This window comes from Xyrauchen texanus, chromosome 41, assembly GCF_025860055.1.
Source record: "Xyrauchen texanus isolate HMW12.3.18 chromosome 41, RBS_HiC_50CHRs, whole genome shotgun sequence".
In the NCBI taxonomy this organism is placed as follows: domain Eukaryota; kingdom Metazoa; phylum Chordata; class Actinopteri; order Cypriniformes; family Catostomidae; genus Xyrauchen; species Xyrauchen texanus.
This window is the reverse complement of record NC_068316.1, coordinates 6,892,538-6,964,626: the sequence shown is the minus strand read 5'-3', so window position 1 is coordinate 6,964,626 and position 72,089 is coordinate 6,892,538. Positions and strand designations below refer to the sequence as shown.

Below are 72,089 nucleotides of genomic sequence, written 5' to 3'. Positions count from 1 at the left end.
CCAAAATAGATAAATTAGGCAGGTCTGATTGTATCCCAGACCCGAGGACAGTGACAAAAATTCTAGGGCATATCCCCATACAGATTTTTCCTCCTGCCTTACCCTGCACAGCCTCTTGGCATGCTCTGCATGCTGGTGAACAGGCAAACCAGTTTGAGGGAAAAAAAAACTCTGCTAGGTCCATTCTGGCCAGTTCGTACTGACAGAGAATGCAGAGGCAGGACCCAAACACAGAGTTGAAAAATAAAAGGGAATTTATTAAATAATACAAGGGCAAAAACACAAACCAGAAACACCCACGAGGGGGAAAAAACAAACATAAGCTACCCCATAGGAGAAAAAGGTTATCCAGGGCTGGGGCAGGACATACCATACTGGGTAGGGATGAACATGACAGGAAACTAGACCGACCGACAGCCTGGAATAAACAAACAAACAAACACACACACAGGACCTACTGGAAAACATGACTGAAAACAAGACGAACTGGCACTGTACAGCAAACACGAGGAGGCCAAACTAGAGAGAGAAATCTGCAGGTTAACAAGACAGGGCAAAGCTATGTGCTCTAACAAGGCAACAAAACACCTGAATGGCATGAGCGCACATCGCCAAGACAATAAGGCAATATACGGACATGCCAACTGACAAACAAGATGAGCAAATGTGTAACAATGCCAAACAAAGCGATGCCAGGCATTCTCACATTCAATGAAACCTGAGCGTACATCGTGAGGTAAATGCCACACGATGCACGCAACAGGTGACAAAAACAAGACAGGACACCTGTGGCCACATACAAACCCGAAGTCTCAGGCTGAAGTGACCAAACCTCAGCACAACGTGAAGACAGCTCGCGACCCAGGCGCGAAGCGCAATGTGAGCGCAATGCGAGGTGCTCCCGTGTTCACGAGAAACAGACATAAACTAGAGTGCATGCTGCCAAGATGATGACATAAGCGCAATGCACCCATGTCAATAACAGTGGACATGAAGCATGAGTGTCCAGATCCCGACACAGAACGAAATCAAATCTGACAGCAAGTCAGGACCCGGACACCCTACTCCAGACATGAAACAAGACAGACCGAAGAGCGCATGGCAGGGAATACAACCAAAACTGTGCACTCACACAAAGACACAACGAAACACAAGACAGACATGGGACGGTTTTTGTCCTGTCAGACAAAAACCCAGACTGACAGACCAGACTGTAAAGATCTCTACCAGTGTGCTTCAGAGGGAGGCTATTTGACTGTAGTTGTTAATGAAGGCTCACTAAGAAACTCACAGAGAGCCTCAGAGACACTTTCTGGAATGAATAGCTTGTTAATAATTATGGTAATTAGGAATGAACAATGTTGAGTGGTGTGATGTTGATTTATCTGTGTGAGGGAGGGACCTCTAATGGGTGGAGAAAGCATGTTGTCATATGTTACTCCCACTTGTGCTCTCTCTCTCTCAATCATGTTCCCAAAAAGTCCTGGGTCGCAGATGGTGTGGGAAGCAGAATTTTCCTAATAATCTTTTTATTCTTTCTTTCTTTCTTTTTTTATAGAAAGTCCTGGTTGCTTAGGGATTTCTCTTTTTAATTAGAAGGTTTAAGCAGATAAGCCCCTTTGAAAACTGTGTCCTGTGAGAGGAGGTGCAGGTGATCTTACCAAGAGAAGCTAAAGCACATCATCAGCCAGGAACTCATTTGCATATTAGATTGGTGTCAGGGTTGGCATCTGTCCTGGCTGAGATGAACACCCCTATTTCTAGACTTGGCATGATGCGCGCATATCCTGGCACGGGATGCAAATGTGTTTTCTGTATGATGGTTCCAGGTTACTTGATCTCTCTGTTATTATATGGCCTTTACATTTGACCCATGAGCTCAAAAACTAGTAGAGGCTCACAGGTCCGTTTTGAGTGTGTGTTCTCTTTGTGACAGAAAACAGCACAGATCTTATACGATTCTGTTTTACGTTCAATCTGACCATCAATGGCCACTAAGTCATTTGAATTTCATCTAAAGCTGATTTTCAAATAGTTGGCAAAGAGTGACACAGAGAGGCCCTGGAGCACATCTATCCAATAGGTCATTGTGATGAGGAGGAGTGCGTGGCCGGGCTGAGAGGATGCATACCCGGCGCTCAGTTGCCCAATCAGCAGGAGAGAGATATAGGAGGAGCCAGGGATGCCAGAGAGAGAGAGAGAGAGAGAGAGAGAGAGAGAGAGAGACGCACGTGGCCACTGTTTGTGCGTGTGTATGTGTCAATCTGTTGTTATGTTTTCAATTCAACGTTTGTGTTAATTAAAGTCTTGTTGTTTGTTACTCTGGTTCCTGCATCCTCCTTTCCCGTACCTTGTTACACTGGTGCCGAAACCCGGGAAAGGAGGAAGAGCATGCTGTCCAGGAGAACTCTCCGCTACTGTCTGCCAGGAGGCGGAGGGGCCGTTGCCGTCCACCAGGGGGCGAAGGAGAGGCTGAGGACCGAGTGGTCATCATGCCTGCAGGACCTGAAGTTGACCTTTTTATTTTCTCTCTCTCTCCCCCCTCTCATCCCTCCTCTCTCGCTCTCACTCTCTCTGTCTCTCCTGCTCTCTTTCTCTCTCCCCTCTCCCTCCCCTCATCCTACCCAGGTTCCCAGGAGGAAATTAATGCTTGTATGTATGTGTTTGTGACTTTGTAAAATGGCACAGATGCAAGGACAAAATAGTCTCTTGGCACCAATTTCAGTGCCATAAATTGTCAGAACGAGAGTGAGACAGAGACCCAATAGCAGAAGGGTTACAGTTCAAGGATTTATGAACAAATGTCAACAAACTGTTCTGGCAATGTATAGGAATCCCTGCAGTGGCTGCAGTAGCAGGAGACGAGGAACATGTCTGTGCATGTAGTGGCTGTGCAGCGGGTAAAGGAGGAGTGTGTTCGTAGACAGGTGTACGCGTTGTGGAAGTCAGGAGCAGATTCGTAGGAAGAGTCCGTGGAAGCATGGTGTGGTGCAAAGGACAAAGCCTGGGTGAAGGAGGGCAGTCGTATACCCGACACGTGGGCAGAGACGAAGAATCCTCCGCTGATGATTTATGGGCGGCAAGGACAGGTGTACGGCAAACTGGAAGGTAACCACACTTCCCGACACGCGGGCAGAGACAGGCAACAAACAGATACACGAGACAGCACCAACTAGACAGCGAGAGCAAGGTTAGCTGCTTAACAGTACAAGCAATAATCTAGTGAAGTGGAGGGCACGTAAGGATTAAGTAGGGAGTGCAATTAGAGCGGAACAGATGTAGCTAGCGCGTTAATCAGCGACATGATCAGCACTTCCCTGGGGACGATCAATGTGAAACACTGATCATGCGTGCCAGCTCCGCCTGCGAGACAGAATAAACCGGCAAACTCACCAGAGCCGTGACATACATTTTTAGACAAAAATATTTCAGAAAATCTCTCTCTTTTTTCCCACAGAGGCAGCTGTGCGGTTGAAAGACACTTACACTGACCATTGACCAAATTAAACCTAAATAATATGCACTAATCATAAAAAAATATGAATTATATGGGTTTGGAACTACATGAGGGTGGCAGAATTCTCATGTTGTTCCAAACTCATATGACTTTCTTTCTTCCATGGAACACATAAAGAGGCAGAATGTTAATGTCAGTCTTCATATATTTTCATTTTATGGAAAAAAGATGCATTGAAAGTTAATTGTGGCCAAGTTTGTCAGTCCCTATCATTCTAAGCCTAAAATCTTCTTTTGTGTTCCACAGAAAAAAGAAAGTCATAAAGGTTTAGAACATGAGGATGAGTAAATAATGTCATAATTTCCCTTTTTAAGTAAACTATGCCTTTAAAGATGTATTTCTACAGATCTAACCCTTAAAAATCACTTTTGTTGGTTTGTTGATTTTCAGGTTGATTTAGACATGATAATTGTATTTTTGACTTGAACTAAACCAGTTCATTTAGATGTAACCACATGAAGCATATTTTTTAGGTTTCCTGACAAAGCATTTTTTTCTACTGTAGTGTACCTTTTAAATAACATTGTTGAATTTGCAGGACTATTCCATGTTCAATACAAATTAAAGGTGCACTCAGTAACTTTTTTTTTGTGCCATCTTGGACTTACACTGACACCCAGAGGCTTTGATGCAGCATCATTTATAGTCAGTAGTTTCAGTTTCAGATTATAGAAATGAAGTATGCACAGACAGCCATGATTACTTTAATCAGTGAGTGAAAATGACAAATAACAGGACAGTTACTGAGATTAAGCTAGTAGTATTCAGCTGGTCATGTGATTCTAACATGGCCGACCCCATGTGTGGACCCTCTCCATGTACAATAAAACAGCTTTTATATGGATACTGATATGACTGTCTTCATTTTAATGTGAGTGCTCATGATTTCCTACATACAGTGCATCTGGAAAGTATTCACAGCGCTTTACTTTATCCACATTTTGTTATGTTACAGCCTTATTCCAAAATTGATTAAATTCATTATTTTCCTCAAAATCCTACAAACAATACCCCATAATGACAATGTAAAAGAAGAATGTTTGAAATCTTTGAAAATGTATTAAAAATAAAAAAACGTCAAAAACCACATGTACATAAGTATTCACAGACTTTGCCATGACACTCAAAATTGAGCTCAGGTGCATCCTGATTCCACTGATCATCATTGAGATGTTTCTACAACTTGATTGAAGTCCACCTGTGGTAAATTCAGTTGATTGGACATGATTTGGAAAGGCACACACCTGTCTATATAAGGTCCCACAGTTAACAGAGCATGTCAGAGCACAAGCCAAGCCATGAAGTCCAAGGAATTGTGTGTAGACCTCCAAGACAGGATGGGGAAGGGTACAGAAAATGTCTACAGCATTGAAGGTCCCAAGGAGCACAGTGGCCTCCATCATCCATAAATGGAAGACGTTTGGAACCACCAGGACTCTTCCTACAGCTGGTCGCCCGGCCAAACTGAGCGATTGGGGGAGAAGGACCTTAGTCAGGGAGGTGACAAAGAACCGATGGTCACTCTGACAGAACTCCAGCGTTTCTCTGTGGAGGGAGGAGAACCTTCCAGAAGAACAACCATCTCTGCAGCACTCCACCAATCAGGCCTGTATGGAAGAGTGGCCAGACGGAAGCCAGTAAAAGGCACATTACAGCCTGCCTGGAGTTTGCCAAAAGGCACCTGAAGGACTCTCAGACCATGAGAAACAAAATTCTCTGGTCTGATGAAACAAATATTGAACTCTTTGGCCTGAATGGCAAGCGTCATGTCTGGAGGAAACAGGCACTGCTCATCACCTGGCCAATACCATCCCTACAGTGAAGCATGGTGGTGGCATCATCATGCTGTGGGGATGTTTTTCTGCGGCAGGAACTGGGAGACTAGTCAGAATCGAGGGAAAGATGAATGCAGCAATGTACAGAGACATCCTTGATGAAAACCTGCTCCAGAGCGCTCTGGACCTCAGACTGGGGCGAAGGTTCATTTTCCAACAGGACAACGACCCTAAGGACACAGCCAAGTTAACAAAGGAGTGGCTACGGGACAACTCTGTGAATGTCCTTGAGTGGCCCAGCCAGAGTCCAGACATGAACCCGACTGAACATCTCTGGAGAGATCTGAAACTGGCTGTGCACCGACGCTCCCCATCCAACCTGATGGAGCTTGAGAGGTCCTGCAAAGAAGAATGGGAGAAACTGCCCAAAAATAGGTGTGCCGAGCTTGTAGCGTCATACTCAAAAAGACTTGAGGCTGTAATTGGTGCCAAAGATGCTTCAACAAAGTATTGAGCAAAGGCTGTGAATACTTCTGACGTGTGATTTTTAATTTTTTTTAATTATTTTTATTTTATTTTTTTAATACATTTGCAAAGATTTCAAACAAGCTTCTTTAATGTTTTCATTATGGGGTATTGTTTGTAGAATTGAGGAAAATAATGAATTTTATCCATTTTGGAATAAGGCTGTAACATAACAAAATGTGGAAAAAGTGAAGCACTGTGAATACTTTCTGGATGCACTGTATATTGAAAAAATATACTTCATGTTTTTAGGAGTTAAACTTTTTTTTATTGAGGAAAAAAATGACTGAATTCACCTTTTAGCTTCGTCGACAGTATTTGTGACAATTATGATAACCACAAAAACTTATTTTGACTTGTCCCTCCTTTTCTTTAAAAAAGAGGCACTTACAATGGAATGGGGCCAATCTGTAAACGTTAAAATACTCTCTGTTTTAAAAGTATAGCCACAAGATGTAAATAATGTGTGTTCACATGATTTTAGAGCAGTAAAATTGCTTAATAACCATGTCTGTGTAAAGTTCTATCAAATTTTACAACTTTGTTGCCATGGGAACATAACACTAAACCCTAAAATCACAGTAAAAATGACAATTTAAGCAGCTTTACTTATAAAACGATAAGCTACACACGTCTGCCTTTTAATGCTCCAAACATTGGCTCCATTCACTTCCGTTGTAAGTGCCTCAATGGAACCTTGCATTTTTATTTTTAAGAATCAACATTATGTCTCAAATGCTGTCAATTGACTATCAATCTCTTTAACCAGAGATTCCTTTAAAGTATTTCATATTTGTTTCGTGAAGCTTTAACAAAAGCACTGTGATCAAAACAAACTAGTTTTTACTCAAAAATGTAGAGATATTATTTTTTGTAAGCATCAGTGATTCAAACACATTTCAAAGACATCCAGTGTCAAAGCAGCATGACACGTGCACATTTCTCATTGTCTTATTGTGTCAGATGAAAACAGCTTCGTCCTGGTGTGATGAAGTGGAGCATAGCTTTAAGCAAGGCTGCATTTGTTTCTGTTTTAACAAAACATTTTTAGATTCCATCAAAGTGGCAGAAAAGTGTGAGGATTATAGAAAACAAGATGGTGCGCCACACATGCAGGCAGGTGTTGATGATTCAAATGAATCAGTTGACAGATGGTTTGCGACTCCATCACTCACCGTGTGGATAATGGATAGAGGTAATCAAATCCCTCTGTGAATTTGGGACTTTCTTCAGAACTTTCTCTGTCTATATCACCATCAAACACTTACTGAGCAGTGCAGCTCCACTGGAGGGTGGAATCAGCATGGTGTACACTTCTGAGAGACAACTTTGTCAGAAGTTTTTGCTTTCCTGTTGCCTTTAGGTGTCGACCCCTTTGAGAACTCACAGACATGATAATGAAGCTAAAACACCATAAGCACCACATTCTGGGTTTAAACTCTGAATATTTGTGAAAATCCTGTCAATACAGGAAAAGCACACAAACACATTACAAACCTTCCAAGAGATATCCAACACAAATCATTCTTTAGGGATGAGTTGCGAAACCTAGTTATTACTTTTTGTTTTTTTACAGCTGGCCCTGTAGGAAAAACACCCCCACCTTAAACCATCCTATGCTGGTTTTCTGGTTTTAGAGGGTTTTGGGGCACTTTGTGCTGGATAGACTGGGAGTAGAGCTGATCTCCCGGCTAAACCAGCTGAGCACCATCTTGGCAAGGCTCAGATGCCAACTAGACCAGCTGAGGACCAGCTTGGGAAACCCTTTTAAACCAGCTAATACCAATGTAAACCAGCTAAAAGCACCCAGTGTTTAATCATTTTTTCCCCAGCAGGGGATTCAATTAAAACCACAATTTTTTTATATCTGAAACTGAATGATTTTCAGTTCATGAACATCTTCATTCTTCTGATTCATGAAAAAATTGTTATTTTGAGTCTGATCTTTTCAATGAATGAAACACAGCCACTGTAGTCTGGGGCCAGAATCACAGATTCTCAAGAATAAAAATTCTTCTTAAGTACTAATTTCTTCCTATTTTCTAACTCAAGATTGGAATTGAATTGTAACCAGAATCTATATATTCCTTATGTTATATTAACTTGTCTGTACAATAAATGTAGTTCATGTGCATAAAACACAAGCAGAAATATCGATTTGTAGATTCAGCTTTACATCATATATGAAAGCTAAACAAATAGCTGATGTTTGTTAGCAAAATCCCATGATGATCTTTTAGGAAAGTTTTTGCACAGGCCTGCAGGATACATTTTAAATCTCTAATGGGTAAATTATTCAATAAAAAAAAACATTGACTATCTGCTCACATTCCACGAAACATAATAAAAATGTCACAGACATCTTAAAGTGACATGTGCATTAACAGAATAAAGACTCATCTCCTATTCGACCCAATACTCTGTAAAGCTGATGAATGAATCTGTAGGGAGATGCCACAGTTTGAAACATAGCCCTCTTGAATATGTCGAGCATATGTTACGTTCATTTGAAATCATAGTATGATTTGTGATCAAGTTAGGCCTATGGGTGATTTCTCTATTTCAGAACAATTCCAATGAACCTTTCAAACATGTTTACAAATTGCTGTCACTTCCTAATTTGTTCCATATGCACACGGAAACATACTCTCCTAAATTTAAAATGACACAAAAACAATATTTATTTGGAATTCTGAACATTTTTTTGAAACATTTTTCAACAATGCTGAAAAAAGTGACTAAAACACATTCACACAGATCAATTTCTTAATCAATATTTTTGTATACTCAGTATATACACTCACCTAAAGGATTATTAGGAACACCATACTAATACTGTGTTTGACCCCCTTTCGCCTTCAGAACTGCCTTAATTCTACGTGGCATTGATTCAACGAGGTGCTGAAAGCATTCTGTAGAAATGTTGGCCCATATTGATAGGATAGCATCTTGCAGTTGATGGAGATTTGTGGGATGCACATCCAGGGCACGAAGCTCCCGTTCCACCACATCCCAAAGATGCTCTATTGGGTTGAGATCTGGTGACTGTGGGGGCCATTTTAGTACAGTGAACTCATTGTCATGTTCAAGAAACCAATTTGAAATGATTCGAGCTTTGTGACATGGTGCATTATCCTGCTGGAAGTAGCCATCAGAGGATGGGTACATGGTGGCCATAAAGGGATGGACATGGTCAGAAACAATACTCAGGTAGGCCGTGGCATTTAAACGATGCCCAATTGGCACTAAGGGGCCTAAAGTGTGCCAAGAAAACATCCCCCACACCATTACACCACCACCACCAGCCTGCACAGTGGTAACAAGGCATGATGGATCCATGTTCTCATTCTGTTTACGCCAAATTCTGACTCTACCATCTGAATGTCTCAACAGAAATCGAGACTCATCAGACCAGGCAACATTTTTACAGTCTTCAACTGTCCAATTTTGGTGAGCTCTTGTAAATTGTAGCCTCTTTTTCCTATTTGTAGTGGAGATGAGTGGTACCCGGTGGGGTCTTCTGCTGTTGTAGCCCATCCGCCTCAAGGTTGTGTGTGTTGTGGCTTCACAAATGCTTTGCTGCATACCTCGGTTGTAACGAGTGGTTATTTCAGGCACATTTGCTCTTCTATCAGCTTGAATCAGTCGGCCCATTCTCCTTTGACCTCTAGCATCAACAAGGCATTTTCGCCCACAGGACTGCCGCATACTGGATGTTTTTCCCTTTGCACACCATTCTTTGTAAACCCTAGAAATGGTTGTGCGTGAAAATCCCAGTAACTGAGCAGATTGTGAAATACTCAGACCGGCCCGTCTGGCACCAACAACCATGCCACGCTCAAAATTGCTTAAATCACCTTTCTTTCCCATTCTGACATTCAGTTTGGAGTTCAGGAGATTGTCTTGACCAGGACCACACCCCTAAATGCATTGAAGCAACTGCCATGTGATTGGTTGATTAGATAATTGCATTAATGAGAAATTGAACAGGTGTTCCTAATAATCCTTTAGGTGAGTGTATATATATATATATATATATATATATATATATATATATATATATATATATATATATATATATATATATATATAAATGGACTCTTAGCAACAGTTCTAAAAAATAAAAAAAAGCTCAAAAAGGACAAAAACAAACCATAATAATGCTTCCATTGAAAAAATAACATCATATTGCACCTAGTTCGGAAAGACATGAGGATGAGTAAATAATGAGAGAACTTTCATTTCTGGAGCAAATATTCCTTTTAAATAAAAATTGCAGTCATTATGTTGTGCCATTCATCCAATTACAATATCTACAGCTGTCTTCTGCAAATTTAAAGGAATGCTTCGGGTTCAAGGTTTTGACCACAAAAAAATTTATTACTTGTCCCTTGTTTTATTTTTTTTTATAAAAAAAAAAGAAGCAAAAGTCAAGGTTATAGTAAAACTTACAATGGAAGTGAATGGGGCCAGTTTATGGCAGGCGACCTCTTTCCCACCATATGAAAAATGTTCAACTTATATCAATGATAAATTAACAATCTGGTACAATTTCACAGTGACACCATATGACTAGTTTACGGGACAAATTGCGCCAAGTATTGATTCAACACATGACACATCATTTCACATTAAAATACAGGAAGATCCTGTATTTTACAGGACAGGTGGCATCCCTACCTACATTTACATTTATGCATTTGGCAGACGCTTTCATCCAAAGCGACTTACAGAGCACTTATTACAGGGACAATCCCCCGGAGCAACCTGGAGTTAAGTGCCTTGCTCAAGGACACAATGGTGGTGGCTGTGGAGATCGAACCAGCAACTTTCTGTTATAACCAGTTATGTGCTTTGCCACTACACCACCACCAAATTGTGAGTTTATCAGGAGTATCCGGAGTAAAGTGGGAAGAGGGGTGGAAAACGGGAGAGTTGGCAGGTATGGTATGGACCATTTCCTGTCCTCTTGCTTTTATAGTATGAATAAAATGCCAAAAAATCTCAAATATAAAAATAAGATCATCCTCAGGTACAGCAGAAATATGTGTCAACAAAAGTACCGATGTAAACACACTGATGTCTACACGGTTGAGTATGTTTGCAAGTGTGTTTGAGGTAGGCTGGGTTTCATTGGTATCCTCGGGTCTTGTGTGCCAGCCTGTGCTGTAAAACCTTGCTGCCTGCTAAGATTGCCCTGCAGAGACAGCGGGTAAAACAGTCTGACAGCCCCAAAGAAACTGCAAGTCAGGGAAGGCTGCCAGCAGAATGCCCAGGAGAGGATGGAAGGGGCCGAGGGCAGGAACACTCACAAAGACACACTCACAGCCTTCCTCTGGAGCTAATTACAGTAATACTTCAACATGATAGAGCAAATGTGGGTTGTGCTCATACAAAACCACAGTCTGTTTTCAGATGATCTGTGAGGAACTGTGAGTCTCTGTGTGTGTGCATTTAGAAATGTGCCACTTCTTTTATTTTTCATTTCCATCTCTAAATAGCAGTAGATGATAGAATGTAAATGAGATGCTTATTACAGCAACGTACATCAAGCTGGGCTGGAGAGACTTCAATAGCATGATGAATATGCATGCAAATTTGTTAATTAAGTTAATTATTCTGCAGAAAATTCATTTGTCTTCCATGGACTTTTCTTGCAATGATTTTAACATGTTTCTCTCATTAGTCATGCTTCATGCTATTTAAAAGCACTTTGGTCCACTTTTTAAAAGCTTGACACTGTTGGAATGAGAATGGAAGATTAAAATAGGAACATAAAATTGGAGAATGGGAGGAAACATAATTTTTGTCAGTGCGAGCATTACTAACTTCGATCCTGCGTTTCAGAAAAAGTAAGTCAAATAAACACAGAATTGGCATTTTAGACACATTTTAGACACATAAGATAGCGACAGATGGTCAAAACATTTTTTATTAGGACTGCCATTTATTACCTGCATTTTGTTTTCTTCTGATAGTGGCACATATTGAGTTGAAAGCATTAGAAAGTGTTGATACAACAGAACACAATTTCAAATGCACAGTAGAGTAACATTGGCTATGAAATAAGATTTGTATTTGACAATTGAAAACAAATATTTTACACTAATTTTTATTAATATGTTAAATTAACTGTTCGAAACACTGATGATAAAATAAATGTAAATACATTCAGAAAAAAGGCATGCATTAAAATGCATTATTTATGTTGGCCTAATGAGACTTTAAGATAATCTTATACTGTAATAAAATTGCTGTTTGGAATGAGTGGGGCTTTATTAGAATCTAGTGAAAGTGGGATCATGTTGTTACATATTAAGATTGTTTGATCAAGACAAATGTTTGTGAAGTCAATTAGGATATTACCAGTAGCCTAGTGTATGCCTCAATAGCAGTGATGCAGCCTATTTATAATTTGCCTGATAACACATGTGAAGTTAGTTCTAAATATCATCATTTGTTTGCAGATGCCACATGGTTTGATATTTTGCCATGTAATGCAATGGCATTCATTCGTTTTAAGTGTGAATTAAGTGATTAATTTCTGTTTGGGGCCACTGTATATCATGTTATTGCCTCCTTAGGACAAATCGCTATTGCGGTATTCCTCATTTGTAAGTCGCATTGGATAAAAGCATTTGCTAAATTAATAAATGTAAATAACACAAAAAAATCAACAAAACACAAAGTACTCTATACAGGAGTCAAGTTATAAACACTGGTCACATGAATCAAGAAAAATTAAACAAATTAATAATAATAATAATAATAATAATAAAAAACAGATCAGGGAATGTTTCACCAATTATGGCTAAAACTCACATTAAAGAATATTCTGGATTCATTTCAAATTAAGCTTCACTGATTGCATTAGTACAATAATGTTGATAACCACAAAAACGTATTTTGACTCATCCCTTCTATCAGTGACGTGCGGTGATGTCTTAAAGAGGCTAGGCACTGAGTTATGAAAGCCAGATTACCTGATTTATTGTTTAAGCTAATAATACGTAATAACAGTGAACGTTACACACAAGCGCGGCATATCAAGAAATGTACAAATCAGGATGTATATCGTGTACTCTCTCTCTCTCTCACGCACGCGCACACACACACACACACACACACACACACACACACACAAGTGCGTAAACAGTGAACGTTATGAATTTATCAGATCCTTCAAATCCTCAAGGTTTTCCTTTACCTTTTCATTGTGGTAGGTTATATTCAGCTTCCTTTGCTCGTCAAGTGCAAGGTCGATCCGAGATTTTCCAAAGGTTTTCAGTGTAATTTGACACTGGATGTGAGCTGAGGACTTTTCATGCTTGGTTAAAGCTGCGGGCAGGTTGTTCAAATCACAATATCCCGCTGAAGTCCAAACAGTCTGACTGGTTGAAATTAGCAGGCAGGGATAGCAGTACAGCCGCTGATTGTTAGAACAGCCACATAGCCACTCTTTTCTTACATACCAATCAGTTTGAAATGATCGGATACTTTTTGGGCCCTTTTGCTGTACTAGTCCATCTAAGGCTGGCGTAGACCTCCCTCTTGCAATTAACTCATATTTGGAATTAAAATCGAGCTTGGAAAAATTTCTTAATTCCGTGATTACGGCTGGTGCTGTCATTTTGAATTTGGCGGGGATTAGGCATGTACGCTAGCTGTGGTGTAATGACGTTAGCTACGCAAATGTCCAGGAATATCTCGATTTTAATTGGTCCATGTCTGATACGTAACGGAGATGATTACGGGCATAACATATTTACGTCAAAAGGCACAGCAGATTTGTGCTTTTTGCCGTACATGTTAAAGAATACAGGATCGAAGTGCGCATGCGCAACATGGGTTTTCCGCTTGTCGTCTGCAATGAATGGACCGTAAAAGCACTGCTTATTCTACCATTTGTTTTTAGTTGATTATGCGTAACTGCTACATTTGTCATCATAACGTCTAAACAATTGGAATAACACACATATTGCATATATAAATCACAAGAATAAAAAGTAAAAATCCAAATACAAGTTTATTATTTAATAAACATTTTATTTTTTAATTTTGGCAGGGTAGGCAGTGCCTAGTTTGCCTACCCAGACCGCACGTCAGTGCCTTCTATTCTTCAAATCAAAGTTACAGCAAGACACTTACAATGGATTTAAATGGGTCCAACTTTTGGAGGGTTCAAAGGCAGAAACAAGAAGCTTATAGATTTGTAATACCACTAACATTAATTCTTCTTTTAAAACTTGTATATTATTTGAGCAGTAAAGTTGTTTAAAGTGGACTCAGTAATTCTCAACACTCACATGAAATGAAGAATCCAGTTATATCAGTAACCTTATAAAGCTGTTTTATTCTACATGGGAGGGTCTGCACAAGGGGGCTGCGATATAGGGGCAGTGGTGGCTCAGTGGTTGAGGCTCAGGTTTACTGACCAGAAGGACGGGGGTTCAAGCCCCAGCACCACAAAGATGACACTGTTGGGCCCTTGAGCAAGGCCCTTAACCCTATCTGCTCCAGGGGTGCCGTATCATGGCTGACCCTGCACTCTGACCCCAGCTTAGCTGGGATATGTGAAAACTAATACATTTCACTGTATATATGCAAAAAAACTGTGTGTATAATATGTGACCAAAATAAAGGATTCTTCTAAGGATTCTTCTATATTGATATCACATGACCAGTAAAATACTACTCACTTAATCTCAGTAGCCATCCTGTTATTGGACACTTTCAGTCTTGTGATGGACATGGCTGACTGTTCGCATATGTGGCTGACACATTCGCATATGTGACTGAAAACCGTTGATTTTGAATGATGCTGCATCCACACCACTAGGTGTCACTGCAAGTCCTAGATGACAATCAAAAAGTTACTGAGTGTACCTTTACATCATTGGAATACAGGCTTTTCAGAGCTATATCCTTGTTGTCATGGCAACGAAGTTGTAAAATTGGCTGTAACTTTACACTTAAAAGGTTAGCAAGTGATTTTATCACACAAAATTACCCTAAAAACATGCATATTATTTACGTCTTGTGTCTATACTTTTGAAACAGTGAGTATTTTAATGTTTACGTATTGGCCCCATTCACTTCCACTTTAACTAATGTTCTACTGACATTTGGAAAACTACATTTCATATTTCCACAAGTTATATTATATTATATTATTATATTATAAGTACACAATCAAGTGCTCATGGAAAAGCTAACAGACTAACATTACAATAGTCAATCAAATTTCTAGTCCAAGGTAAACGGACGGTATTCAGTCTTGTCTGTCTGAGTGTCATGTGCCTGCCTGGCTGTGTGTGTGTGTGTGTGTGTGTATATCTGTCTAGTTGTCTGTCTGTATGCGACAGGAGGCTGCAAATCACTTGAAATCCTCAAAGATGCAGTAAACAGCTAGGCTGCTCTGTAGGGGGTCGTCATCTTCTTTCTCAAAACACGCTCTCGTACTGCAACAGACCGGGCCCGACACATTACAGAAGCAACTAGCCAAAAACATGCAGAGACACATGCGCATTCCTCATGTATGGAGCATGTCATAGACAGACAGATTGTGAAAGCACATGAAAGCTTATGAATTTAAAGACAATAATGCTCCTTGCATAATGGAAATGCTTGACATGCACAGATCTTTGGAAGAAACATCCTAAAACTTTACACACATACTGCATTTGTTTTTGGTACTTGTACAATTAAAAATAAAGGTATATAATCAATTACAAACCTAAGCTGCCTTGCAACCTTCACCCTGCATAGGCAACTACCTTTTTAGGCAGAATTCAAACCAACTTGAAACCTCATATATGACTGATTTGGAACCATTTACATGGGAATAATGAAATGAAAATGTGTTTAAATCGCTCTCATGTAATTCCAAATGCATATGCTGTTAATTCTTGGTAATGGAACAGTAAAAGAGAACATTTTAAAGAATATTTACCCGACTCTTTTCCATTCAGCTCATAATGACCACAGCTGAAGCCCCACAAAGGACATAAAAGTAGTACATATTACTTGTGCACTATATTCCTCATTTTCTGAAGTTATTCGATAACTTTGTGTGAGTCACTGCAGTTAATATGCAGAATTAAGAATTATATTTGAGAGCTGCAGCGGAGTGAAAGACTTTTAACTCAATAATTACCTATAATAAAAACGATTTTGGTCTGTTCCTTACACAAAGTTATAATATGGCTTAGGAAGTCGCACAAGGTTTATGGACTGCTTATATATATATTTTTTACAATTACAAATATTATTTACTCAATACCATTATTATTTAATTTCTATACACATTTTACAATCATAATTAATCAAACTACACAATGATCACTGTATGACATTATAGATATTACAGTATCATTTTTTGTTTTGTTTTTGTTAATGCATGATTTCATTAAGCTGCTTTGAAACGATGTGTGTTGTGAAAAGCGCTATACAAATAAAAATGACTTCACTTTAATTTTTTGTTTTGTGGGTCCTTTCAGTAACCTTAAAGACACATGCTGCCTTAGCATTCGATCAAAATGAGATGTCTTAGAAGATAGCATAATTATGGTGCATTTACTGTTTTGAACAGACTCTGTTTCGAAAGACCCCTATTACCGCTAAATATTCTGCCTAGGTAGGCAGCTCACTACAGGAAGTGAGCTGTTGTTTACTTAGAAACCCAGAGCTATTTCTGTTTAGTCAAGGCAGTTAAATATTCTCTGGCTGACTTCATGAAGCTTCCCTCAGTGGAACCCCCCCAAAAGTGTCCATGTTGACCCACAAACCCCTAAAGAACCAGAATAAAAGTGACACGAATTGTAATTACCATCTAGCTTGTTGTGTTTCAACAATTAACCCTGTAAATGTCTGAAAATCATATTTAAAAAGTGTACGTATTAACTTTTTTTGTGTACATATGGTACACAGACTTTCTCAATGACTCTTTTCACATCTCTAAAAATGGATCACTCAGAGAAACATATTGTAGCAGCGCCAGACCGTCCATTTTCCTGGCAGCTGTCAACACCGTGAGCACAAGCCAATGAAAACACATAGTCCCCTGTTTCCTGTTTTAATTGGGATATTTTAATGCTATTAGCAGCAAAAGGCTGCGTGTGCGCAAAACACCGCCACCCCAAAGCCTGCTCAGTTGATGAAGGTTGAGCTAAGACTAAAACAGAGGAACTAAATGGATGTCAACATTTTGAGGAGCTGCGCTTTGAGGATGAGTGGGGTGTCTCGGCTCTCAGGGACTGACACCATACGTTATATCAGCATCCATTACAGTTTAATAAAGGCCTACAGTGCTTTGCTTTCAACAGAATATTTTATCTGTTTAGGATGTGTCTGGAAAACAGCTTTAATATTTTATATCCATTCAAAATGATAAATCGGCAAGGTAGGCATACATCTCTATCAATAATATAACGCCATCTGGTGGATTCAAACATAATGACATTTTGATTCATTCGTACAGACAGCGTTTTCAGACACATACAAAAGAAAATAAAGATAAATAAAACAAATAGAATCTCTCTCATCTTTCTCAAAGGAACGAAGAATATCAATAATCCACACAGGTGTGACAACATTTAACAGCAGTAAGGTCATTTAATGTGTACATTTATGCTTTCAATAAGGCTGTTCAGTTTGTAGTCCAAAAACCCGGAAGTCTAATTCCCTCATCCCTGTGGGAGGTTTTTATAATGGGGTTTTTGAACTTATGAGTACAATAAGGTCTGTGTACATTACGTGTGTTACTGTGTGTAAAATATGTTGTAGATAAAAAAGTCCACGTTTTGTCAAATAATGTTTACCACAGTTCTTATTTTACTCATCCCCAGGGAAGCCGGTGGCGAATTAGACTTCCGGATTCGCCTACAAATTGACGTCACGGCTGAGGCTAGCTGTCACCCTTTTATTATTATTATTATTATTATTATTACAGTAAATATTTTGCAGCATAGGTTTTTAAAGTAAACTTCTGTATATATACCTTAAAGACTTGTTATTTTCTTTTTTTAAAGATAAAAGCCATGAACATTTCACTATTATTGCCCAGGAAAAAAAAAAGATACAGTTAATTTAACAAGCAGGGTATGTTGTCACACTTTATGAGGTAGGTTTTCACAAAGGGAACCTGCTGTATATTGACAATAATTTAAGAAAAGCACCCTTTTTGATATATGAAAAACTAAATCTAAAGTACAAAATCATCATAAACAGTAATCATAATGGCTTGTGAGCAACAAGAAATAGTTCACACAAAAATGATAATTCTCTAATCATTTACTGACCCTCCTGCCATCCCTTTCTTCTGCTTAACACACACACACACACAGATTATCTCAGTACAATGCAAGTCAACAGGATCCAAAATGTTGTAGCTCCAAAAAGCATACACATGCAACATATAAGCAATCCTTTTGACTACAGTGGTTTAATCCATGTCTTCAGAAGCGATATGATAGGTGTGAGTGAGAAATAGATTAATTTTTAAAACTTACTATAAACCTCCATTTTCAAACAGCCCTCCTAAGCGTTCTTCTTCTTTTGTTTTTGGCAATTCGCATTGTGTATATTGCAACCTACTGGGCAGAGAAGATAATTAATTGATCTCACCCACACCTATCGCCCACACATATCGCACCAAGATTTGTATGGATTACTTTTATGCTGCCTTTATGTCCTTTTTGGAGTTTCAAAGTTTTGGACCCCGCTGACTTGCATTGTACGGACCAGTTCAGCAGAAGAAAGCAAGTCATACACAACTGAGATGGCATGATGGTGAGTAAATAATGAGAGAATTTAAAATTTTGTGTGAACTATTTCTCTAAAACAACAACCAAAAAAATCACTGATAGAGAAAAAGCATTTTTGCAAATAATTTTATTTTGTAATATAGATAGAAAGATAGACAGACAGACAATACAGTACCTCATACATTAAAATAAATGCAAAAAGGAGGGTCACTGTTAATTGTATTATTTATAGTCAATATTATACTGCGATTTAACACCATTTGAAGTTGAATCACTGTTATAAAGACGTGAGCAACGAGAGGTGAATGCTCCACAATGCAATAGCACACAAAAACATTAACAGCTGGCTGGCCTCTGGCTAAACACAAACAACAATAATGGAATCTGCCGACTGCCAGACGGCCATTTAGCCTACCAGTTCTGTCCAATATCAAGCTCTCATGTGGAATTAATACATATACATGCGAAGCCATTCCTTGCCTTTTCCATTATTCAAACACACTATGAATGAATGCATTCACTCACTGAGCTGCTTTGAGCATCTTTAAAAAGGCATAATAAATTAATGTTTGAGGTTATTTTAGAATGCCTCAGTCACCATTTACTTTCATTGCATCTTTTTTCAGTACAATGAAAGTGAATGGTGACTGAGGCTAACATTCTGCCAAACAACTCCTTTTGTGTTCCATACAGGTTTGGAACAAAATGAGGGTGAGTAAATGATGACAGAATTTTAATTTTAGTGTGTACTATCCCTTTAATGAAAGAGATATAATTCCTATAGTTCAAATTTGATTGGACTGGCTGTTAAAATGTAAGGGGGTAGGAAGAAAACAATGAAGCATTAAGAACAGGAAGTGTGTGCTGATGAATGGGAGACATCCATCATTAACTCTGAGTGTTTGTCTGGTGGAGGTAATGGAGTGGAGTGGAAAGGACGGTGGACAGCCCCAGGCATCCGCACGTGCTCCGTCTGTTTCTCTCTCTTTCTCGGAGACACCAGCCACTAAAGTTGCTGAGACCAGAAATCACCAACTCACTCTTAATGGACAAACTGTGTCTTTTGGCTATTACAAGCTGGAATCGGACAGCCACAATAACAGACTCTTCCAGAAGATAGAGTAAGTTTGAAGCATGCTACAAAGTTGAAATCTTGTTTCTAATCAGTTCTCATAGAATTTGGAAAAGTCTTTTAAAAGGGCCATGTTGTCTCTGAAACCCTGAACAGAAAATAAGTATTAAATGGCCGTAACATTTTTAAAAAGAGGCCCAATTTTTCTATTATTTTTCGGACAAGGTCAAAGGTGTTTAAAATGCCCATGCAGCCTTAGCAGTAAGATTGGTGTCCCTTAGCCATAAACTCCATTCCATGCCCTTTAAAGGGGATTACGCTCATGTTTGAGCCCAGCAGGGCAGCCAGGACACTATCGACTTAACGCAGCTAAAAGGATTTCCAGCCCTGAATACAAGCCAAACCCCATGAAGAATGAATGAGAGCAGAGCAGCACAACTTTACCTACCACAAATAATATATTGGTAGAATATAAATCCTTCCAAATAATAAGATTAAATAAATATCTAACATGGTTTTTATGGGCTTTTTGCCTTTAAAATAAATATTCCAGGTTCAATACAAATTAAGCTCAACTGACAGCATTTGTGGCATAATGTTGATTTAATTACCACAAAAATTATTTTGACTTGCCCCTCCTTTTCTTTAAAAAAGGCAAAAATCTGGGTTCCAGATTAAAATACTCACTATTTCAAAAATATAGCCACAAGACATCAACAATATGCATGTTAATGTGATTTTAGTGTGATTCTGTGTAAAGATAGCCAATTCTACAACTTCATTGCCATGACTAATGTCAACAAACCCTAAAATCCTTAAACAACCGGACAAATGATGATATACTGTAACAACTATACAGCTCAAATAATACATTTGTTTTAACAGAAGATTTAATGTAAGTGCTTTTATAAAATAATAAGCTTCATATTTCTGCCTTTAAACCCTCCAAAAATTGGCCCCATTCACTACCATTGTAATTGCCTCAATGTAACCTCGATTTTTGCTTTTTTTAAAGAATAGGAGGGACGAGTCAAAATATATATATATTTTTTTGTAATCAAAATTATGCCATAAAAGCTGTTGATTGCGCTTATCTTGCATTGAACCCGGAATATTCCTTTAACACAGGAAAGATTAGTGACAGGAAATATGAACAAAGAGGCAAAATTCAAACCTCCATCTCAGCGAGTCATTACCCACGGTGCCAATGGCTTCATCGATATAAAATTATTTTTGAGTTAGAACTTGACATGTCTAAACACTGTTTGAAAAGGAAGCACTTTATGTATGAGATAATTTGGTTGACATTCAGGTTGAAATAGACAAATAATTACCCCAATATTAAAATTTACATAATTTAATCGTTCCAAATTCAAATGACTTTATTTCTCATGCAGATTGATCGGTAAGTTGTCTTTTCTTTAGCTAAAATAATTCTGTTCTGAGCGAAATACAAAACACTGTCCCCAGTGGTCAAAGCGGTAAATGTATTTGGGCGTACGTGCACGTGTGAGCTAAATTTTCTACAGATGAGTGCTAAAAGAGAGTTGTGAATCGAGTAGTTTTCAGCAGGGATGGATTACCGACCTGGCCAATGGGGCCACAAAAATTAGCTTTGCCACCCCACTTGCAACCCCAACTCACCCCGTTTTTAAATCCTGGGGACGCCCCTGCACGCAAGCCATCAAACAAGCTTCTCTCATAGCGCTCATAAACGCACAGTAGATATGAAGATTTTCACTGAAAAATGACTTGTGTATGTCTTCAGATGACTTGGAATATGGCGCACGAGTCTTATGGATTACTTTGATAGTTTTGGGTCCTTTAAGGTTTAAAATGGTTCACTATCAAACAGTAATTGTAATAAAAAGATGAACCAGGATATTCGTTGAATCAATAATGCAATTGTCTTACTATTCTTGGTTTGTGTTGACTGCTGTATTTTTTGTTGTCACTTGTAGCAAATGGTTTTTCAGTTTATCTTTTAATTAAAAAACATGTTTGTCACCATTGTTGAGTTTTGTACAGTATACGTGGTGATTTATGTTCGTGTTTGAGTAACTCACTGAGACATTACATGCCCACAATGTCACAATACCAATGTGTGGCAGTAAACTTTCTATCACATGATCTGCATTTGGTTAGAAGTACTAAATTATTTTATTTGCCACAAAATAGGTGCATCTGAAACATCTGTTTGATTGAGTCCTGCTTGACATTTAAGTTGAGGTGGGTGAATGGAAGAACTTATAGGTATTCATCTCTCTCAAATATCAAAAACCTTTGTTTTTCCATCACAGTGCAAACAATTACGTTCTTTTGAAATATTACTGAACCCAGAGTAAATTAAATCACATTAACAAGGTTTAAGTGCCTCACCAAAGACCACACTAACCACCATTATGGTGTTGCTATAAAACATCATCAGCAACACCAGAGTAAAACCTGCATTCATTCACAAACAACTTTCGTACACATTAAAAAAAAAATATCTGGTAATAACAGAACATGGCAAAACTGTTTTAGAACCATTTCAACATATATTTGGCTGTTCAATCGTTGTGGTGTCTGCTGGTTTGTTCTCTTGTAGTCCCTTCCTCTTTATTACTCCGCTTGTGAACATCACTAATGGCTGTCATCACTTGGAAAAGGTACCTACTTCATTTAATTAACTGTTAATTAATTTTGCTGCAGTGTTAGTTTTACAGTCCTTTAGTGTGGATATGTACACTAGGGATTTTGCAGTGTACTCTGTTAAACAAATGCAATACTTGAATCCCATTGCTGATTAAAGATAATTGTAAACCTGCTTTGATCTAACAGAACAAAAGCTTCTGAATGTGATACACCAGGTCATGTGATGCTCATCCAACAAGAATGACTAATTTCCTCTCCAAGTGCAGGGCCTCAACCAACACTGAACCATTCAACATAACAGTAGAACTTCGGGATAGGGTTTGCATGGATAACCCTTTAATAAAAGAGCAAAAAATTAATTGGGCTCACTTTTTTTGGCATCAGGAACCAAAGGCTATGCAACCACACTGTTGGACCATGGTCAGAGAAGTACTTTTCTATCAAGGGACAATATTTGACCCCTGGAATTTATTTCTTTTCTCCTTTTAAAAGGGAATCATTTTTCAAACCTTTCCACCCTTTATGTTAAACGAAGATGTTTTAACTCGATAATTGCCTGTCCTCTACACTCCATAACATAAAATGTGACTAACACATTCTAGGTTCACAGCCTACAAAACTAATATAAATGCAATGACACAGGAGTACATGACAAATTCTCCAGATTTAGACTGAGGAGGAAAAAGTGCAAGGACCCAATACCGATTCTGCAACATCTGCATGACAGACGGGGTGAAACAAATAAATATTCAGCGAAAACTAAAATGAGGAGTGCAAGGTATGCATTTTAAATTTGTCAATTTCTATGGCATATTTGACAAGAGCCCTTGCTAATTTCCGACCCTGCGCTGGACCCATGCACAAGGATCAGTTGAGACAGTTCATTTGCAATTCTGTGTAGAAAATGAGACCCATTTAAAGTAGTTTCTGTAAGAGGGAGAAAACATAAAAGTACTTTGTGAACATACTGCTACATAAGTTTATATTTACGTACTCAAACTGCTAATTTTATGACCGTAAGAAAAAAAAAAATAATCCACAAATGTGCAAAGTCATAACTTTTATTGTCTGATAAAAAGATATCGTGCAATTGTGTCTATCGTAAAACGTCAACTAGCATTGGCAACAAAGATTCAGAGTCTAAACCAGACCAGCCTGGAATATGTGGCCTGCTTGAGGTCATTGTGAAAATTCTGAGCTTGGAATGATTGCAAAAGAAAAAAAAAAAAAAAAAAAAAAAAACCCGCTTTATCCTGCGGTCTGCATTGATAGCATATGGTCACAAAACCCCCTGCAATAAATGTACTAGGATTGCTACATGCTGGTGCAGTCCTTTACAAGCCCCAGGAGGGGCAATCATTTTAAAAACCGTGAACTTTTAACTGTTCCTCCTTTACGATGTTGATCTGTAAAACAAAATGAGAAAAATAAGAAATGGTCCTAGTGATAGTTCTGCGAATCAAACCCATAAAAAAAAAAAAAAAAAAAACATTATAGAACCTCAAAAAAATGCCTACCTCTAACAGAAACTGGCAGATGTTCTTCCTCTGGTCACCCTGTAACTGAATCACCTCTCCATACTCTGGATGCTCAATCACAGTACCATTGCAGGCAAATTTCTGTGAACGATTAAGTATTGCAAGACAAGCATGTTAAACAATGACATTTTGTTGTTGTATAATATAGACTGACTTGGGAGTTGGACGATACCTTTTTGAAGGCTTTCACCAGCTTCTTTTTATCATAATCATCTGCGATTCCTTGCACTGTGGTCAGTGTTTTGCGACCGTTCCGCTGCTGTATCCGTATGTGGATTTTATCCTCTGTCCCAGCCGGGAGCAAGTCGTCACCCTTAGTTGCATCAGCAAAGGGATCTATTGGATGGTATAGCACACAATAGAAATAAATTAGTTATTGAAGAGCACAAAGAAGAAAAAAGGAAAATTAAATCACAACAGCATCTACAGGTCTTGCATAATTTCTAGTTTAATAAAAGGCAGAAGCTTGAAGATGAAGGGTGCATTTTTTGCACAATGGAAGTAGTATATAGTATAACTGTAGTATATTAAAGCATAAGCAACATTAGTACTTCTGGATACCAATATAAAGATTATCGACTTCTGTTGTTTTAATAACAAGTTAATGATATTTTCAACCCACCTAACTCTCACAAATCTTTCTACATTTTTTGATTATTAAATAAAAAAATAATTTATACGTTTAAAAAGTGGTGTTGCGCTGCTGGGCCCCCACAATTTAGACAAAACCTGACCCACACACGTATACATACATATACACACACACATATATATATATATATATATATATATCTCTTGATCGAAATACCATTATCACAATTATATTTAACGACATTAAAATAAATAAAATAAAAATTCTCTACGCGATTTTTAATCATCTGAAAAGGTTTAAAGCAGTTTTCCGCGCGTGCCGTGTATTAACTCGTGCACGATGCGTTGCAACTCACCGAAAGATTGGAGGTTCTGTATATTGGACATGCGATATTACTGCTATAACTTCAACAGATGAAAGATTCCGGCTATCACAGCCGATTGTAGAGTTTTAGATTTGCAGTTCTTTGCCGAAACAGGGAGCGGCTGTCTATAATCTGCCTGATGCAACTTCCGATGCAGGACACAGCGGAAGTACTTTAATGCGATAGAGAACGCGATGACAAAGGGCTTTAAATATATTTCCAGGTGCATTTAATTTAGACCTTTTACAAAATCGACATGTAGAGGATTATCTCAGGATAAAATGCTCGGGCTATAGCAATGATATGAAACTGCTAACTCTTTACGTTATCAACCTAAAAATTACCATCATCATGCCCGTTTCGTTTTAAAAATAGGATTAAAATATGATAAAGTAAAACAAATAAAATATTAACACAGAAAGATGTTTAAAGCTAAACGTAAGTAAACCACGTGGTTTATTTAGCATTTTTTTTATTTTATTATGTAATATCAACAATTGCATCATTTTATTGTCGACTGACCATTATTAAATCCGTCGAAGAAGTCTAACATATTTATTTTCTAGTCAATAATAAAAAATAAATAAATAAAAAACATTGGGGACTTTTATGTGATTAAATACCCGGAAGTAAAACTAAACAATTGCTCAGCTCGTTACAAAAGATTGCTTCTCAACACAAGATCCCCTCCATTCCATTTTGTTTGTGTTTGTAATTCTAAAACATAGAAATACATTTGGCCTCAAATATTGAATTGTTCTTTTAATAAATCACAATTTTATGATTTCGGCTATTAAACCAGGCAAACAGTTAGCCAATTAAATGCCAATCATTTATATCTTATCGTATAATACTTATTGTTATATTTACACATTTGTAAATGTTTTTGTTTAATAAAAAAATGCCAATATTGTAGCTCTAGATAACACTAAAAAGCGTTTATAGTTTTTATTACTATAACAGTTATTTTAGAGTGCAAAAGGCAAGTTTATTTAAATAGCTTTTTTTTTTCAAACACAATGACAATTTAAATTGCTTTACATATACATTTTAAAGAAAATAAAGATACATTAAAAAATACCAATTAAGAACATGAAATAAGAATAAAAATAGACATAAAATACTTCTGAAATTATATTAAAAGATTCAAATGAATAATGAGAAAAATAATATTACATTGTTAACACCATCCATAAGTTTTGTTCACCTTCCCTGATTAAACAGATGATAACCAAACATTTTAAACACACTGAGAAAAAAAGTTATATAAAAATAAAATAAAAGAAGAAAATAGAATAATTAAAATGAAAGAAAGATGATTCAGTGAAATCAATAAGTGCAGCACAATACTCAATCAGAAAATGCACAGGGCATTCTCAGTTTCCATTTGGCTTAAACATATTACTAATGCATTGGAAGATATGATATTGTATATGCATTATTGTACATGATAATGCAAAACATTGTTAAAATGTAAAACGTTGTTTAAAATTAATATATATATATATATATATATATATATATATATATATATATATATATATATATATATGTATATGTAATAAACAAAATCCTACAAGGTCATGAACTAGGTGACTTACTGCTGTCTTCCAGTATGTGGCAGTAAAAAAAACTATTGCTGTGCTAAGACTAGCACAGAAGAAGTGAAGAATATGTAACTGTGAATACTTCGGTGACTTTAGCAACGCTCTATGATATTTTACGAAGGAAGGGAGATGAGACACCGATGTAATTAACAACACCAGTAAACAGGAACCAAGAACAAAACAGCAGCGGGTCTGACTCTGACAGGAGCTAAAGGAAACCTCGCAACTAAAAATTTGTGGAAAATATGTTTTCTGTGCCTACAACCTTTCAGTCGCAGGTATGAAGAGATTTCAATATTTCCAGCCAGTTTTGATAATGAATGAATGATTAAAGCGAAAAATCATGGATGAGTAACGGAAAGAGAAAATGTTGCCAGTGTCAGACTTTTCAAAACCAAACCTTCGCTGTTTTAAACGCTGGTTTGATCCAAATAGCTCTAAAACATCAGGAGTTGTTGTTATTAAAAGATAGTAAATATTGCTGTCAGGTGCGGACACTAGTTCAATAGATGCTGAATATATCTGTAGTCATCTGCCAAACAATTGCTTGATTACTTAATGAAATCTGATGTAATTCCCCATCTGTTGAGGTTTCTACACTGTTGTATGAGAAAACACATTAACCCATGTGCGACCTTCGGGACATTTGTCTTTTTATTTTTTTATTTTTTTTTAAATCATTTAAGCTGTTATTGCCAACGGCATCAATTTGGTCAAAGGTGTGTATTTTTGGGGGGAATATTTAACCTCAGTTCCTATAATACACTGTGCACACAAAATAGTAACACTCAGGACCTTCAGGACAAAAATATCCCAACTGAAACCAATTAAAACGGCAATATTTGATCCCAGTGCCATTAAAGCATAAACACATGAATTCTATGATAATTTGCTTTCATTTCGGAGCCCAGTTTTCAAAATTAAATCTTTTAATATCTTCCACCAGATGGCGCCATTTCTCATGTTTAGCCTATGGAGCAAATACATGTTTTTTAAAATTTTTTGTTTCCTGTATAATAGAGCACTGCTGGCCAATTTAATAAAAGATGCAGCTAAAATTGTGTGGGTGTGTTGGTATGGATGTCAGAATGTGTTTTATATATATATATATATATATGTATGTGTGTGTGTGTGTGTAAAAAAAACAACAGTGGCATTATAAAACAAACTGGAATTTAAAGGGTTAAAATATGAATTCAATTCAGTTGAATCTGAATTAATATATGGTAGTTATGATCAGGACTGTTGTTGGTTAAAAATATTATCTGCATTAGTTAAAATGGAAAATAATGTTAATATATAATATTATCATATATATCATTTTTGACCTCTGAGTAACATTTTTAAATTGATGCAAAAGGGTTAAAGGTTTATGTTTTAAAGGATATGCTTTAGGAAAGGGTAAATTTAGTGTATGGTCCTGCTCTTTCAGTCAATATAAAGGTGATTTAGTTGTAATTAAAAGCTGTTATCGTCATCAAAATTTTGTTTATCACTTAATATTCAGACATTCAGTATATAGATATTATATGTAATTAATTTTAGTTGTTATATGTATCTAGCTTTACTAGTTTTCTGGCTACGTTGTTGTGTAATAGTACCTGTAAATATTTGTATATGTGTGAGTTAGCTTTACTTTGGGGACAAATTTGTCCTAGAATTTATCTTAATTGGACAAAATCTAATCTTTTCGTAAATTAGGGTTAGTCTGTAGTAATTATAATAAGCTTTACATTTATAATAATAAAAAAACTATACAAGTCTATGGTAGGTCTTCATTTAGATAATCAAATGTGTCTGTGTACATAACAGAGAATGGGAAATTGGGTGTTTTTGTGTGTGAGCTTGAGGGGTAGCATGTGAGTTTTTGAGTATAATTTGTCCTATAGATCAATATACAGTAGCAGCAGTAATTTACAGAGACCTTATCAGTTACAGTTACTGTTACAGTACTGTATTAGAACCACATGTAATGTTTTATCATTAATTAGCAAACCTGTACTTTCCACAAAAGTTCATGCAATGTGACAGAAAACTGTTATTTCATTTCTATTTTAGGGAACAGTGCCTTTGACCCATCTTATCAATGTGATCCAGTACCTGAAGAGTTCAGCCAACTCGGCTCTCAGCGCATCAGTGCAGAGTTTACAGGGGAAACTTTCATCTAAATATGACCCACTTCTAAATGAGGTATGGCAGTCACAGAACAAGCATGTCACCAAAGTATGCCCACAATAAATTAATGTTTGCAAATTGTAGCTATTATGCCCTGATTGGATCTTGTGGACCTGTATTCTCAGCCTAAAGTGAACTTGAAGGAACTGGGTCTTTCAGAGCTGAGGTTCAGTCATGTGCGTGATGTTATGAGAAGACTATTGCCTTCTCTAGAGGAGAAATCCATCCCGAGCTGTGTTCAAACTTCAACAGCATGGAGAACATCTCACATTTCTACCCCCTCCTTCTTTCAAAACAAATATGGTGAGGTACCCGCAATGCAAAGCGATGAATCCATGTTTTGAAGTATATTTAACTCCATGAAGTGTTGAAAGCTGGTAGCTGGTAGCTGGTTCATTTGCTTGCTGAGGTGACTCAGGAACTTGTTTCCTAGAGTAAAATTCTGTTTATGCTCCAGATTCAAAGAGATGGACCTTTACTCAAAGGCAATTTGTGCACCATTTCAAAGTAACATAGGCTTACTTGAATACTTTGAATTGCAAAGCTAAATAGCAAGTACATAAACAAGGATCAGTCTTAGAATGGTGTAGTAAAATAGTGACAGCAAAGTCAATTTGATATTAGCAATGTAATTTGTTTGTCTTCTGTCTTGCTAACACAGGGTTTTCTCACAAACACGTGGTACACTTTGGCTTTCCAGTGTTTCATAGGCAAAGCTCCAGCCCCCTTGAGGCAGCATGCGTAGATCTGCACCATCTGCAATGTAAGGCAATACATTGTTACCTACACATGAACACAACTTGACCCTTAAATGTATGGGAATTTCACCAAACGCTCTTACATATTCAGGTCTTTAGAGACCTGGCACTTATATCTATTACAAATGGATCTACAAAATTCCCAGATAGTGTTTACATTTTCCAGATATTTTCAAGACAATTGTAAGATGATAGATACAAATATATTTGGATGATTTTTCACATACCAAAGAGAAAATGCAACAAATCAGGACAAATCTTCTTTAATGAACAGGATTCATTACTTTCACACTGAAATGTCATGAGATGCAACTGGCTGTCAAACACATATTGAACTACACATAAGACACTTATTTTCTCAGGCACTTTTTTTTGTCTAAATTGATGCACAATTTACATAATTTCATTAGTAAACCAAAATGACAATAATCATATCCTACTGTTCATGTGTTGTACTTGCTATAGTTAACTTCCATGATGTTTCTTCATCAAATAGCAATGTCAAATGTAAATCAGGTCAAGCACTGAAACATCAGTGACACCTTGAGTAAGAATACAATGTATATATGCATGTGTACATTCATAAGGAATGTGATAAATGAGCATTGTTGCACAGAAAATCAACATAATATAGTACTTATTTGTATGAATATAGTACTCGTTTATTTTGTAATAAACAAATAAATAGATATCCTGTGATAGTAAACTTGTATAGATATTAAATAATCATTATGGATTATTTATGGAAGTGCACAAAAAACAAAACCTAGGGTCTCTAATAACCTTAAACACTCTTGGTACATAAGCCATTATATATTTTGTGTGTGTGTGTGCATGTGTGTGTGTGTGCATGTGTGTGTGTGTGTGTGTGTGTGTTACACAATACACAAGAGAGAGATTAAGGAATACTAAAGAGGTGTGGGTACAAATCCAAAAAATGGATGAGGTACAGGGGGTGGAAAGAGGTCCCAGGTCACTAAAGACCCAAGATATGCATTTAAGGGTTAAAGACATACTGAAAAGTTGTTCTTTGCCTTGTAAATACTGTATGGAAGAATTGTGGGGTTTATTATTGATATATTTTTCTAGGTGCGATTTCTCGCTTAGTATGGGTCCAAAACAGAGGTTTTAAGACAATGAGGTCCAAGACCAGACATATGCAGTCTGGTTCTGATGGTCCAGAAGAAGCAGAGAATTATACTCCAAACTTTATGAAGGTTAGTGAGCAGCGAACGCTGTGTTGCTTCAAGACATGCAACAGATTTTGACCGAGGTCCATGCATTTTTTTTGGCTTAACCTTTCTGTCTTTATTTGTCTTCTGGTTCCTTTCCTCTTTTGTTTTCCCTATCCCTTTCAGGGCCTTCTTATGAAGGAGAGGCGAGACACAGTCAGTCTTGAACAGTTAATGAAACAAAATAACCTGCAAGAAACTCACCAGGATGCCTTCAAGAGCGGCTTCACGGAGGGATTCATGAAAGCTCAGGCTTTGACAAGAAGGAATCAAGGTGATGCTTTTAGGCCTGTCTGATCACACTTAAACATTGTTTTCAACAGACCTGAATCAACAGAGGAATTGGCAACCAGTGTGTCTGCATAAATCTGATTTTTATTTCTGCTCCGTTTCTAACAGACTCTGTAATGAGGACACGTCTTGTTATGCTTGTCCTCCTTGCAGCGGGCTTGTATGGTCTGTCTAGAAGCCCTTTCTTTTCCGTTAAAGGGTCGTTTTCTGACGCTGGTATGTTTCCCATTTTATTGCATGTGTATGTCTGTAGCTTTCGAAGAAATGCACCTATTACAATGAAGCAAAAACATAAAGTTTTATATCTTTGAAGTGAACATAGTCGCTGTTTGTTGACTTCTTGCAGTTCTGTGTGTTGTCGTCTATTCTCATAATGGCTTAGAAGGAATTAGAATGCAATTTATTAATTCTCTGTTTTATTTATATTCTTTGGCAGTTCGTTTCCGCACCACCACTGGTCTGGATTCAGCCCTAGATCCCGTTCAGATGAAGAATGTCACCTTTGAACATGTGAAAGGTGTAGACGAGGCCAAAAATGAACTTCAGGATGTTGTCGAATTTTTGCGAAACCCTCTGAAATTCACAGCGCTTGGTGGTAAACTTCCCAAAGGTGAAACTCTCCTCCTCGTTCACGTATTGACTTTTTTTTCAGCTTATTTGTTTTTATTTTTATAAATATCTAACCTGAATGTGCCCATCTCCAGGTATCCTGCTGGTGGGGCCTCCAGGAACCGGAAAGACCCTGTTGGCCAGAGCTGTAGCGGGAGAAGCAGATGTGCCCTTTTTCTATGCCTCAGGGTCAGAGTTTGATGAAATGTTTGTGGGAGTCGGAGCGAGTCGGATCAGGAACCTTTTCAGTAAGTCTTTGGACCTCTCAAAGTAAATTTGAGGATTGGATCACCCATAATGGGTGATAAAAACTGTTGTTAATAAAAACTACTTAAATCACAGAAACTGGGGCTTTTATTACTTTACACACCACATTTAATTATAATCTGTAATATGTATATTTGTTTTATTACTTCTCTTGTAGAGGAGGCCAAAGCAAATGCCCCCTGTGTGATTTTTATCGATGAGCTGGACAGTGTGGGTGGAAAACGAATTGAGTCTCCAATGCACCCGTACTCACGACAGACCATCAACCAGCTGCTGGCTGAGATGGACGGGTCTGTTAATGTCTGCTTGGCTTTTTCTTTTCTTCTCTTTCCCATTTACATAGATTTTCTGTTTTCAATAGAAAGTATGTGGGGTTTAAATGATTATTTTGATGATTACAGGTTTAAACCCAATGAAGGAGTGATTGTGATTGGAGCTACAAACTTTGCTGAAGCTTTGGACAAGTAGGTTTCTCAAAAGTTTTATACATGCAGGAATTTTGATAAATTTACAGTCTCCCTGAAGCAAGCTTGGGCAAACAACAGCTTACTCCGGTTTCACATATCCTCCGTGAACGGCGCGTTAGCAACGGGTTTTTGTTTAAGTGCCCATATTAACAGATTACACCCTTCACATTGCAAGCGTGAGTCACGAGGTGAAGCATCCCAGAAGCGTCCCAGACACAGCAGTGAGTAGATAGTTTCTAGAAAACTAAAATAATCAGGAGATTTTCGAAAAGATGCAAAAACAATAAATTATATTTAAACCAAATCAACTATGCACTGCAATTTTTTGGTCTGCATCTTGACCAACCTTGTTTGAAATGTCAGTCTTTCCCCATTCAAGTAGATAGGAGCTGTACTTTTATGTTGGCTGTTTACAAAGAAAACAGCTGCCCAGCATGCCCGAGAGCATTCCAAAGATGACTGAATTGCCTTGAAAGGGACTTTGATATATTAACCGATCATGACCAAGTACGCAGATAAACAAATGCACGTTACTGCCCGCCGTTGCCGTAGGAACCTAGAAAAGAGACACGGCCAATGTGAATGTTGCAATGCCTCGCTCTTGCCCAGCTCACGGAGTAGTTTTATTCCTGCGTTAAGCTTCAACCATCTCATTAAACCTGTCCTGTTTTATGTTTATCAGTGCTCTGGTGAGACCAGGCAGGTTTGACATGCAGGTTACAGTACCCAGACCTGATGTGAAGGGACGCACAGAGATCCTGCAGTGGTATCTGAAGAAAATTAAAGTGGATTCTGGTAAGAGTGATATCATAAATATGTGGTATATCGGGGCCGTAACCCAATATTCAGGAAAGTGGTTTCTCATGGGTTTGATCAATGGAGTTTTGTGGCTTAAAGTTCATGTATAGTAGCCTTGAGTACATGCAAATTCACTATTGAAAGTCGACAAAATAACCTTTTAGTAGATAAACACATTTTAAATTTACAGTCTTTCTCTTACGGAAAACAATCAAGAAGTATTGATGACTTGTGCTGCACTGTTCTGATTTTTGTTAAGTCAAATTCTCCCTAGAATATCCCTCCACCTAATAACACCTGTAATCGACTAGTAAGTTCATGGCTGTAATGTTACTAAAGCCTTTTGTTTTGTTTTTTAAAAAGAGGGGGTTATGAAACAAAAATAAGGGATGAGGTCTTTGATATGTCCCATCAAAATGTCTGGTTTGTATTAAAAAATACGTCAACACAGGACAGAAAACTGAGCTGGTCAAGTGATTTTATGGGGTATTTAAATGATGGTTTTTCCCAGTCTTGAATATTTAGGGCCGCCAATTTAACATGATAATTTAGTTTTAAAAGTACTTTCAATAAATCATCTGTTTGAACTTTCCATAAAAAGGAATTTTCTTACCATCAGAGCAATTCAACCTTCATTCAAGCTCAATTCAAAAATAGCTGGAGTGAGCACAACAGAGTATGTTGCAGAGAACTCAAGACGCATTTTTGAAAGTTAGATACTATATCTAACTTGTCACAGCGTCCTAAAAACATGACGTTTGACACTGAAAACCAGAGAGATGCGGTGCAACCAAAGTTAGACAATCAACAATTAATGCGTTATGTTTTTAAATATTATGTACTAAATTGTCTTTATTTGGGGACCTTTTGAAGTAAATATTGAAATATATGATTAATTGTGATTGTCAATTAATTAATCAGCACATCATGTAATTAATTTGATTACAAATTACAGCCCTTGGTTAAATGTTTTCTGTTACATATGTGGAAACAATTTCTTAACGTCTGTGTGTAATGATGATGTTTATCTGTTGTAAAGGCTTTTCCAGTATTATAGTCTGTTCTTGTGTGTCTTGTAGCTATTGATGCTGAGATCATTGCCAGAGGAACAGTGGGTTTCTCTGGAGCTGAACTGGAGAACCTGGTGAACCAGGCGGCCCTGAAAGCAGCAGTGGATGGGAAAGATCTGGTGACCATGAAGGAGCTGGAGTTTGCGAAGGATAAGATCCTCATGGGTGAGAACAACAGAGCCAGACGGCTTATTCTCTGCAACATGTGATTGAGATTATGGCTATGAACAAATAGATTCTTTCCTGATATCCCCCTTTCTGTCTGTCCAGGCCCAGAACGCAGGAGTGTGGAGATAGATAAGAGGAGTAAGATGATAACAGCCTACCATGAGTCAGGACACGCTATAGTGGCATATTACACCAAAGATGCCATGCCCATAAACAAAGCTACCATCATGCCACGCGGCCCTTCTCTGGGACATGTGAGTAGTTAGTCTCACCATTCCATAACCTCCTGAGTGTGTGCATTTCTCTTTTTTATTTTTAACAAGCAGCATCTAATAAACATGCAAAGAAAAATAAATCAAGTTCTAGAGCAAATAGTTTTCCTAAAAATGTATGGCAACATATGTGGACAGCGGGATTAAGTTGTGAAATTTAAAAAAATACCATTGTATATTAAGTCAGAAATGCACCTTTTTTCATCGTAACTCTATATAAAGCCTTTGAAAGCAAAAAGTTTCAGCTTTTGGAATAGCCCATTGATTCTCAATGTGATAATCCACAGTAAATATAGGATTTCTAAGGAAAAAATGCACTAAAGTACACATTAGTGTACATTGTGTTTAGCAGTTTGCCGTTTTGTTATAAATTGCTCAGATTTTTAAAATGGCGTATTGGATGAAACTAGAGACTCTTATCTTTTTACTCAAACAGGTTTCAACGTAAAAACATAATTAGGTTTCTTACCAGATGTATTTATGTTGCCGTTTCTCCCAAAGACAAACTGCTGTGGTCGGCACCATGTTGTTTTGCCTTGAAAGTTGAACCCTTTACTGACAGCAAAAAATCTCCTGAACTAAGATCAGTCGGTTTAAATTATGCATTGCGTATAGCGAAGCCAAACTACAATGCACAAGGTTAAAGACCATTTCAATAGTGGCTGCCCACTAACATTACTACACTTGACTTGAAGAGGAAAAAGTGTATTTTCTTTTCTGAAAACACAGCTGTCTTTATGTTCTTCATTTTATATTGCCCACTGAATATCTTGAAATGCCCAAAATGTTACTTGGTAATTTTTATATGTTTATATGTTAAGTTTATTTTAGTTGTTATTAAAGCATGCCTTTTACAGTAAATGTTAAAAGATTAGTTCACCCAAAAATGAAAATTATCACATAATTTACTCACCCTCAAGCCATCCAAGTTGTATAGGACTTTCTTCTTTCAGCCAAACACAATCAGAGTTATATTAAAAGATATCCTGGCTCTTCCCAGCTTTATAATGGGAGTGCATGGTACCTTAGATTTTGAAGCCCAAATAAAGCGCATCCCATCCATCAAAATATTAATCCATACTGCTCCAGGGGGTTAAAAAAAGGCCTTCTGAAGCGAAGCGATGCGTTTTTGTAAGAAAAATATCCATATTTATAACTTTATCAACTATAATCACTGGCTTCTGGTAATGGCCATCCACGCGTTCACGAGAGAGTCGAGTTCCGGCGTATGACGTAGGCGTAGTGTAAGCTCCAGTGAGAAGTGACGAACGCGTAAGCGCAGAGGATAGAAGAAGCCAGTGAACGCACCAGTGACGGCCGTTACTGGAAGCCAGTGATTATAGTTTAACACTAACTTCCTAATAAAAATTAATGCAGTGTAGCACTTCACTGGGTTTTTGGCAATTAAACAAATGTTTTCAAAAATTTTGAAATCACACCAACATATGGCTTCTAAAAAAAGAATATACCATCGCTTTACAACTTATGCTTATGGTAGAGCTGTCATAAATGGTTTATCTATTACCTCTAAAAATCTATTTCAATATGGAGATTTTAATGACATTTTTACTTTAACTATAAATACATAATACATTATTAACCTATTGTGCTGGTGCCTTCGGTCTCTTCAGGTGTCCTTGCTGCCTGAGAACGATCGCTGGAGTGAGACAAGAGCCCAGCTCCTGGCTCAGATGGATATCAGTATGGGGGGCAGGGTCGCTGAGGAACTGGTCTTTGGAAATGATAACATCACAACTGGTGAGTGATGTCCCCAATTCACTCTTGTCTAAATTCTTTAATACATACATACATACATACCATAAAGCTTAATTTGTCTCTCACACAGGAGCATCAAGTGATTTTGATGGAGCCACTAAAATAGCAAAGATGATGGTGACACGGTTTGGGATGAGTGACAAGGTATAATTTGTTCCATATATCCTCAAAAGTATTAAACCATATTAGTGTATTTATGCATTTCTGAAATGTGTTATATGTGAGGTAAATTGTGATTTTATCATTTATAAAACACTCTGTTTTTGCTAATCTTCCCCATTGACAAGATTGGACAGATCACATAAAATAGGAAAACAATTTATTGTATTATTATTACTATAAGAAATGAAAGACAATATGCTATGCTTTGAAATGGCTTTCATTTAAATTTCAAGCTATTTGACTATACATTAACACACATTACATTTACAATATATTAAACCCATCATTATTATATTGTATTAAATATCTCTTGTATTTTATCATTTTGCAATTATGATCAACTGACTAAGTACATAATCTTTTATGAATGTTATAAGTTATTATAAAGTCATTCAAAGTGGGAACAAAAAAGTATATGGTGATTAGGAGAGGCAGTTTGAGTCCTTCCACGTGTTGAAAGCCATTAGAGTAAGGTTGTGTGAGCTCTTACATTCCAGAATTAAATCTGGGTTTCATCCTAATCCTTTTTTCTGTGCTCAGTTCAGACTCAACCCTCTGAAATTAGCTGTGCACATACAGGGTCACTTGCACACTTACACCCATCTCTTACCTTGGGGTTTCTGTTGCAATCACAAATGTGTGGTGAAAAGCCTTTGTTAAATGTATTTTGGCCTGTAACCGCAACTCACACACCTCACTATGCTTTCCCAGCTGGGGGTCATGACCTATAATGACCTAATGGACCATAGCCCAGAGACCCGGGCAGCAGTAGAACAGGAAGTCAGGGTGCTGTTACAGGTAGGTAACACCCAATTTATCTTTTGCAGTGATAAAAACTGAAATTGGTTGTGACAATGTTACTTCCTCATTTTCTCTTTCAGGGTTCGTATGAGAGGGCAAAAAAGCTTCTGAAGACCTACAGTAAAGAACACAAACTGTTAGCCGATGCCCTGCTTACTCACGAGACTCTAGACGCAAAGGAAATTCAGATTATTTTGGAGGGAAAGTCATTGGACCTCAGATGATGAAGGCTAGAGTTTAACAGACATTTCAAGACATAATCTTACTTGTGTAAATATAAAATCTGTTATAAGCCACCATAAGTCTCTTCAAATTGTTCATTTTACATGCAAAAAGTTGGCTTTCAAGCAGACACTAACTATACTAACAGAAATTCAAACATTTTCCATGGTTAAATTGATGCCAACAATATGTATGCATGAGCAGGGAATTCCATAGTTATGGCTACGAATTAAGTAAACCATAAATTCTTCACTTAGTTTTTAGAAGCCAAGTATATAACCAAAAAAAGGATGATTTTTAATGATTTTTGTATTCAAGTTATCTGAAGCACATGTTCATATTAAAGGGAAAGTTCACCAAAAAAATTACAAATCTGTTACGCACCATCATGTTGCTCCTAACCCATATGGCTTTCTTTCTTTCATCAAACAAAAAACTTGACGTTAGGTAGACTGACAGCCTTAGTCACTCATGCAACTTTTAATCACAAGCCAATTTTGAATGTGACTAGAATGTCAATATTAATTTCAGATCTTCAATCAATGCATTTTAACATGACTTAATGTTTCTGATCCTTCATTTTACTCATTATGTTATTTATTTCAATATACTTTTTGATTTTGTCACTGGTTCGGTTGTTCATGTGTGTGTGCATGTTGAGACGGCTCAGGTGACCGCACTGTAGATATGCATGTTTAAAACATTATTTGTGTGCTTTCTTTTGAAATTAATACCATGTTCAGATCTGTTGCTCTAAATCAGAAATGTACAGGGATATAAGACTTATAAATAAAATCAGTTAAAAATTACCTTGTCGTTTTCCTGAATTTAAGAATGTAAATCTGGTGTTTCATGTAAATGGCTTTATAACGCGGAAAACTGAAATGAATGCATCCTTTACAAAGGCCCATAAAAGGCCACTGGCATAAAAACATTGATCGCCGTTGTCTGATAATCACAGGTATTGGGTTAGTTGCTCTGAGATCATCAGTAATCTTACTTCAAATTGGTGGTCGACATGGACCACAGATTATTCTTTGTCTTTCTCTTGATTTGCAATTAATTTCTTCAGAGAAGTCAATTAAGGCCAATCATGATTTTAGAGGATCACTCCAATAGATTTGAGACAATAGCTTTGTTGTATCCAGTGAGGGGAAACTGCAATCAGTGTTTTCACATCTCTGCTCAAGCCTACAGTTAGGCTTTTTTTTTTTTTCAAACCACCTCAATTAATGGTTACACTAAAAGCAAGGAATGCACATCAAAAAACCCTGTTGTTTGAAAGAAATTTGTCTTTTCATTGGCTTTTCTCCATGGATGGCTTAATGAAAATGCATGGCTGATGTTGGGAGCTGAGTCACAACTAGTCACAACTATGAGCAGAACAGCAGAGTCTTCAGAGTAAAAAGTGCTCAGAGTTTCTCATGCCCTTTGTTCTTTTAATTTTTATGATGGAAGAGGATTTACATCATTGGAGTTGGGTTCAACTTCCCAGGAGGTAAAGTTCTAATGTTTGTGCTCTTTAATATACTTGAAGCTATGTGCATGAATCATCTTATCAGTTATCTCATTTTTACAGGTAAGGGTGTTGATAATTTCTGGAGGGTTCTTGTGGAGGGCAGGAACGGTGTTGTTGAGATTCCAGATGAGAGGTTTGACACCGAGTGGTTTCATCCCAATGAGAGCAAAGTGGGAAAACGCAGACTGCAAAAGCTGCTCTCATTGATGGGTAAGAATCATCGGCTTATGACAAACCATTTAAAGGATGTACTATTCTTTTTAGAACTATTACTGAAGAAAGTTAGTTGTCTACCATTTCTACAGATTCAATGATTTTGATCACAAGATATTTGGCATCAGTGAGACTGAAGCTGATTACATGGACCCTCAGCAGAAATTGCTACTGCAGTGCATGTACCAAGCTTTAGAGGATGCTTGTATACCCTTGGAAAAAGTTAACGGAATCAGAATGGGAGTTTACAGGTAATGCGTCCAATATAAACAGTACAGCAATTCACATATGTTTATATATGTTTTGCTTTTGGTTATATTTGTGTCGTATATTGTTTTCGGCTTGTTTTTGTTTTCAGGACTTATGAACAGGGACTATGAAGACACTTTTGAACAACAGCCTCAGCACAATAACCCACTATAATGGGACAGGAACATGGACCATGATCATAGCCGCCAATAGAATTTCTTACAGCTTCCAACTCACCATCGACATTCCTAGTCGCACTTCAGAACTGGGATTCTACAAAGCGGCTTGAAACAGAGCTCATCACATTCCCTAGGTATCAGTCTGAGTGTCTAAAGAATGAGGTATATTTTGAGTATGAAAGACAGGGAAACAATATGGTCTCTCACTGTCCGTATCCAATTATTATTTTAAGTATATGTGACCACAAAGTGGTCAAGTCTAACCTGTCAGTGGGAACACAAGAACAATTGTCTAGCCATCACCCCAGAGGTGTTATATGTTGAACTGGCTTTTGCTTCGGTATTTGAAACTGCTATTCCAAAAAGGCCTCTCCTCATTACAGCTCACAATTACATTTATGCATTTGGCAGACACTTTTATCCAAAGCGACTTACAGTGCAATTATTACAGGGACAATCCCCCAGAGCAACCTGGAGTTAAGTGTCTTGCTCAAGGGCACAATGGTGGTGGCTGGGTTAGAACCTGTGACCTTCTGATTAACAGCCCTGTGCTTTAGCCACTACGCCAGAGACAACCATGGACAAAACCAATTTTCTGATACAGCCCTCCTCTGCCATTCATGCATCTGGAACCATTTGTCATGGAGGCAGACAGGCCATCATTGAACATCAGTCCATTCTCCTAAACACTGCTTTGAGGAGATGCCCATCAGTCATTAAAAGCCAGGATGTATACAGCATTCTAAATGAAGTAGGATTTTAGTATGGATCCAACTTCAAACTGCTGGGTGACATTCATTATGGACAGAAATTCAAGGAGGCTGTGACCAGTGTCAGTATTCCAGAGGGGTTACTAAACCATCTGTATGAGTATTGCTGACACCCAGTGGTACTGGATTACGTTTTACAAATGTCTGCAGATTTGGCATCAGCCTCTAGCACTATCAGGCCGTGGTTTCCCTCTGCAATTGGTAAAAAAAAGACTCGGGCCTCTCAAAAATACATGTTCTTGTACATGAGAATGACTGAAGAGAAGTCAGATTACTTTGAGGTTTGTGGTTGTTTCACTGATAAAGATGGTGTTGAGAGACGTGCACAGATTAAAGAATCATGTTTTTTTTCACAATCAGATGGTTGCCGTTCATGCCAAGAGCAATATTTCTGGCTGAATCAAGGCTTAGATTTTTGAGGAGACCCTGGGAATAGCAATATTTGTACCTCCACCTGATTCAACACAAAGCTCAGCCTCAGTCCCACACACATGCAGTCCCTTTGGAGTACAGCAGATATGGATCTAGATGAGATCGTGTTTATCTGAGGCATCAGAATATTAGTCATCTCAAAACAGAGGCCATTCTAGAGTGTTTGGTAGACAACTGTGAACTTTAAAAGCTGCAACGATCCCTACAGAGTGACAGGCCTATCAGCTTTGCCCTTTGACAATTCAGCTGACACTATTGAGAGGAAAAGCATTGAGGTTCATCTCAGCAAAATATGTGTCCATTCATCAGACTATTTTCCAGTTAGTACCTCAGATCTCAAATTTGGTCAGATGATGTACAGAAATGAGCACACAACTCAGAACCACTGTCTCTTGGCACTCGACTTTAGTGGGACTGTTATGGCTGTAGCAAAGGATGTCAGCAAACTTAAAGTGGGAGACACAGTTATCTGTTGTTACCCCAATATGAGCAGTTTCCAAAGTTGTCCTCCCAGAAGCTGTTTGCTTGAAAATAAAAAGACCACCATTTCTAATGGATGTGTTTCTTACATTTTTCTGATCTGGTAGATCTTGCAATGTGGATAACTCAAGACCAAACAACAGAAAAGTTTGGGCATCTAATCCACTGTTCATGATTCAGCTCTTTTTAAGATATTGACACTCATAGCAAATACATCTGACTGGAGTGTTTTCACAGAGACTGAGCTAGGTAGATTAGTCCAAAGTCCAAAGCAGTGTCTTCTTTTTGTCATTCTCCCCCCATATTACCACGTACATTTGACAGAGATTGTCTTTGTTGCCAGAGCAAAAAACATTGTCTTAGTAAGTAAATTGGGAGCAACAGCATTCTACATTAGATGCCATTCAGAGGGACAGTGAGAATACTTGCTTCCAGATGCTTGAGCTCGAATCACATCGTCAAGTTCGCCGATGACACGACCGTGGTGGGTCTCATCAGCAAGAACGACGAGTCAGCATACAGAGAGGAGGTGCAGCGGCTGACGAACTGGTGTAGAGCCAACAACCTGTCCCTGAATGTCGACAAAACAAAAGAGATGGTTGTTGACTTTAGGAGAGCACAAGGTGAACACACTCCGCTGAACATCGACGGCTCCTCTGTGGAGATCGTCAAGAGCACCAAATTCCTTGGTGTTCACCTGGTGGAGAACCTCACCTGGTCCCTCAACACCAGCTCTATCACCAAGAAAGCCCAGCAGCGTCTCTACTTTCTTCGAAGGCTGAGGAAAGCACATCTCCCAACCCCCATCCTCACTACATTCTATAGAGGGACTATTGAGAGCATCCTGAGCAGCTGCATCACTGCCTGGTTTGGGACTTGCACCGCTTCGGACCGCAAAGCCCTGCAGAGGATAGTGAGGACAGCTGAGAAGATCATTGGGGTCTCTCTTCCCTCCATCAAAGACATTTACAAAAAACACTGTATCCACAAAGCAACCAGCATTGTGGACTGACCCCACACACCCCTCACACAAACTCTTTACCCTCCTCCCGTCTGGCAAGAGGTACCGAAGCATTCGGGCCCTCACGGCCAGACTGTGTAACAGCTTCTTCCCCCAAGCCATCAGACTTCTCAATACTCAGAGACTGGTTTGACACACACGTGTCCTGAGTTGCACTTTAATAACTGTCACTTCATAACTGTCTGCTACCTCAATAACTGCTATGTGCATAGAACATTATCTCATAGTATGTTATGTTTACATTTTTAGAAACTGTCATCTTTTTGCATCTTCTTGAAGTTATGTGACCCAAAGTCAGTGGTGCTTTGAATGTTCGCCTTGCCACTCTACACAGCCCAACACTTTATTACTTTGTGTGCTATTCTTCATTCTCTTCCTTCATTGGTAATGTTGTGCAAGCCAATTACGCAGCAGCTAATTCATTTCTGGACATTTTTTGTCACTACCAGCGTAACACTGGACTTGCAGGACAGTTCATTAATTGGGGGCCACTTAAAATGGGCCTGCTAATGGACAAAAACCATTTTCAAAAGTTCCTTGAAACAAAAGGACTTAAGACAATGGATGTGCCCGAGATCCATGAAGTTCTAGAGCACTGCCTACTGGCTAACAATCCCCAACAGGTGGTTTGCAAATTCAATTTTAGGAATCTAAAGAACCAAGTTCTTTCTCAGAATGCATCTCTTCAGCTTTAGTGGAGGAAGGACTGAAAAACATGATAGTGGTTGGCTCCAGGATAGATGTTCAGTCATCAGTGGATGATTGTGTAAAAAGGATTATGACTGAAATTTGCAGTGCAGATACTGATGATCTTAGTGATAAAACTGCCCTTACTGCTCTAGTAATGGACTCCGTTTTGGCCATGACAATACAAAATCACTTGTTTCAAGAGTTAAGAGTGACTATCCCTCTTGTTGCTATACTAGATCCAAGCAGTACACTGTCCTCACTGACTGCACTCATAAAACAGAGTACTAGTGAGGATTTTGAGCTAGATGTGACCCTTTATAGCTTATAAACTTTGCCACCATATAATTTTCTTCTTTATAACAACATACTGTATATTGTTTTACATAGTCCAGAGTAATGTGCTAATGTGTAACATTTTCCTGAAATTTTTGTAAACAAAATCTGACTTAATTTTATTTTTTGATGACGCTTGTTTTATTTTGTTTAGCTGAACATCTTATGGAGAAACTGCTGAATTGTTGCAATTTGATTACAGTAATGAAGTAACCACAAAATGTTGTTCTAAATGTAAACTATTAAAAAGAAACTATTAAACTAGTTTGTGTTTAGTTACGTTTTTAGTAAACCTTTACACCAAGAACAATCCATAAACACGTTGCAAAAATCCCATGAATAAAGTACAAAATGGATACTTATGTGCTTTTAATTAGCTTATTATTTCACAAAAATGAAAGAAAACAACATATTTCTACATTTTATACATAATAGAAATATTCACATATCTTGCAAAAATAACAATCATTTAAATACTTTCTGAGAGACTGTTATTACTCAAAATGTGTACATTGCTTATATGTGCGTTGAAGAATCTTGAATGTATTTAAATAAAATGTTTTTGCTCTTTTTACATTTTTGTTTCATAGTTTCGCTGATGTTACTTATTATGTGTCTTCTTGGGTCACTAAATTCTAAAACTGTGCGTGTGTGTATATATACTATTTATATAACCATACACAGCATTTTACTACTGCCTGCAAACATTTAACAATAGTGAATAAATATTAGATGATATTATATGGCCACTTTTTTCAATTACAGTAAATTTCATCAATTAGGCCTAGGTGTATTTTTGTAAAAATATTACAAAAAATTACTTTTATAGTAACGTGAAACCAATAGTTTGTGTAATATATTTTGATTTACTGTAGGCTTACACTAATTTAAACATACAAAAAAATGGTACACAAACAAATAGATTGCATCCGGAAAGAAAATGAAGGATTCAGATTTCATAAAACGGCCACATCAGAACAGTTAAAGAGTGGGAACATTTGAATCTTGAATGTGGTTGCAATTTCCTAAAACACAATGTTGATCTTCAGAGCCCTGTTTTGAGTGCGAGTTGACTTTTAACAATGCATCATCAGAGGGTGTATACATGTGCACTTCATAGGTTTGACTGTCCACTCTGAACATTGGGATAGTGCTTGCCATGCACATATGATTCTCTGGAACAAGCTGGTTATTGCCAGTAATCATCCAAATGCAGGGCTGAGAATGACATATCCGGTGGTTGTCGGGCTGAAAAGTGTGATTGTCGTAAATTTTCTTCTCTTTCATCTCACTATCTTTTATCTGTGCTTGAATAATATTGGTATGGCTGTTCTTCATGTCTTGCTCCTCTGGACCTTCCTTATTCTTACCACTGATTTTAGCCGGAGTGCCACTACATATGTCAAAGAAGGTCAGAAAAACTGGTATAAAAGTTATGCCATGGATGAGACCAAAGAAGATTACCAGGAACATGATTTTGAAGAATGTTCTAAAGATGTAGTTCTTTGATGCAGACAACACTACCACCCCTAGGATAGTGGACACAGCTCCTTGCAGAATGGGATAACCTAAATAAAACAGGGCTTCCACTGCCTTTTCATTTGCACTGGGCTTCTTATTTGAGACAAAGGCGTAGGATATATGAGCAGAGAAGTCTACAGAAAAACCAATGCAGACAACAAGGATGATCATGGAGATGGTGTCTAAATTAACATCCCATAAAGCCATGAACCCAGTGACACCCACAATGACAGATGCAATAGAAAATGTCACCCAGAGAGAGCAGAGAGGGTTTGGAATGAGCAGGAGAGAGATAAGCAACATTACGGCTGTTGTCACAGCAATGTTCTGGATGGTATTGGTTACTATTACAGCATACTGGTCATGGTAGATGAAGGCAGGGTGGTACACCAGCAAGGGCACTGGGCACCTTTCTGCGGTGTCTCTCAGTTTATTCAACATGTTCATCTCATCAAGGGCTGTGGAGATATTTACAGTCTGTATGAAAAACCGAGATGCGTGGATGGAGTTGTTGGTGAAATTGACATCCTGTTTGAAATCAGAATAGAATCTGAGAAATGTTCCCAAATGATCTTTAAAGACATTTTCAGAGCTCAAATTCAGTTTGGTGTGATACCCATAGTACTTGTATGATTTCATCCAAGAAGTAAATATATCCTTCTCAATGAATGACAAATTTTTGAAATCCTCAATGCAAGTTTCTAGATCCGACATGTACTTTTCATCCCAATATGGAAATTCTCGTCGAATCACGACCATGATATTTGGGCCATATTCAGAGAAATATGCCTTCTCGTTGTCGTAGTATTTCACCACATAAGAATCATCTGCTGCCAGATTTCGCAGATCAATTCCTTCCTGAATCTGGAAGCAACCATAAATGCTAATTGTCAAATAGATACAATAGAACAGAATCACAAACACCTTTGTCCATGATTTTGTCAGGAAAGGGCCGTAGTATTTTTTAAAAAAGTGATTCATGGGTTGCACCTCCTCTTTGCCAGTGTGGCGGTCATATGCTCCACCCACACAACATAGCTCATACCATTTTGACTGACCCACAGGGCACTCATCTGGTACCTCCTTGCAGGTCAGCCAATGCTTATTGCTGTTCTCGCGCCTTCCGTTGAGAACCAGGAATGCACCGAAAAATGTGATGCTGTAGATGTAACAGAACAGGATGGAGGTGCTAGTGTACATGCAAAAGGACCGAACGGAGCGAAATGGTGTCATGAGACCGATGTAGAACGCAAGTACGTCCGTGAGTGTGGTGATGGTTATTGAGATGGCGGCTTCTTTGTATGTGTTCGCCAGACGAGTCTCTACTCGATCGTGTACATTTGTCTGCTGCCAACAGGAGATGAGGATGAACATGTCATCCACTCCGATTCCTATTGTAAAACACAAGAAAAAGATATTTCACTTTGGAGTGACTATAGGTGACATATTTTCAACATCAATATTTTAGGTTGGCATATGAGATATGTCTTTATTACACAGCTCTGTGTAATTATTGATTCAAATAGGTCAATTGCCACTTTCTGCAATCAAATTATTTTGTATAATGGTCACTAAACTGTATAAATGACCAATGTCCCAAGCTTCACATCTCTCATAGCAGTCCACTTTATCTTCCTTCTCACATAACACTATGTAACAACATTATTGTTCCTGGGTAGTAAGTGTTATTTTCTTATTTCTTATGCCTCAAATGTATAGAAAATGGCTATTATGACCAGGACAGTGATATTTTGAAATGTACCAATTTCCAATGAGAAAACGGGCGAATGTGTCTTTTCGTTCACATAAAGTTAGAAAAAACAACATATGAATTATACATATGAACATATGAATATGCATTTATACTGAAGTAATACAAAAATGACTACAAAAGATTTTGAAGTGAGTAGTTTTTCGGGATTTACAATTATACTGTAAATCACTTTCACGAATCAGCCTCCAAATGTACTCATCATACTTCAAGGCATAAAGCAAGGTCTTGATGCTGTTGTAATCCTCTTTGAGGTGCACCGAGTGAGCCAGGGGAAGAGACGGTTGCCATTATGGAGCAGCATGGCTTTGAGGCTCCTGGATGAGCCATCAACAAAGAGGTGTCACTCATTCTGGTTACAGGCGATTCCGATTGCCTCGAACAGACTGTTGTGTCAGAAGCAGAGCCCGTCTTGACGGGTGAAGAAGCTGGAGAAAGGTTGGTGACACTTCCTCTGATCTGCGACTTGCCCACTTTCATCCAACAAGTTCCATTGCTTGAGCCTAGATGTCAATAGCTCTGCATTGGACTTGGTGAGACCAAGATCTCTAATCAAGTCGTTGAGGTCTTTTTGGTTGGGGTAGTATGGGTTTCTCTCCTCAGCTCCACCTCTGAAATTGCCATCTGGATCTACAATGTCTTCCTCGCTCTCTGACTTGCTGCTCTCTTCTAAAGATGACTGCTCTCTCTCTGGAGGAGTGGGTAAGGGGAGCTCATGGCAGTTTGGCACTGGGGCGATGGATGAAGGAAGGTCCGAAGTTTGGAAGGGTCCACCATGCAGAAGTTGCAGTTTCTTCGTTCAGTGGGTTCCCGGAAAGTTCTTGGAATAACGAACTTCATGGCTCTCTTATCCCCTCTGTACTATCCAACAAAAATACATTTATTTCTACAAGAGATTCTCGCAACATTTTTCATATACGATATATTTTTTCAATAACATTGAAAAACTTTTACATTTTATAAATTAACACATTTTAAAACATAAAATTCAGAACAACAATTGTCCATCTTACCTTCCAGAGTGTTTTTGCAGTGTTCGCAGGTGAAATGAGGTGCCAAGGGTTTGTCTGGATCCCCGACAGGTTTGCCGAAATATGCCTTGTAGGCCTCACAGATCTTAGCAGATGCTTTCATGGAGTAATTTTTAGCTCGTCTTGATAAATTGGCAGCAGACATAGCAAAATGCGTCTGCCGGATGCTTGCAGCCTCTTGAAGACATCTCAGAAAAATGCAGCTATGTATCCACTTAGGCAGCTGGAACTAAACTGAACTGGTGGGATTAAGGCCCCTGTATTTATACTACTATTTATATTACTGGAAAGTTCTAGAAAGTTCTAGAAGTTACTCCCAAGTTTACTCATCACTGAATCTATCTGGAATGTTCTGGAAAATAGGTAAATTTCAAAATATCACTGTCCTGGTCACAAAAGCAAGGTTTGTGTGGAATAATAGCCATTTCCTATACTTTTGAGGGATAAGCAATTAGGAAATAACACTTACTACACAGGAACCAAATTTTTTTTTTCAATAATAATAATAATAATTTGTTACACGGTGTAATAAAATAACTTAAATCAATATATCAATTTATTTATTTGCTAAGCATCCTTATAATAAGTGGGATAATGTACAATCAGCCAGTCATTAAATGCAAAATAAAACGTTTCAGGATGATAAAAGACCTGATTGCCCTGTCTGGGTTTATTTTGAATAATTATTGACTGTTTATTATTATCCCTTACAAAAAGGAAAGTGAATATTTTACATTCTATGACTTGTCACCATATTAATTTCATTTTATTTTTTTTGGGCTATTTACAAAACATTAATTTTTAAAAGAAGGGTACAGCGAGAATAAAGGCATACCATTAGGAAAATGTTTTTTTTCTTTTTCTAGTTTGACACTTTGGATAAAAGGCCCCCACATTTGGGGCAAATGGTCCCCAGGGGTTTTTAAAGTGATATTGTGCAAATATAGTGACGGAAAAAAACGTCAACTTAGGCCAATACTCTTTTAAGGAAAGAGTTAACTATTTTGTTAATTTCAATTACATTTTGCATTTCATAACATCTCAAGTATTCTATTAACAATTAATCTCCATTGTAATTAGATCAGTCAATGTGAGCCAACTGCAAACATGTTTCATAACAAATCTATTTACAAAAAGAAAAACAATGTGTTTTATGGGGCATTTAGCCCAAACCATGCTTTCACTTATTGAACAGTTATTAAAAAAAACTTTCATTGAATCACCTTGAACAAAACTGAAAATTATAGATAAGTATTTTGTCTATAAAATAAATGTGATAATTTCAGGGATTCTTATTAGCTTCATAAATTTGCAACATTATAAAAAAATATTAAATGTTAGATAAATAACCTTATCGATCTCATAGATCAGGAATATTTTGCAGTGTAAAGTAACAAACATGTTTTAAAGGAATATTCCAGGTTCAATTCAAGTTAAGCTCAATCGGCAGCATTTGTGGCATAATACTGATTACCTAAAAACTTGCCCCTCTTGTTTAAAAAAGCAAAAATCTGGGTTAGTGTGATAAAATCATTACTAACCTTTTCTGTGTAAAGTTATAGCCAATTTTACAACATTGTTGCCATGACGATGTTATTTAAACAACCCCTAAATTTACTACAAATTCTGATTTTAACAAATTTACAGCTTAAATAAACATGAGTTTTAACAGAAGAATTCATGTTAGTGCTTTTATAAAATTTTAAGCTTCACATTTCTGCCTTTAAACCCTCCAAAAGTTGCCCCCATTCATGTAAGTGCCTAATTGTAACTTTTTTTTTTTAAAGAAAAGGATGGACAAGTTGCTGCCAGTTGAGCTCAACTTGTATTGAATATTCCTTTAAGGAAAGTACTGTGACAGTTTATGTTGCTGTTTAGAGTTTTGGGAGAAAATATAATCAAAAGTGCTTTTTTCCCCGGGGCCTTTAGCCCCGTTTACCTTAAATATTCCATGTAGTCTCACAATTAAAACAAGGTCGAATAAAACTGCATGTATCATTATTTTGCTAGAATTAATATAGTTTAAAATACAGAAATGTCATGCCAGTTACCCTTTATACATGTAAACAGTACAGTGATGTTGATACCTAATATCAAGAATGGAGAGTTAGCTACTGTCATGACAAACGGGACTCCAATGTGCAACATCATCCCAAAAGAGGATAGGACAGCCAGTCCAGCGGAGAACACCCCAAATGTAGCCACCCACACTTTGTTCCTCACACAATCAAACCTGCAAACCAGACAAAATACAGTATTTACTAACTCAATGTTTTAATTAATACAGTGAGCCTAATGTAAAACCAAAACCAGCCGGACAACATCCCAGGGAACACACGTCAAATAAATGCACCGTAAATTGCAATGGATTAAACTAATAAATGTGAACAAAATAACTGTTAGCATACCTCAAACAAGAGAGAATGGAAAATGCAATGGCAATTACATATGTGATGGAGAAGAGAGGAATCACATCCTTTGTGTTTGCCTCAAATTCCACCTGTCTTGATAAAGATGTGGAATGGGTCACCTGAGAATGCAAAATCATCATGACCTCATGAGTACAGTGACATCACCAGAACAATTCCAACAAACTTTTTTAAAATCACACACCTACAATGCAAACAGAAAATATTATAACTCGGCTCAGTACTGAATGAACCACTCACCTGCAGTTACTGCGATAGGTGTAAACATAAAGTGAACATATTAATAAAGGTTTGATTTCATTGCTAAATAGTGCTTATTCCAACAGCCATTGAATGCTATAAAGGATAAAGAGGCCACAAAAAGATTTAGACACTTAAAAGTAATATTCAGGGTTCAATGCAAGTTAAGCTCAATCAACAGCATTTGTGGCATAATGTGACATAATACAAAAAAAGAAAAAACAAAACAAAAAAAAAAAAAAAAAATGTAAAATTGGACTCGTTCCTCCTTTTTTTTAAAAAGAGCAACACTCAAGGTTACAGTGAGGCACTTACAATGGAAGTCAATGGGGGCCAATATTTGGAGCATTTAAAGGCAGAAATGTGAAGCTTATAATTTTCTAAAAGCACTTAAATTAATGCTTTTGTTAAAACTGTATATACCTGTGTATAATTTGAGCTTTAAATCATCGCTTTAAGGGTTTTAATGTTAATGACGTTATGTCGTCATGGAAACAAAGTTGTAAAATTGGTATAACTTTACACAGAAAAGGTTAGTAAGCGATTTTATCACACTAAAATCATGTTAACACGCAGAATGTTTATGCTTGTGGATATACTTTAGAAACAGTGAGTATTGTACCGTTTACGGGTTGGCCCCATTGACTTCCATTGTAAGTGCCTCACTGGAACCCGGATTTTTGTTTTGTTTTTAAAGAATAGGAGGGACGAGTCAAATGTAATTTTTGTATAATCAACTTTATGCCACCAATGCTGTCGATTGAGCTTGAATCCAGAATATTACTTTAAAGCTACAATTAAAATGTAGCTATGAATGTGACTTAAAAGTGTATATATAAATATTCAAATGATTTGGGCGGATAGTCCCAGTGTCTTGATATGTAACCATAACATGCTAAACCAAAAATAAATGATCACCTACCTTAATAAAGTTGAGTGATAAATTAGAGGGGAAAACTTTAAGGTATTCATTCAGCCACAAATCTGTTCTGGAACGATTATCCTCCTTCAGAAAATATAACAGGCGAACAGCTTTGGCACTTTGGATAACAGAGGAATTTAGATTCACTCCACCGACCGAATAGCCCAGGAAAATGTACGAGAATCCAAAACGAAAGAACGGAAAAGCGAGCTCGGTCATTTCCAAAGTTTTCCCGTAATATTTGTAAATGTCCAATATCTTATTAGGTATGCATTTCTTGTACCTTCTCGCGCAAAGTCCCTCAAAAGTGAGCACCTCGTGACCCATGGACGCGTTCAGCTCCCTGACTTTTCTGTCTAAAGAGACAATCTCCTGAAATGCAGCATCCGTGAGGATGTTGGAGGATCTGGACACCGCGATGAAGGATGCGTAAACTCCATCCGTGTAGAGTCTCTGGTTGGAGAACACCGAGTCGTTCTGCGGGAAGTTCTGCTGCACAAACAGCCTCTCCAGTTTGGCAGGACCGTTCACAGGTGTGAACTGATCCTCAATGTCATTGGCCTCACGTTCTTCTAAGAAATAAAATCCACTCCCCAGCACCGCTGAGATGAATAGAGGAGAAACGAAGAACCACCACGGATAAGTTCCCACAAACCGGCCGAACTTCTGGAAGCAGATGGAGATCGGCTTCTCCACGCAGTCTGTGGTGCATCCAGCCATGTTCACCGGCATTTTGAGAGATTAAAAGAAGAAAAAAAAATTTCAGAAAGTTTGTTCTAAACTAATTAAAGGGGATCCAGAGCCCAGTTACTCTATATCCTGATGGTGTTTGAAGCTATTCAAGTTCTATCCATCTAACTAAACTACTAAACGTAGTAATTAAAAGTCGATTTGGACTGAGCTTGGAATTCATAACGCATACGGGCTACTTGAATATCCTGACGCATTTTTGCGTGTAAATCTGCAGATAAGAAGCCGAGAGCGACCACTCACGGACACATGCGGCTAGACATTATTTAGGCTGAGTAGTTTGGTAAAACGTAATATAATAGGTCTGTTGTCGCTATAATAACTAATAAATAGCCTATAAATAAAAAATTAAAAAAAATTGTCATTGAATACAAACATTAGGGTACAGAATTGGTCATGACCAGAAGGTCGGGGGTTCAAGCCACAGCATCACCAAGATGCCAATGTTGGGCCCTTGAGCGGCCCTTAACCCTATCCGCTCCAGGGGCACCGTATCATGGCTGACCCTGCACTCTGACCCCAGCTTAGCTGGGATATGTGAAAACTAATACATTTCACTGTATATATGCACAAAACTGTGTATAATGTGTGACCAGAATAAAGGATTCTATTTTATTCTATGTAGGCCTACAATAAAATATAAATAGGCCTACACAGGATTCCCATGATCATAGAAAACCTGTCTGGAAATATGGAGAATTTTAAGATAGGGATAGGTTTTCAGGCCTGGAAAATAGTCATGGAAATGTTCATAGTGAACCTGCAGCTTTCTGGTCTGAAATATTTTGTTGGTTATACATTGCTCTTTGTGATTGGGATCTCTATAAAAGCCCTTTCAAAACTCCTTAACTACTGGGAAAATAATGGAAAATTTATGGAAATGTCATGGAATTTAATGGGTAAAAATGTAGGGCATACATGTAACCATTTAATATATATATATATATTTTTAGATTTAATTAACCAAAAGCACATATGGAGTGAGTTCCTATTTTCATTGAGAAGATCTGAAGTTTCTATCAATTTGGTAACACTTAAAATTATATAGGCCTGTGTTATATATACTCAGGGTTGGGAAGTAACGAAATACATGTAACAGGATTGTGTATTTAAAGTACAAAATAATGTATTCCACTACAGTTACAATTTAAATAATTGGTATTTAGAAAACAGTTACATTCAAAAAGTATTTTGATTACTAAAGAGATTACTTTATCTTTTATTGTCATTTGTTTAATTTAATATTTAGTCCTTTCAGATGAAAAACATTTATAAATATAAATGATGTGATTCAAAGTGCATTTGAACAGCGGTGAAACATTCTCTTATGATGTGTTACATTCATACGAGCAGACAGTTTGGAGCAGAAGAAACAGAAATAAACATTGTGTAAATTGTTAGCTTTACGCTAAGCTAAAATGCTATTTCTAGCCATTTTACATGCAACCGTTACCAGGCACGATCATGTTTTTTTTATCAAGAAATTTCACGTTGGATCATAATTTCTTATTTTCTAGTAAGATCTTTGATATTAATACAAAAATCTTATTCTTGATAATAATCTTTGTATTGTTTTCCTGTAAAAATATCTAAACATCCTTAAAACAATATCAATTTGATTGATCTTGTTTTAGATACAATGCATAAGATATTCATGTTTTTCAGAGAATGTATTTTTAACATGTATATTTTGTCTTACTGTACTGGCAGAGTTTTATAGTCAAAACAAGTGAAAAAATCTGAAGAAGTAATCCAAAGTATTTAGAATACATTACTGACCTTGAGTATTCCAACGGAATGTTACAAATTACATTTTACAGCTTGTATTTTGTAATCTGAAGTGGAATACATTTTGAAAGTAACCATCTCAATCCTGTATATACTGTCTGGATGCATATATATTTAAGCAACATCACACGAGCAAGAGTGCAATATGGCCCTACATCAGCAATGCTGTGATTCAACTGCAGGTTATCACAGCAGTGCTGATGTAGGGCCATATAGCATGATTGCAAGTGTGATATTGCTTATATACAACAGTTCAATGAACAAGTACATTTTTTCAAAATTAGGAAAAGTATGGTCATAAAAACGTATTTGTGCATGAAACTACTTTCTTACGCGACGGAACAGAATCTGCCGTTGCTGGTTCAAAACAAATGATGCGTCCAAGCCTCGGTTAGTAATTCAAAAATGTCACTTCAGAAATAGTATCACGGCTTGTGCTGTTGCGAACAAGTTATAGGATAAACAAGGATGGATGGATGTGTGTAGAAAGAGAGAGAGAGATAGAGAGACACGGCGCGTGTGCAATCACCTGTTGCCACTCCCAAGAAGAGATGCTGTCAGCTTTCTGAAGCTCAGCTTCCTCAGAGGAAAAATAGCATCCAAGTGGGGGTATTTCTCCCTATTTCGCAGTAGCCAGTGCGCAAGAATCGATCACTATAGAAACCGCAATGTCCTCCACCATTTTAAACAGCACCCATTGTGTAATTAATCTGTCTCTCAACTGTCATGAGCCGTAATGCTGAAGTTGTACGTTTAAAGCAGTTGTGACAGGGCAGAGGGTGGGGCCGGGTCGTGATTCCGCACACCCGCCAGGTTTGTTAATCAGGCTAATCAAGCCTTAGAGAGGGATAAGGGCCGACTGGAAGCTGCAATGCGAGAGAGATAGAGAGAGAGAGATTTACGGACAGCTGTCTGACACCTTTATGTGTTTGTCTTTTTGGTTATGTTCATAATTAAACTATTATTTATATTATCAAGCTGGTTTTTACCTCCTCATTTCCATTAATCGCTTTACACTGGCTGAAATCCGGGAAGGAGGAGGGATGTGCCGTAGTCCTTGTCACTACCATCCACCCCAACAGAGCAGCCCGGCCTCCTGAGAGTGGACGAATGGCTACCGAAAGCAAAGGGAGAAGGGGCTCCTAACCAACCACCTGGAGCAGTCAGGGCCACTGCCAGGGGCAGAGAAGACCCCTACAGCCGCTGAAATGTGGCAGGGTATGAGACCACCGACCGCGAGCGGTGAGGGGCTCCTGGCCGAACGCCTGGAGTGGGAGAACTACTGCCAGGGGTGGGGGAAACCCCTTCTGTATTCCCAAGAACGCGGCAGGGCGTTCCATCCGCCAGGGGCCGGAAGACTGCCTCCGATCTTTCCGGGGAGGCACAGCTGTCATCCGTTGGAGGTTGGGGGAGTGGCCGAGGACCAAGCTATGACGTATGGGAGAACCGGCGAGTAAGTGTTTTTTCTCTCTCTCTCTCCCTCCGTGTTGGCCTTTCCCTCTCTTTCTAAAATGTTTTGTTAATTTGGCAGGATTGCCGTTACAGTGTGTAGGTGTCACACTTTTTTTTTTGTTTCCCTCCCCTTGTCCCCTCCCTCATCCAGGTAGACGGGGATGACCTATATATATATATACATACATAATCAAATAACAAACATTGCAGAATACTTAAATAGGTATGTTCTATAAAGTTTCATGGCATGTTTAACTATATGAATGTACATTAGACTAATTATCTGTTTAACATTTTAATATTATATCTTAGCCACCATAATGCTTGTTAATGTTATTGATTAAAGTTATAGCAGAAAAGTCAGTAACCAAATCCCATCTGATCAATAATTTAATGGAAGTTTCATTTCTTGATTAAATAATAGTAGGCTGCATGCAGTTTATGCAATTTTAAACAAGTTTATACATAAAGTTTAGTTTATGACTAAAGGTCAAAGACAGAATTACCTTTGTACCCACATGCTCAAGTGCATTTCAAACCAGTGGTGAATGAATAGCAATGTCAATGAATAATATCGTAAATATATCTAAAATATTTTATGCTAGAGATCAATATTGGAAACAGGACTTACGGCGTGGTTTCTGCTCCTTTTCCTCCATCAGGACAGAGTGATGTGAGGGGAGCATAACATGCAAGTTCATTAATGAACAGAGCTCCTTTCATGCCATTCAGTTTCCTCAGTGCTTAATTGCCCCAACAAAAGTGGCCACAGTTCTCATAGTGGTTGTGATTTGCCAGTAGAGGATAATGGGTGCTTCAAATTATTACTTCAGAACTGTTTTATGACAGTTGATGCTGCTCTTATTTTTAATACTGGATAATGTATGAAAGAGTTGCCTATTTGAAACATAAAAAAAATAAATTAAAAAAATCTGTTTCGTTGAAATGATTATCTCATCGAAATGTCAGATTACACTTTCAATTTTTATTGAGAAATGAAAGAAAAGACAGACAATGAAGGGGGACTACTGTGAGCCTATGCAATGCAATGTTGTTGTTGTTTATTATGTGATTTTTAGACGTCCTTTAATTTTTTTTGCCACTATTTGGTACTATTGTTATGTTTCACTGCATTGCCCAGAGAATATTGTGCAGTGGGATATTTTCATGGTGACAGGAGAGTAGAGCCTGAGAGGGGTTCTGGTTGAGCTGCAGTTAGAGGGTGTCATAGTGACTGGGTCAGGGGGAGAGCAGAGCTGATTAGAGGTTGCCATGGTGACTGGGTCAAAGTGTGAGTAGAGATGACACATTTTTCCATAATAAAAATAAAATAAATATCTTATTATTATTATTTTTTGCACTTTTTCTCTGGGGGACAAAACCTATTAAATGCATAATTAGTAAATGTTTGATATACGGTACTGTGCAAAAGATTTAGGCACTTGAGAAAAATGTTGCATTGTAAGGATTTCTTAAAAAATAATACCATGTATAGTTTCCATTTATCAATTAACATCATACAAACAACAGTAAACATAAAACCGGCCAATTCAAAATTTGTTGTGCTTTCAAAACCAGACCAATTCTCCAAGGTACACCACAGTTTTTCTCGGTTGTTGGTTGATAGGATGTTCCAAGCTTCTTGGGAGATTTCGCCACAGTTCTTCTATTTATTTAGGCTGTCTCAATTGCTTCTGTCTCTTCATGTAATCCCAGACTGACTCAATGTTCAGTGGGGGGCTCTGTGTGGGCCGTGTCATCTGTTGCAGGGCTCCCTGTACTTCTATTTGCAAAATAAATGTTTGGGAGTCTAAAATGTATATTTTCTGATACTGGTATGTGCTTAAGACATAGAACTGAATATAGAAAAACAAAACTCCTGCAACTACTATAGCTTGCAAGAAGGTTGCATGACCAAAAACTTGCAGTAAGTATTGTAAGCTACAGTAGAGTGAAATATATAATTTTTACTTACGCAAATATTTTAACATTTACTTTCCATTTAGGCCATACCAAAACTTTTCTTTATTGAAAAATCAAAACCAGGATACAAAAATTCAATTGTTTCCAAAAACAAAGAATTATTTACATATACCAGTGGTTCCCAACCTTTTTAGGGTACTGTACCCCCAAAACATTTTATCCTGCCTGAAGTACCCCCACAAGCGCATGTGATCGGTGTGATTTTTAGATTTGGTGTAAATTTTAGGTGATACCTGAATTTACCTGTAAATAATGATATTTTTACTTCCTATAACTATTATAATATAATACTTCTTTGTTCAATATTTGTATGACTTTTTCACATCTTCACATGTCCAGACCAATTATACAAAAACAAAGATCACATTTTATATAATAATAATAATAATAATAAATTTATTTTATATAGCACCTTTAAAAGTTGCTTTCTCAAAGCGCTTTACAGGCAAACATAACAACAGAGAAAAATACACACTTTAAATACAAAAATAAACTAATACAATTAATAATCAAGTAAAAGCAGTCCTAAAATAAAATGTTTTGAGAAAAGATTTAAAAGTCACTAATGTATTTGAATTCCAAAGCATAGGAAGAAAATGCTTTATCACAGAACGAAACTGTGTCTTGGGAACAACCAAGAACCAACAACTTGGTACTTAGGTGTCGTTGTAAATGGGCTGGTTTCATGCTATTATTAGAGATCACATCCCCGCAGAGGAAACACAGCGTCTGAGGCGGTTCAGTAGGTGTGGACGTGAAACCGAAAATGACATACTGTTCATGAAATTGCCGGTACTTTGACTTATCAGCTTTTTTTTTTCTTTTTTCCATGGGTTCACTTGAGCTGCCACTAGCACTGCTGCTGCTTGGAACGGCGTGTTTTTTTAGCCATTGATCCATATCTAGCTAGTGTTCTACTCAAAGCTAGCCTCTCTGCCTGTTGCTATGGTCACTCTACTGTGCACTCTACATAAACTTTGTGTTAGATCTCCTTGTGATAGTGTGTTAAATAGCAGCCATAACTTATAAATTAACTTTAAAAAATCCTTTAATCATCAGGAACTGAGTAGAGTTTCACTCCCATGTGATGTTGAGCATCTTACAGCTGAGTTCCCAGAGACGCTGGGCCACATCATCATCCATGGCAGCTCGAGCACAGTTTGCAGGTGCACAGTCACTGTGTGTAGATCAGCATATATGAGATAAGTGGTTCTAACAGACCATTAAAAAGTTTGTGTTTGATTTTTATAATAAGACATAATGACTTATACAAAATAAATCAAACCTAAAATACTAATTAAATTATATCAGTATGTGTGTGCTGTATGATAGCTGATATTATATTGTGAAATATTAAAACGTGACCTATTGGACCAAGTGAGCTGAGTGTATAAACACTGTATCATGGGTAGGTGACTGATTTAAAAACCACTGATTGGAGGCAGAACATCATAAGCCCTATTTCTAATCAAGCACAATATCTGCTTTACGGAGCAAAACATGAGCATTATTTGAGTGTTGTGGTTACTATATAAATTCACTGACCTGTAATATTTGCCACTCTCTTTCTCGATTTCAGGGTCCACGGCGCAGTAGATGGTGGTCTGAGCTCCCTGCACAGATGATTTTGTGAAGGGCTTCATTATCCACATGGCAGCCTGTTGAGGTTTACTTAAGTGCCTCCAGAGTTCGGTCTGTACCACCCCAGGATGGAGAGAATATGCCGTCACTCCAGTACCTGAGACATCACACAGAACCAGAGGATGATCATATGAATTGTGCAAAATTTTTATAGTAGAATTACTAGGACGGTGTCAAAAATTAACCAGGTCTCAGAGCAAAAATGCAACTTAAAGTGACAAAATAACCACTAAATATTTCAAATGTGGGGGCAAAATAAAAATAAAGGCCTCAGAGTGAGTTTTTTTTTAATAATAATAATAATAATATAGTACATTTTTGCATGTTTTTTTACATTTAATAATTTTAGAGATGTTAAGGCAAACCTTCTAGTCTTTTGGCCAATGAGCGAGTGAAAAGAATGTTTGCCAGCTTGCTCTGACTGTACGCTTTCTTTTTATCATAATTCTTCTCGCTGTTAATGTCTTCCAGGTTGATGGTCCCCCACTGGTGAGCCATAGATGAGACACTGACGATCCTGGCAGGTGTTGATCTTTTTATCAAATCCAATAACAAATATGTCAACAGGAAGTGACCTACAGGATGGAATATATACAGTTCTGATTGATTCTCTTCAATTCTGCAGTAACAGTCCAAAAAAGATTTCTTTACACAGATCACACGAACTTACCCATGTGGTTCACACCGATTTGCATTTCAAAACCATCTACAGTCTTTCCATAAGGACAAACCATCACGCCTGCATTATTGATCAAGATGTTGACTTGCTTCTCCTCTGAAAGGAAAACCATGCCAGAGTAATTCTGTGTGAGCAAACTATTTATACAGGGAAGTTCAAATGTATCTAGATGTGATCTCACCAGTATTGACTTTCTCTGCAAACTCTCTAATCGATTTGGAATCCGACAGGTCAAGTTTGCTGGTAACAACATTCTGGTTTCCTGAAGCTTCAATAACTTCCTTCAGGGATGCATCAGCTTTCTCCATATCTCTGCATGCCATAATAATCCGAGCTCCTACAGCAGAGATGGGGGAAGACAAATAATGTCCCTTTGTCATGACTGATTGGCTTGGTAAGTTGCACATATCATACACAATGGAAATTCAAAGCACTTTGCATGGAAATAATAGATAAAAAATAAATAAATTAAGACATTTAAATCAGGTTTATGTGCATTTAAAGGGATAGTTCACCCAAAAATGAAGATTATCTCATTTCTCACCCTCATGCCATCCCTGATGTGTGTGACTTTCTTTTTCTCCAGAATGCAAACAAAGATTTTTAGAAGAATATTTCAGCTCTGTATGTCCATACAATGTAAGTGAATGGTAGCACAGTCCAAAAAGCATAATAAGCAGCATAAAAGTAATCCACACAACTCAAGTGGTTAAATATCTTCAGAAACGATATAATAGGTGTGGGTGAGAAACAGATCAATATTAAAAATAATTTTTCACTAAAAATCTTGACTTTCATTTCCATATTCTTCTTTTGTTTTTGGCCATTCACATTATTTGTGCATCTACTGGGCAGAAAAGAGAATTTATAGTAAAAAAAAAGTGCTTAAATATGGATCCGTTTCTCAACACCACCCATCATGTCGCTTCTAAAGACATGGATTTAACCACTGGAGTCATATGGATTCATTTTATAATGCCTTTATACGTTTTTTTGGACCTTCAAAGTTTCAGCCACCATTCACTTGCATTATATGGACCTACAGAGCTGAGATAGTTTGTTTCTGAAATTCCTAATTTGTGTTCAAAAGAAGACAGAAAGTCATACACATCTGGGGTATCATGAGGGTGAGCAAATGATGAGAGAATTTTCATTTTTGGGTGAACTATCCCTTTAAGAAAAATAAACAAGGAGAGAAAAATAAATTAAAAGTTTAACTTTCTAAATTATTAATACAAATAAAAAAGGACATATATAGAAATAAAATAGTAAAGTGCAGCACAGTAAACAGACAATATGTGAATGTGGTTAACCTCTCTTTGCCAGGTCAATGGCGGTTTCTTTGCCAATTCCAGTATTGGCACCAGTAATTAAAACAGTTTTACCATCAAGTCTGGCATTTGATGACCACGAACGGAAACGAGTTCTAAGGGGGAAAGGAAAACATGCAATTGGTCCTACATTCATTTATTACTCTGGGCGTCGGTCTAACTACAGTTGCATCACGTGCGCGTCAGTGGAACAGTATTAAAACATAATTCCTAATTTTTGCCAAGTCATGTCTGTCCTATAGTCGAGCCAATTAATGCCGTTACATTTTAAATATGTTTCCTTATGTGAATGTAAAGCCCCTTGCTTTACTTCCTCCGAATAATATAACGTATAGAGTAACATTTCGATGTCAACATCTAATTTAACATCTATCAATCAACATCTATTTTAACATATATCATATATTATAACCTTCATACCTCAGTGCTTGCATTTTACGACGAGCTTAATCCAGACGCAAAAAAATACGAACACTAAAAAAGCGATTGATTACTCAAGTTTGTTGCAACACTCTCACATAGGGCGTCGGTGGGAGGAGTCAGAACACGTATACGGAAGAAAGGTGCATTGGTAGTCTTGGATTGGTCAGAGACAGTAAAATTCCGCCCTTTATCATCATTTATTTTTATTTTTATAATCGTTCATTCTTTATCGAAGCTAACATTATTTTAACCTTTATTATTTATTTATTTACATATATGTTTATTTCATATGTCAATATAAATATGATTAACAATTTTTTTATTGAATGCTGAATAGATAAAGTTATTCTTGATTTGTCCAGGAGATGTCAGTACATGCCTGGTAAATATGTACAAATAAGCGGGTGTCTAAAAAAATATTTGCTTCATATGTTTGCACCTACGTAAAAATGTATAGGCTTTAATGTACTGTACATGGGGAAGTGTATATTGTTAAATGTCTTTACCGGTCACCAGATACATTTTTCCCACAATTTGTATTGGCAATACAGCTCTCTTATGACAAATGCATTTCCAAATGTACTATTCCATGTAACCTCTTATTTAAAGGAATATTCCGGGTTTAATACAATTTAAGATCAATCGACAGTATTTGTGGCATAATGTTGACCCCCCCCCCCCCAAAAAATAAATGTAATTGCTCATTTGTTCCTTTAAAAAAAAAAAAGCTAAATTCGAGGTTACAATGAGGCACTTACAATGGGAGTGAATAGTGCAAATTTTCTGAGGGTGTAGAAATGTGAGGCTTATAATTATATAAAAACACTTACATTAATAATTCTGTTAAATCGAATGTATTATTTGAGCTGTAAAGTTGTTTAAGTTGTAATTCTTTAGTCATTTTAAGGTTTAGGGTTAGTTGAAATTACATTGGCATGGCAACACAGTTGTAAAATTGGCTTTATCATTACACAGAAAAGGTTAGTAAGTGATTTGATCACACTAAAATCACGTTAACACACATATTGTGTATGTCTTGTGGCTGTACTCACAGTATTTTAACGTTTACAGATTGGCCCCATCAACTTCCATTGTAAATGCCTCACAAGAACACAGAATTTTTATTATATATTTATATTTATTTTTTTGAAGAAAAGGAGAGGCAAGAATTTTTTTGGTAATAATATTATGCCATAAATGCTGTTGATTGAGCTTAACTTGTATTGAACCTGGAATTTTCCTTTAACATGAGTTAAAAACACCAAATGCATAGTAATTATGCAAGAATTACAAAAATGTTGTCCAAATGTTTTAGATGTAGACAGCATACCAAATTGCAGGACACTGATGTCGCTGAATGAACTGTCATGACAACAACCCATAGGTCTACATAGGCATGATGTTCTTATATCTACATTAATACATAATTAATCAGTTATGTATTGTATGGCCCTGCCAAATTATAGTTTAATTAAAACAGTAAAAAACAAAATTTATTTGCAATGTAGATTATTTAGTTGTCATCACGTGGTCCAGAAGTATTCATGATTTGAAGCCAGACAGTTTTGTTTTATATTTGTGTAAAAGCACCGAAGAGATCATTTTGTTCGGCCTAGTTCAGTTCATTTCAGTGAATCAAAATTTGTTACTGACAGCAGGTTGCCATTATCCTGCATTCTATCCATCCATCCATCCATCCATCCATCCATCCATCCATCCATCCATCCATCCATCTTGCATGCACTCTGCGTAGCTCTTCCTCTTTCTGTCACTTTTTCTCTGCTTGTAATGTGTTGTAATGTAAAGCTTTTGGGTGTAGTTGCATGTTTTTCAGGAACTGAAGCATTAATAAGACCCCTGCTTTGCTTGATCACCATTGCACTCTTGAACAAACCACCTTAGCTACTCTAAGGGAATGGTATCTTCTGATTTACTGGGTCACATTTGATAAAAAGAATATTACATTCAACATATATGTATAACTTCTGTCTAATGGTAACTGCAAGATTATTTAAATGGAGTGATGTCCTTATTAGCAACTGAACATAAGTGTGAATGCAGTGAAATACTGTATTGCCTCTAAAGCATAATGTTGGGATGCCACTAGGAGACAGTATTACAGTTTGGCAAATTCACTCACTGGGGTGAATTTGCAGGTCAAAAGCACACATGGAGGCATCTAAAACAGGAAGTACATTGTCAGCCATCAGATGATAGTGTGTAAGTAAACATTTCCTTCCCCTGTTTAAGACAGGACAGCTACTGACAGAGGGTTATAATTAAAACACCGCTGATTAATCCTCACCAGTTGTATTTTAGTTCCAACAAGCAAACAAACCTCAAGCGCAATACATTTCACAGCACTTCTGTTTTTCTGGTTTACGCATGACTGTGATTTACAAGTGACATTAGTAATTAACCACAGCTGCAGTAAAGTCAAGTCAAGTCAAGTAAATTTTATTTGTATAGCGCCTTTCACAACACACATCGTTTCAAAGCAGCTTTACAGAAGATCAGCATTAACAGACGATAAAACTGTAATGTCTACAAAGTCGATGAATCATCATTGTGTAATTTAGATGAAATACGATTTTTAATAGTGTTTAAAAATAATTAAATTATAATTGTATTAATAACCCCAGTGAGCAAGCTGTAGGCGACTGTGGCAAGGAACACAAAACTCCATAAGATGTAGATTAATGGAGAAAAATAACCTTGGGAGAAACCAGACTCACTGTGGGGGCCAGTTCCCCTCTGGCTAACATTATGAATGTAATGTAAATATTAATTATGTATAGGTAAAATCATGGTTTAAAATTATTAAACTAAGTGATAAGGGTCACTGATTAAACATCGATTGTGTTTGAACTGTAAGATTAATGACCACAGTCTTTGAAGTTCATCTAGATTAATTGCAGAAGTTCAGATGCAATTGTCCTTGTTAATTAGCTGATGAAGGCTTTTGTTGGCAATAGTTAGTCTAAGCATTTCATTTCAAGATCGTAGTCCATAAATAGACCGAGGTGATGCTGGTTGGAGTTGGCATCATTTCATTCTCTGAAGTCCGTCATAATAGATTGAAGTGATGTTTGGCTGGCACCGGCTGCATTTAGTCATCATCATTCTGCAACATGTAGCAGTGGAGTCCAACATGAAGCAGGAATGGTGCTGGATCCAGCCGATTCTGGTGACCTCAGGATAGGAGTCCCGAGGTTGAGACAGGGAAACAAATAAAAAGATGTAAGCGTAGATGACATTTAATTTATTGCAGAGTTAGAGATCATGCTCAATGTTTGTGGTTTCTGGTTCCGGCAAGTCAAGTCAAGTCAAGTCAAGGCAGACCCAACTAAAGCAGCCTAATTGTGGGTTGGAGGATAAATTAGGTGTATGCCTGGCTAAATAGATGAGTCTTTAGTCTAGACTTAAACTGAGAGAGTGTGTCTGCATCTCGAACAGTGTTTGGGAGACTATTCCATAGTTTAGGAGCCAAATATGAAAAGGATCTTCCTCCTTTAGTGGATTTTGATATTCTAGGAACTATTAATAGGCCAGAGTTTTGCAATCTTAATGAACGTGTTGGAATATAGCGTGGTAGAAGATCACTTAAGTACTCGTGGAGCTAGACCATTCAAAGCTTTGTACGTAGTTAACAGAATTTTAAAATCAATACGGAATTTAACAGGTAGCCAATGTAACGATGATAAAATGGGGCTAATATGATCATATTTCTTGGTTCTCGTCAGCACTCTGGCTGCTGCATTTTGAACCAATTGAAGTTTATTTATTGATCTTGCTGGACATCCTCCCAGTAATGCATTACAATAATCTAGTCTTGAGGTCATGAACGCATGAATTAGTTTTTCGGCATCAGCAACCGAGAGCATATGCCTTAATTTAGCAATATTTCTTAGGTGGAAGAATGCTGTTCTACAAACATTTGTAATATGATTTTCAAAGGACAGGTTGGTATCAAATATAACACCTAAGTTCTTCGCTGTTGAAGATGATGTAACAGTACATCCATCTAGAGTCAAATTATATTTTAGTGGCTTATTTGTATAGTTTTTCGGTCCAATAATTAGAACCTCTGTTTTGTCAGAATTGAGTAGAAGGAAATTTCTGGCCATCCAATCTTTTATTTCATTAATACACTCTGCTAATTTTGAGTATTGTGAAATCTCATCAGGTTTTGAAGAAATATAAAGTTGTGTATCGTCAGCATAACAGTGGAAACTTATTCCACGATTCCTGATAATATCTCCTAGGGGAAGTATATACATGGAGAAAAGCAGAGGCCCTAAAACTGATCCCTGTGGCACTCCATATTTTACTTTTGTTTGGTTTGATAATTCCTCATTTACATAGACAAAGTGGTAGCAGTCTGCTAAATATGACCTAAACCATGCTAATGCCACTCCACAAATACCAACATAATTCTCTAGCCTATTCAAGAGAATGTCGTGATATATCTTGTCGAATGCAGCACTAAGCTCTAAAAGCACTAGAAGAGAAATGCAGCCGCGATCCAGTGACGTGCGGTGGTGTCTTAATGAGGCTAGGCACTGAGTTATGAAAGCCAGATTACCTGATTTATTGTTTAAGCTAATAATACGTAATAACAGTGAACGTTACGCACAAGCGCGGCATATCAAGAAATGTACAAATCAGGATGTATATCGTGTATTCTCTCTCTCTCTCTCTCTCTCTCTCTCGCACACACACACACAAGCGCACAGCCACATGGCCAATCTTTTCTTACATACCAATCAGTTTGAAATGATCGGATAATTTTTGGGCCCTTTTGCTGTACTAGTCCATCTAAGGCTGGCGTAGACCTCCCTCTTGCAATTAACTCATATTTGGAATTAAAATCGAGCTTGGAAAAATTTCTTAATTCCGTGATTACGGTCGGTGCTGTCATTTTGATTTTGAATTTGGCTAGCTGTGGTGTAATGACGTTAGCTACGCAAATGTCCAGGAATATCTCGATTTTAATTGGTCCATGTCTGATACGTAACGGAGATGATTACGGGCATAACATATTTACGTCAAAAGGCACAGCAGATTTGTGCTTTTTGCCGTACATGTTAAAGAATACAGGATCGAAGTCGCATGCGCAACATGGGTTTTCCGCTTGTCGTCTGCAATGAATGGACCGTAAAAGCACTGCTTATTCTACCATTTGTTTTTAGTTGATTATGCGTAACTGCTACATTTGTCATCATAACGTCTAAACAATTGGAATAACACACATATTGCATATATAAATCACAAGAATAAAAAGTAAAAATATAAATACAAGTTTATTATTTAATAAACATTTTATTTTTGAATTTTGGCAGGGTAGGCAGTGCCTAGTTTGCCTACCCAGACCGCACGTCAGTGCCGCGATCAGATGATAAGAGCAAGTCATTTGTAACTCTGTGCAGTCTCTGTACTGTGATGAGGCCTAAATCCTGATTGAAATTCTTCATATATACTATTTCTCTGTAGAAATGAACATATTTGGGAGGATACTACCTTTTCTAGTATTTTTTTACATAAACGGAAGATTTGAAATCGGTCTATAATTAGCAAGTTCTCCAGGATTAAGTTGTGGCTTCTTAATTATCGGTTTGATAATTGCCATTTTAAAGTTTCTTGGGACATGTCCTAAGCATAGCGAGGAGTTAATGATATTAAGAAGAGGTTCTGATATTACAGGAGATACCTCTTTTAAGAGCTTAGTTGGTATAGGATCTAACAAACAAGTTGTGGCTTTTGATGTTTCGATAAGTTTTGTTAGCTCTTCATGACCTATGATAGCGAAGGATTGACGTTGCACATGAGGGAAATTATTCGACACTGTTTTCTGAGGTGCTATGACAGATGATTGCATAATTCCAATTTTATTTCTGATTATTTCAATTTTATCTGTGAAAAAATTCATGAAGTCATTACTCTTGAGCTGTGACGTAATATCTGGTTCGGCTGAGGCTTTATTCCTAACCAATTTAGCCACAGTACTGAATAAACATCTAGGATTGTTGTGGTTATTTTCTATGAGTTTACTAAAATATGCTGACCTGGCAGCTTTGAGTGTGTGTTTGTAGCTACAGACACTATCCTTCCATGCACCCTGAAATACTTCTAATTTTGTATTTTTCCACATGCGCTCCATTTTCCGAGCTGCTCTCTTGAGAGCATGAGTGTGATCATTGTACCATGGTGCAGGGCTTATTTCTTAAATTTTCTTTAATTGAAGTGGGGCGACAACATCAAGGGTGCTAGAGAAGACTGCATTTACATTTTTTGTTATTTCATCAAGTTCTTCTGGGCTTTGGGGTTTATTGAGTATATGAGATAGATCTGGAAGAGTATTAGTGAAGCTATCTTTAGTGGTCGAAAGAATAGTTCTACCTGAACGATAGCGTGGTGTAGATTGAGTAACATTAGCTGATTGCAGCATGCAAGAGACGAGGTAATGATCCGAGATGTCATCGCTCTGCGAGCTTTTCTCTCTTTTGCTTGATCTGTCAACATGGTCTGTGTCAGTTACAAACAAGAACGTGATGGTCTTGTTTGTACAGACTTGAGTTGGAAACAAACGTGTCTACTCTATTTGACAGGATGAGTCTGGAATGGAGTACTAGGTAATTTACTGTATGTTGTGGAGTATACAGTACCAACTCTCAAAAAATGTAAAATAAAATGTTAGTAAAATGTATGTTAGTATAACAGCATTACGACTCTTCACTATTTGTATCAGTCTGCTTGTCTGTGTTTGCTGCATTCTTAGTAATGTTGTGGATTTTGATTAATTTGAGTAACTCTTTGAGTGAATCTTCTGAATCATTCATCAAAAAGATTCATTCAGTGATCATGTCTTCCCTTTCGTTTCCATTGGCATGGAAAAAAGTTGCTCAACACCACTATAGGCAGGATGAACAAGGCACAGACAACTATTCTCACGTGCAAAGAAAACCCACAAAGGTCTTGTTTTATTGTGACATCAAGTAGAAAGAAGGACTTAATGGTGCGTGGTGTCTTCAGTGCAGGGGCAGGGTGAACGTGCCAGGGTGTCTGTGTCTCTGAGTCCGGTGATCTGCGTTGCTTCCACGAAATGCATGCGGTGATCGGCGCTCACTCGTTGCTGGAGTCTGTAATTTGAGATAGAGAGAGAAAGAGAGAGAGAGAAGAGGATTAGACTCATGGCTTGGGAGTTGATGGTCACCGCCTTCCTCTTCCTTCGGCGTTTAAATCCCCTCCAGCTGATCGTTCGCAGGTGACACCGATCAACGCTGGCATTCCAGAGTTGATTGGGAAACGAGCTCCAATTCCCGAGCGACGCTGAAACGTTAGGGATACTTGCCACAAAACCCCCCTCTCCCACCATTTCGAGTGGATTACCACATCATCCAGGTAAGTCACTGCGTATGACTGGTGGGGTCTTAGGAGGATGTCCATCATCCATTAGAAGGTGGCAGGTGCCCCATGTAGAGTAGCACCCGGTACTGCCAGTGGCCATTAGGTGTGTGTCTTTTCCTTTGACGATGGGGCTAGGGGTACCTGCCAGCATCCTTTGGTCAGACCCAGGGTGGATATATATCATGCTCGGCCCAGCCGCTTGATGAGCTCGTCCACTTTAGGCATGGGGTACCCGTCAATAATGGAGCCTGATGGTGAGCCTCTGGGACCCGGTAGACGTGGCACAGGGGATCAGCACCAGGATCCGATCTCTGGTGTGAAATTCACGAGCTTGGACAGGGCAGTTGTACATGTGCTCTCGGGCCTGTTGGGCCTCTGCCAGATGTTGGCGCACCAGTGGTATCACTTTCTCGATTCTCTCTCTCATCTCACATACGTGTTCAATTACTGTTTGTTGCAGCAAGGGCTGTTTTTCCCAAGCCTCCCGGGTGATGTCCAGTAGGCCCGGTGGCGACTGAACAGCAACTCGAAGGGCGCCTGAGTTACTTCCCTGATGCCAAACAGCACGTAGCGTATCATGAGATCCCAATCGTGCCCATCTTGCCACTCGCTTCAGCATCCGTTTTAGGATCTGGTTGAAATGCTCCACTAATCCATCTGTCTGGGGTGGTAAACGAGGTGCAGAGTTGTTTCACCTGCAGCAGCTTGCATTCGTCAGCCATGAGCCAGTGCATAAACGGAGTGCCCTGGTCAGTGAGGATCTCTTTTGCGATGCCGACTCGGCTGAACAGCGGGAACAGTTCTCGAGCGATGTTCTTGGAGGTGGCTTTCCTCAGAGGCACTGCTTCGGGGTACACCGGGCATCTCCGTGGTCTTGGGCGGGGTCCCCTGTCGCACTGCCCCCGGTGGCTGGCAGGTTGGACAGCTTGAGCCAACAGCTGCTCGAACCCCGGCCAGTCTCGTCCTAAGATTAGGAGCACTGGCAGATCTTTGTGAATCACGACCTCCACTGGCCAGCTTCCTGGCCCTGCCTTGATGGTATGATGGTGTTGAGATGTAGCGTGTGTTGCCATGCACACTGGTGATGGGGATTGTGGCCTTGCTGTGTGGTCAGGGAGAAACTACCTGGGGCTGGGCCAGGCTTACCGTACTCACGGAATCTATGAGGGCCTTCAGGCAGTGGCCCTCGACCTTCACCTCCCTCTCCGGTGCTTCCCGGGGTACTGTTCTGTGAATGATGCAACCTGCCAGCCAGGCTCGGGCCTCCAGGGGTTTGGGTCCATGGGCATGTGTTCCTCCCGAGTGGACGGTGTCGCTGGTCTGCCTACTAGCCGCGAGGTGCCCTCCAGTGGTCGCACAGCCACTCACCACGCCAAAGAGCTGTCGCTTTGGGGCGTGTAACAGTAAGAATGTCTATGTTTGCAAAGGCATACTACCCATACTACTTCTACTGCTTCTGCTACATCAGTCTATGGCAAAAAATAGTAAGAGTAGTATGTAGTAGAGGTCTTCACGGGTCCAAAAATTTATGCCCGAACCTGAAGAGACCCGGAAATGTGCTACACAGAACCAACTCGGACCAGTCTATTATTTTAAATCTGGACCTGGACCAATTGCGGTCACGGTGGAGGATGACAAACGCGACTTTGCAGCTTTGCAGTTTTTTTGTATCTCTCATAATACGATAACTTCCACTGTTTGCCCTTTTGAACTATAACAACCATTGCTTGTTCAGTGCCACGGCCACTGATTTTAGCATCCCTAATTTGCTGTCATCTGTGCTCTCTGAGACGTGTCTGATCATAGATTTTAGTTATACAAAGTGAACGAACTCCAGCCACAATATATAAAAAATCATGCCGACACCAATAATGCACTTCGGTTTACGTCATCTGTCAAAAACCGATGTGGCGGAATAAGTCCTGCCCTCTAAATAAAAGAGCCAATTGTCAATCGGGTCCTGGGTCCTCGGGTTCGACTGGACCCGTGAAGACCTCTAGTATGTAGAATGCCCACGACTGGTTTAAGTTCACGGTCAATATAACCATCATATCATAAAAACTGTGTTAATTTATTGTATTTTTTTTTTTTCCAGCTTCAGCATTGTGAAAATAAGTGAATTTTAGTCTGTTTGGAATCTCACTTTTGCTTACCCAGCCACAATATTGCCACGATGTATGTGTGTAATCATCATTTGAAGTTTGTTTGTGATTAAAGCAATGAATCCAACAGAAGCTTCAGCATTATCTTCATATGTTGAAACATTTATGACAGACGTCACTGCTCACGGTGATTGGCTGATGGCCGTTTTTTCGTTCCTCATTAGCAAAAAGCAGAGGGATTTACATTTTTAGACGCTCTAAACTGAACTCAATGGTTTCTCCGCACTGTTGTCAATCCCACAATCCACTTTGAGAGCGTGGTGCTTGACTTCCACAGGAATTATTTTTAAATGCTCGCTCAGCTTCGCTTACAATGTGCCAGTGGAAACGTACCGTAACAGTTTTACACCAGTAATTGGCGACAAATGAGCATCTTTGTGTTCTGATCTCGTTTCATATCGAGTCGTTCACATCTAAACAATGGAAGCAACAAGAAAGATTTATTTACCTAAAAGATTCATATAAAAACAACACTGATTTGTTCACAAATTAAACACTGCGAGCATGCTTGATGCTTTGGCTTGTTTGAAACTATTTTCGTGGGCAGAGAAATGAATATGCTTCCAATTTTTGTTTGAAACATTAGTTATTTGATACTATTTACTTGTTTGTTTTTTGAACTGTTGTATAAAAGCTATATCACACTCACTATGTTTTCCTGAATTTAAGCCTTGTGCCGCAGGTAATTACAGAACCTATTCAGAACAATAGTTTTGCTGTTCGAATAGCCAACACTTTCTTTTATATACATTTTATACTTAGTAAATGTGTATAAACATGTTCATTTTAGCAGTTATTTGCTTGTATCTTTTACCCTGTTTATTATGTAAGCCTCTGTTTTCTCTTTTTTGCTCTCTATTTTGTCTAGAATGAAAAAACCTTAACAGTACATTTCAGTATATCTGCCTGCATGTCTTAACCTACATTCTGTAAGTTTCTCACGCCTTCTGAATACCCTGATGATTGACATGCACAGCATTTTAAATAAACTGACAAGCCCCCTTTGACTGGAGGCTCATGCGCTTAAATGCTCTTCATTGAATGTTTTTGGATTGTTTGAGTATAGCAAACACTGATGTTTGATCAATAGTTTTAACGTCTTTTACGTGGTTCCTGTCTACATCTGGGAATTTTACAGAAATTAATCACCCTCACGGTCCTCAGCAACATACAGTTCTGGGTATTAGGATTTTCTATTAAGTTAAAGGGGTCTG

The 72,089-nt window shown here is 37.9% G+C and overlaps 5 protein-coding genes across 5 annotated transcripts; 2 read left to right on the top strand and 3 right to left on the bottom strand.

Moving 5' to 3' along the window:
• Positions 1–18,740: 18,740 nt before the first annotated feature.
• Positions 18,741–24,953, bottom strand: eif1b (eukaryotic translation initiation factor 1B). The gene is made up of 4 exons (XM_052113725.1): positions 24,776–24,953; positions 24,001–24,164; positions 23,808–23,909; positions 18,741–23,696 (listed from the first exon to the last, which is right to left on the bottom strand). Exons 1-4 carry the CDS (start codon positions 24,804–24,806, stop codon positions 23,652–23,654), a joined length of 342 nt encoding a protein of 113 aa, XP_051969685.1. The 5' UTR covers positions 24,807–24,953; the 3' UTR covers positions 18,741–23,651.
• A 1,573-nt stretch (positions 24,954–26,526) lies between these two features.
• On the top strand, positions 26,527–38,253 carry yme1l1a (YME1-like 1a). Its single transcript, XM_052113700.1, has 18 exons — positions 26,527–26,669; positions 28,450–28,581; positions 28,692–28,869; positions 29,228–29,329; positions 30,414–30,541; positions 30,683–30,830; positions 30,956–31,063; positions 31,284–31,457; positions 31,552–31,704; positions 31,881–32,013; positions 32,125–32,187; positions 32,873–32,985; positions 34,068–34,223; positions 34,329–34,480; positions 36,130–36,256; positions 36,345–36,418; positions 37,148–37,234; positions 37,318–38,253. Exons 1-18 carry the CDS (start codon positions 26,637–26,639, stop codon positions 37,459–37,461), a joined length of 2,205 nt encoding a protein of 734 aa, XP_051969660.1. The 5' UTR covers positions 26,527–26,636; the 3' UTR covers positions 37,462–38,253.
• A 1,943-nt stretch (positions 38,254–40,196) lies between these two features.
• On the top strand, positions 40,197–43,340 carry pks1 (polyketide synthase 1). Its single transcript, XM_052113513.1, is given in 4 exon segments — positions 40,197–40,699; positions 40,701–40,896; positions 42,610–43,003; positions 43,006–43,340. Coding segments are annotated over 4 exon segments (1,428 nt in total).
• Positions 43,341–44,301: 961 nt separating this feature from the next.
• On the bottom strand, positions 44,302–51,991 carry ptchd3a (patched domain containing 3a). Its single transcript, XM_052113730.1, is given in 5 exon segments — positions 44,302–44,328; positions 44,330–46,257; positions 49,756–49,901; positions 50,077–50,198; positions 51,260–51,991. Coding segments are annotated over 5 exon segments (2,955 nt in total).
• A 4,335-nt stretch (positions 51,992–56,326) lies between these two features.
• rdh12l (retinol dehydrogenase 12, like) lies at positions 56,327–61,424 on the bottom strand. Its single transcript, XM_052113720.1, has 7 exons — positions 61,304–61,424; positions 60,866–60,978; positions 59,734–59,889; positions 59,544–59,648; positions 59,239–59,448; positions 58,778–58,970; positions 56,327–58,409 (listed from the first exon to the last, which is right to left on the bottom strand). Exons 1-7 carry the CDS (start codon positions 61,315–61,317, stop codon positions 58,307–58,309), a joined length of 894 nt encoding a protein of 297 aa, XP_051969680.1. The 5' UTR covers positions 61,318–61,424; the 3' UTR covers positions 56,327–58,306.
• Between the last annotated feature and the right edge of the window lie 10,665 nt (positions 61,425–72,089).

What these genes read in the sequence shown, in the direction of transcription:
- yme1l1a (XM_052113700.1), top strand. Translation starts at nt 26,637, where the DNA reads ATGTTTTCTGTGCCTACAACCTTTCAGTCGCAG. An exon ending in GAAAATTAAAGTGGATTCTG is followed by an intron (nt 32,986 to 34,067) that starts GTAAGAGTGATA and finishes TGTGTCTTGTAG; the next exon opens with CTATTGATGCTGAGATCATT. An exon ending in AAGTCAGGGTGCTGTTACAG is followed by an intron (nt 37,235 to 37,317) that starts GTAGGTAACACC and finishes TTTCTCTTTCAG; the next exon opens with GGTTCGTATGAGAGGGCAAA.
- eif1b (XM_052113725.1), bottom strand. Translation starts at nt 24,806, where the DNA reads ATGTCCAATATACAGAACCTCCAATCTTTCG. An exon ending in ACAGAACCTCCAATCTTTCG is followed by an intron (nt 24,165 to 24,775) that starts GTGAGTTGCAAC and finishes ACCATCCAATAG; the next exon opens with ATCCCTTTGCTGATGCAACT. An exon ending in TCTGCCAGTTTCTGTTAGAG is followed by an intron (nt 23,697 to 23,807) that starts GTAGGCATTTTT and finishes TTTGTTTTACAG; the next exon opens with ATCAACATCGTAAAGGAGGA.
- rdh12l (XM_052113720.1), bottom strand. An exon ending in CATTGACCTGGCAAAGAGAG is followed by an intron (nt 59,890 to 60,865) that starts GTTAACCACATT and finishes TCTCTGCTGTAG; the next exon opens with GAGCTCGGATTATTATGGCA. An exon ending in TGCAGAGAAAGTCAATACTG is followed by an intron (nt 59,649 to 59,733) that starts GTGAGATCACAT and finishes TTTTCCTTTCAG; the next exon opens with AGGAGAAGCAAGTCAACATC.